The sequence below is a fragment of the Sorghum bicolor genome, chromosome 8 (assembly GCF_000003195.3).
Source record: "Sorghum bicolor cultivar BTx623 chromosome 8, Sorghum_bicolor_NCBIv3, whole genome shotgun sequence".
Classification (NCBI taxonomy): domain Eukaryota; kingdom Viridiplantae; phylum Streptophyta; class Magnoliopsida; order Poales; family Poaceae; genus Sorghum; species Sorghum bicolor.
In genome coordinates, this window is record NC_012877.2 from 4351175 (window position 1) to 4409691 (window position 58517).

Consider the following 58517-nt stretch of genomic DNA (forward strand, 5'->3'; position numbering starts at 1 on the left):
GCCGGCCAGCTGAGGTACTGCCCCCATCTTGTTGCGAAGACATTTGTACCCCATTTTTTTTTTCAGTGTATGCTGTTCCAAAACGATGTGACAGTAGACCCTGTGAAGCAAAATGCATGCAGGGCCTTGTTTACTTGCAAAAAATTAGTTTATATTTGACACTTTCATTTGTATTTGACAAATATTGTTCTATCATAGGCTAACTAGCCTCAAAAGATTCGTCCCTTAAATTACATGCAAACTGTGTAATTAGTTACCGTTTTTATCTATATTTAATGCTTCATACATGTGCCGTAAGATTCGATGTGACGGAAAATCTGAAACATTTTGCAAAATATTTGGGGAAGTAGCCTGTCGGGGATAAAAAATTTTGCACGAAAAAATTTATAGAAATCAATATGATTTCGAATAAAAACACTGGATTCAAGAAAAAATTATGCACTCCAAACATGGTTGAACTTTGTCGTTAGCTTCATCAATCAATTCTGTTCAGCTAACTTAAAAAAGGCTGCTAGTGCTGATTTTTTGTAAGAAAAAACACTGTCCCATAATTAAAAAGTAGGACTGATGACTTCAAATGAAAAGACTCGAGAGATTGAAGAAAGATCGTGCGTTTAGAGCCGAGTAGCTTTTATTTATAGTTTGTATTATGCCACTATTTAAAACGTTGTAGATAACGAAATCTCTGATATATCCTCCTCAGCCTGCACTCGCTTCCTCTCTCTCTCTCTCTCTCTCTCGTGTCGACAACACTGGGCAACTGCAGCTCAGGTCTCCCTGTCCCTTCGGCAGGTCTTTGTAGCCGCCAATGAATACCCACCAGGTATGCACCAGCTATTTGCCTAGGCCTTGTTTAGTTTATTCTAAAACCAAAAAGTTTTTAAAATTTCTCATCATATCGAATTCTGTGGCACATGCATAAAACATTAAATATAGATAAAAATAAAAATTGATTGCATAGTTTAGCTGTAAATCACGAGACGAATCTTTTAGTCCTAGTTAGTCTATGATTGGATAATATTTGCCACAAACAAACGAAAGTGCTACAGTAGCGAAATCCAAAAAGTTTTCGCATCTGAACAAGGCCCTATTTGTATTTGGATCTGATCTGATTTCAAGTGTATAATAAATGTATATTATTATGCTTGCTACTTTGTTTTTTGTTTTTGCAAAATTTATTCGTTGTACATGTGTACGGTGTACCCCCATGTTGTTTCGTGGGTTCGCCTATAACCCAACGCCTACTAGCTAGCGAGAGGTACATGGGGGCTGGCCTACTTAAATTCAAGGGTACCATTCTTATTTTTTAATTCTAAATACTACTTTAATTATAAGCACACACCCTCGCGCTATGAGGAGTGCTCACTCCTCCTCTCCCACTCTCTTTTCCCCGGCGACAACCTCCCCAAAGCCCGCACCCTCACCTCACCTTGCCCCACTGCTTCTCCCATGTGTCGGCCATGGCAATGCGGTGGTGGATCTGCTAGATCCGACGATGGCGGCGCTAGGTAGGCATTGTCCTCTCTTTCTCTCCTCTCTCCTTTAGGGTTTCGGTGAGCTCTCTCTTCTTCTCCCCCAACTTCGATGGGCTATAGAATGGCTGGTCGGGGGGAGGCAGGTAGGCTAGGCTGTGGGAAATGGTCGATGGGTGGCTTAGGGGAGCTGGCGACGACAGGGCGGTCGGGCCAGGTTTAGGCGGTCAAGCTCCGACCATGGTGGTGGTGGTGGCCATGGCAGCCAGGGGGAGGGGAAGGAGGTGGTGCCGTGAGCGAGCTAGGGTTTCACTGGAGCAAACCTAGCTCGCCGCAGCAGGACGATAGTGACAGCGGGGGTGAGGGCGAGGGCGAGGGTGCCGGAGTCAGGAAAGAGAGTTGTTGTGTTTTTTTGACCAAAGACTAGTGTTCAAGGAGGTATACGCGCGGAACCTCCAAATCCTGCGTATGCATGCTTTAGCAACACCTTTCTTTTATTTTTTTTGTCAACTTCTTCCTAATTGTCTCGATATTGGAGAGTTTCTTCTGTTTTGCTTTTTTTACTTATTAAACCATACTTATAATCTATACTCATACGAGTTAGCACAACCACGTATAGTGATAATGTATATAGAATCCAATTCAAATATATATTGGGTGGTTACGTCATCAGTATCTGTATGTGCTGAACTCATGACACGTGCACATATATAAACTAGATCAACTCACGTCTAGCGATTATATAGTGTCCAATTTCTTTGTATCTTGGGTTCCGTTGCAAGTCACTTTTGCTAATACTTATATTATCTTTTTTTTTTCTAAAACAGGGTACATAACTACGTACTTAATCTATTCTAAATTATAAAATATTTGACTTTTTCAACACTAAATTTGACTACTCGTCATATTAAAAAAATTTACAAAATAACACTTCTTTTATCGTGTCTTGGTTTATTAATAAAAGTTCTTCAGAAATGATTTGAATTTGACTATATTTGTATAAAATTTTTGAATAAGATGAGTCGTTAAACTTGAGGTTAAAAAAGTTAAACGTCTTATAATTGCGGATAGAGAGAGTACGTGTTATTTTAGGAGAACAAAAAACAAAAAACAAAAAAAGAAAAAACGTAACAGGTGTTCACAAATTGTCCCGGCGCTCTCCCTCCCTTAACCCGGCGACGGCCCATCTAGCTCCGTTTTCTCTCCCGTGGCCTCGCAGTCGCGAGAAACGCTAGCCGCTAGGTCCCCCACATCGCCGTTTCGTCTTTCGGCGTTTGGCGCAGTCGCGCGGAACAGCGCCTGCGGCTTCTCTGCTTCTCTTTCCCGTTCCATTCCAAACCCTAGGCCTAGGGCCGAATCTCCGGCTAGGTGGCAGCGGGCGCAGCCACGCTGTACTCACAGGGCTTGGGCGGAAGCAGGTGCGCTGCCTGGGGGCGCCGGGTGGCTGCGGAGGGCTGGGGCGGCCCGTGGCCAGGGGCCAGGGGCAAGTCGGCAGCGGCAAGCAACCGGGGTGCTGGGCGTGGGAGGCCTGCGGCAGCGGGCAGCGGCGCTAAAGTTCGAGCCTCGACCGTCCTGAGGCAGGAGGAGAGCAGCTTGTGCTGGTCTGGTACTCTGTTGATTCTCCATTGGAGCAGCCACCAGGTGTGAATCCGATTTGTAAGTTAATTTGGTGAATTGGCTTTCCGTTTCACTATATTAGATCAGCTCATTGCAATTTGGGAATGTTTGTGAAACTGATATTAACTCACTGATGATGTGTTACATATATTTCTTAAATATTTTGTTAAACTGGGACAGTTCTACATGTAAAACAATGTCTAGTTATATTCAATTCTATACGAATTTATTAAACCATGCTCAATTATGTATTATATCTCTATTATTACGTGGTATTATACATGACAAATATTAGGCTTTAGGTTGTTAAAAAAAATCTTTCGATAGCCCTTCACATTTTGGATGACAAACCTTAAAATTGTTGGCCCACCACTGTGTGTGGTTGTGGGGTTGAACCCAAAATATAAAAAGAAGCTTCTATGTCTTTGTTTCAATTGTTTCAGTAGTAGGTCTGTTCTCATACTTTCCTGGTATTTGTACCATACCAATACATTGCCTTTCGTGATGCAGTGATGGAAGGTACTACAATTGCTATTGAGATTGATGGGGAGGCCATCTGTCTTGGCAGTGTCGAAGATAATGAACAAGAAGCTGAGGAGAATGGAGAAATGCAGCAAATAATTTACAGTACTGAAAATGGGGAGCAAGTAGCCTTTGACAACCAAGAACAGAGGAGGGAGGAAGATCCTGCAGGAAATGAAGAAGAGGATAGGGAACATAGTTCTATAATCCCGAGCCGTGAGGAGTTGACTGAAGAATTACGAAATAAAGTCGCATATAGTGAGGAAGAAGCTTACAGGTTGTACTGTGACTATGGGCACCGTATGGGCTTTAGTGTTCGGAAGGGAAAGCAGTACTACTTTACTGGAACCAAAACCATCCGTACTAAAGATTATTACTGCTCAAAAGAAGGCTTGAAGGATGATGAGCAGCTTACTGAAGCGAACTTTAATAAGCCGGAGACCAGGACTAATTGCAAAGCGATGGTACGTTTTAGGGTTGATTCTGAAGGTCAATGGCGAGTTATTCAAATAGTTCCTGAGCACAATCATGAGCTAGTTCGACCGGAAGAGATACACTTACTGAGATCAGTGAGGACTCTTTCAGTTCCGAAATCTGGTGTGCTGAATGCAATGGTGAATGCTGAAATCCAAGCAATGCATGACAGTTTGCATATAAATGAAGATGGTACAGAATGCCACAGCCAGCTTAGCATCCGTAGTTACACTCTGCTTGAACCAGAGGAATGTGAGGCCCTTGTTGGATATTTCAAGCGCAGGTCAAATGAACAAGGTATGTTCTATTGGGATGTAGAAGTAGATCAAGAAGGACGAATGACTAATTTTTTCTGGAGGGATGGGAAAAGCCGGGTTGACTATGATAGTTTCGGAGATGTTGTGATATTTGACACATCATATCGCACCAACAAGTATAATATGATATGTGCCACATTTATTGGTGTGAATCACCACCGACAAAATGTCATGTTGGGCTGTGCATTTTTGTTAGACGAGTCCCTAACATCCTATGAATGGTTATTTAAGTCATTCTTGGAGTCAGTGGGTGGTCGTCCTCCTAAAACAATCTTTACTGATCAGAATGAATTTATCTCCAAGGCAACTGAAAATGTTCTTCCTGGGACACGTCATTGTCTTTGTCAACGGCTCATTGAAAAGAACATGCTGTCCCATTTAGGCACTATCAATGATTCTGGAACATGTCATAGCTTGCTGATAAAGTGCATGAGAGGATGTGAGTCAGAAGCAGAATTTGATGCAACATGGGCGATGATGCATCATGAGTATAATATGCAGGAACACACGTGGCTCACTGATCTGTATCAGCAAAGGCATAAATGGTGCACAGCTCTTCACAAGGATGCGTTTGATGGTGGGATCGAATCGATGGATAGGAATGAGGGTTTGAACAATGTTTTGGGCAACATTGATGATGAATCAACTTCACTTGCCTCTTTTGTTCTTGAGTTGGATAAAATTGCAGGTAGTTGGCGTAAAACTGAGTCTTTAGAGGACATTCAGTGCAACCAGGCTGCTCCGCAGTGTACAGTTAAGCATAACAGAATTTTGCAACATGCCGCTGAAGTTTACACACACAAGGTCTATAAGTATCTTGAAACAGATTTTCTAGATGGAACTGGTGCAACTTCATATCAGGAAGTTCAGTGTAATGAAACGTTGTATAAGTTCGAGTTTGTTCTGCAAAGTAGTCCAAATGTTTGGGTAGTTTTCCTTAACACATCTACCATGGAGTTGAGCTGTACTTGCAAAAAATTTGAGACCATGGGTGTACTTTGTCTACATGCTCTAAATGCACTTGGTCTCAAGAACGTCGATAGGATTCCTGAAAGGTATATTTTAAACCGTTGGACAAAATATGCCAGAAAAGGAACATATCCATTTCCAGTTGATGAATTTGCAGAACAAGATCGCACAGAAGCTGCATCTGTGTATCATAATAGGGCTATGTGGTTTGTTTATGATCTGCTGACAAAGAGCAAAAGTCATCATAATACAAGAAAACTAATTCTGGATGTACTTGAAAACGGAGAAAAATCACTGGAAAATATGTGTGACCTCAAAAGATTGCATATGAATCCGGTGGGAAAAGAGAAAGATGGAAGTAGGGTTGAAAAGAGAAAGAAAAAATCAACTAAGCAAGAGAAACAATCAAGTATCTCCTTTTTCACTTGCATTCATCTTGCTTCAGCAATGATTAAGTTCGATTGAATAAAAATAATTGTTTTTTAGGAAATGTGAAACAAGTGGTTTTGCCCCAGCCAGCTGACCCGGTTTTTGTCGACCCCCCAAATCAAGATCAATATTTTGCTGCAGAAGATATTGCATCAAACTCATCTGTTGGTAGACCTTACTTCTACCAGGTAGTGATACTACCTTGTTTCTTTAGGATTATTGTTTTATTAACTGCTTCCAAATTACTGAATCCACCTTTGCTTTTTAGGGATATCCTGCGACTGTTGTTTCAACAAGTCAGATTCAAGGGCATACAAATATGCATTCTGAGCCTCAGTGTGCATCTCAGGTGCATAAATGAGCTTTTTTATTCTATATCTTATCCATGTTGTTGGTGGCATGTATTAAGGATTAGATGCAATTGGCAACTGGAAAGCCTTCCTAGTAAAACTACAATTAATATGAGCATTCTTAACATTAAGCAAATGAATACATGTAATAAGCTAACATGTCATCTTTTCTTACTCTTTTCTTTTATTCTCAAACTTCCAAGACATACACAAAACTTGCTTTGAAGTTCTAACTATCTATCAAGACAAACTTTGCACCAAATGAACAAGGTTTTTGTACTAGCTTGGTTTAGTTTCTAGATACTACAAGCCTTTTTTTGTTCAGAGTGTGTATATCCTTGTCTCCTCACTTCTTCAGTTGGGGTATTGACCTTCGAACTTATGACCCTTCTATCACAGAGTCTAGTTTTCTACTCCTGTTCCAAATTATGAGACATTTTGGCTTTTCTAGGTACATTGCTTTTACTATGTATCTAGATATTGTGTATATCTAAATGCATAACAAGAGCTATGTATCTAGAAAAGCCAAAATTTGGAATGGAGGGAGTACATGCTAGTAAACATTTCCTGTTCCTTTTTGTACTGGTCTCACTTTAGTTGCTTTGATTCTTTCAGCTTTTACTAGTTTAGTGAGTTTACTGAACTTGTGAATTGTGACAGGAATATTCTGCTTATGGCGCAGTTCAGCCACCATCGCAATTTGGTGGTGGAAGCAATTTCTGAAAGGTGTAGTGTCATTGACGTGTGAATATCTGAAGCTCATGTCTCTTATACTGATTGTTGTATGTTAATGACTTGTTCATCTAGGCAGTAAACATAGACACCCAACCTAGCAACAGAAGAAATAGGTTGCTATCTTCCATTTTGTGAATGTACTAACTGTAAATCTGTTATTCACTTAGCTGTATGGAATATAGAAGCATCATGCTATAGGAAACTAGATGAAATTTGTTTTTGAAATGTATCATTTATGTCATTATGTGCTAGCTAAACAAATCAGTAAGCATTATAATAGACTTCTCCACCAGTTGATACTGATTGTCAATTTCAACTACCAAGTTCTTTACCTAAGAAGTGTATTCACTGAAGCACGGTCTTAATGACCTCAAAGCATTTTTTGGTACAGTCGGCTTCTGTTCAGTAAATTACGTAATTGTTTATGGATGGCATACGTATTTAAAAGTTTGAATTGAGAAACGAAGCTGAGCCATGAAAATATTCTGTGCATACTCTAGTTTTAGGAGCATATTAGCATATACATTCATTCGAGTAGCTGTTGATGCAATTGGCTAAGCTTTGATGTTTGACTCGCTTGATAGTTGTTGAAGGCTTGAGTTATATATATCCGGTGCATAAAGTTACCATCTTTCGATTGCAACGCACTCTATTTTCCATGTGCTGCATTTGGTTTTCAGTCTCTTTTTTTTTTATTTTGTTTCCTCATTTGCGCATTGCATTTGGTACTGAAAACAGTGCCACCATCCTGAAATGTTCTAACGTCAACCAATAGTTGGGTCGGATTTTTTTTCATCAAGGCCTTGTTTAGATGTGAAACTTTTTTGGATTTTGCTACTGTAGCACTTTCGTTTGTTTGTGGCAAATATTGTCTAATTGTAGATTAACTAGGATCAAAAGATTCGTTTTGCGATTTACAGATAAACTGTGTATCTATATTTATTGTTTTATGTATATGCCACATGATCTGATGTGATGAGGAATTTTTAAAACTTTTTGGTTTCGGAGTGAACTAAACAAGGCCCAAGACACTCTGCACATGGAACTGCAATGCAATGCGCCAAATGCTACTCAGGCTGGCCCGCTCAAAACCAGAGCGCAAACCACCGGTCTGGTGGGCTTTATTTGCATGCACGACGTGGAATAGAAGTGCGGCACGACCCGGTCATTCTCGTACACGGACATGGTGGACGGGAAAGCGCCCGCAAATTACCAAATGCTCAGGTCCATGGATAATAGTGTGACAAGATCTGCTTGTTACGACTCTACTCTGCACCAATTTTTACGCGTCAAGATCAATATGTGGGTCCTACACGGAAAGTGGGACCATGAAAATAAAAGTAAGCTTATGTTGACACTCTAATTTCTTTTTATCGAAATCGACTAAAATTCATAGATATGATTAGAAGTAATATGAAAACAAATATATAGAAAATGGTATCAATATTTATTTCTCCAAATAGGTTCACTATACTTAGAGTATCTACCGGAGTTTTCCTAAAGCCCACTCGCTCTATAAATCATCATTTCGAGTCATTTACATAAAAAATGGTTTTCTGTATTTTTTTTACTCTCCAACAACTTTTTTACATAGTATGTTCACTTTAGAGATCTATTCTCTTGTATCTTTGGCTAGCGAGGAATCTGGAATAGAAGATGTCTATATTTGAATACAACAAAATAAGTAAGATGTAAGAGATTATTTTTTTAATCAAAATCTCTATTCATAAGACCTATAGCAATTATGAATGATATAGAGTGTCTCTTGAAGTTGCTCTTATCGCTGTCATAGATCGATGTTGATATTTTTTTTCTACAAAACTGATCAAAACTAAAGGTGTTTGACTCAAAAAACAAGATTCTTTTTAGCACGGAGTTAGTATTAAGGAAGATATGAGAACATGAATGGCCATGTTAACAGACAAATTGGCCTAGTTTTTTATTTTCATTTTTTTTCGTTTGACCCTGCCTTCAAATTCTTTTCTGAAAAATATTGTAGCACCAGTTTAGGAGAGGAGGTGAGCGGGCAACAACACATGGTCGGCATGCACGAAGCCTCCATGTGGACAGTAGGCGCCGGCGGAGAGTACCGTGCTGCAACGACCGCCGCTAGGCCTGCTACGGCCTTGCGCCCAAGCGTACGCACGGCACCGGCAGAGCAAACAGAGCTGCGGTCAACCACTCCACCAAAGACGTCTGCTGGTCAAAGTATTGCGCCCCCAGGCCCAGCTGTGCCGGTGCCGGAACGCGCACACCATTCATTAGAGCAGTGGCAGCCAGTTCGCGTCGTCGTCGTCGTCGTCGTCTCCTCTTCAATGTGTTCACGTCACGATTTTGACAAGACGATTTCTGGAGAAACCATTATCCATTGCTTGCAGTTGCAGGCAGACATCAAGCCGGATATGTTGTTGCCAATATGAGGCCTTGTTTAGTTCCGAAAAGATTTCGGATTTCGGTACGCTTCTTCCTCATTTTTCTCTCTCAACTATGCATGAAGTAGTTGGTGAAGCTATTTTGCCAAACACTTTCTCCAAAACAGCCCAGCTTTATCTAGAAAGTCACTCATGAAGCTATTTTCTAAAAAAAACAGCTTTACTAGTGAAGTTGAGCTGTACCAAACAAGCCCGTAGTAGTACTAGTACTAGTAGTTTGTGACCCATCGGTTGGCTTTCATTTTAGGTTAATTAGAACGATATTGTTAATGAAATATTTTCTCTTCTTTCTAAAAGTAAATTTGATAGATATCAATATTCCTCGCCTAAGAGAGCTAGTACCATTATAATCCATTCAGAACCTAAAACATGCCATTCTTTACGTCGGCGGACGACGTTGGCTCGTGTGCCATGGACCAAAATGACTCTACTACTCTCCCTCGGTCCACTCATTAACACATAGGTCCCACTTATCATCTTTTCCCATTCTTCTTCTCCACGTGCTGCCAATTTCGCCACACTACCCCCTCTCGGCTCACCTTGCCTCGCGTCGTCTCCTCCACTACAACGGTGGCTGCGCCACTCACTAGAGAGGTGCCCTAGCCGTGCACCACTTGTCAGCCTTACACATATGCGGTTGTCAGTTCAGCCACTGCCATGTCTGCATGGTCGACGTGAGGGGCAACTTTGTATGTCTCAGACACCAAAGTTCGAGGCGGTGGCACTAGGCTTCGTGCCTAGCACCCTTCAGTGGAGGCGATACTAGCAAGGTGGGCGCGAGGACCCTCTCTCGTCGTCTGTGGTGCTATCCTGGCACATGAAGAGTTACGTCAGTGTAAAGTGTAGAGGCCATGACGACGATGGGAGGGGGAAGGGGCCACGGAGGCGGTGGAGGCTGGGATCAAGGTGAGGAGGTTTAGTCTGAGAGCTTGGGCATCACTGTGTCTTTCATGGAGTCACTCTAGCCATGGCCAATGTTGGTTGCACTACTTACTGCCTGCCAATCCACGACGACGCTGACCCACCCAAGTCGTTATAGATGATGATGAAAATGCCCGTGAGGGGAAAACAACATATTTTTCGCGACGGTAGAGAATATGATTCCAAGACTGTCTAGCGTTAGGATAGAAACTTGTTGTCCCTATGTGATAGGGACTCATGACCTATGCTCATACGAGTTAGAACAACGTGCGTTCAACGGCTGTATGAGTCCATTCCATGACGCATCTAGCGACCGAACGAAAACTCACTATATCCCGTATGTGTCCCGAACTCATGACTCAAACTTTATACAAGTTAGAAACACAATCAACAATGATACGAAGTTTGATTTCAAGAATATTAAAATAGATGACACGAACAAATCTCTACACCACAAATCTTCAAGGGCGCCACAAGCTGTATGTTGCGTTCCAACTCACGGGGACATTTGCTAGAACTAGAAGAGATTAGAAATAGCTGTAGATCTCGGTGGTTGGTCGTGTCAATAATCTCAAAAATAGTAGCACGGAGAGAGACCATCATGGGATTATAAGAATCTCGACGGTGAATTCTATAATCTTCATCAGAATCAGCCGTGTTTGGATTGGCCGATTTCTATAATCCTTCTGAATTCGAAAAATGCACTAGGATCTGGTGTGTGGCAGCCAAAGAAAGTCGAAGCATTTGTGAATTGAACAAAATCTCTTCAGAAAGGAATTTGAACAGATACTTTTTGTCCAGCCTGTTAAATTTGTTTCCGTTTTCCAATGTGAAGCCGATGGAAAATCGTTTTCACGAAACACACCTGACCACAACTATTTCGGCAGGCTATCCATATTATTTTCCCATGCACGTTCATTAATCCGAACTCGTTTGACTGAAAAAAAAATGTTGCGGCAGGTTAGCCTTGTTCTTGTTTCATAACGGTCAAAACCCAAAACCTGATATGCATCGCCATCAGTCCGTCGCTATATATAGAGAGACGTCCTGTATGCGTTTTAGTTATAGGTCACGTTCCCATTATATTCCCGGTGACAAACAATGGAGGACTTGAGCGGCATGCGTCAACACCTGATGTGCCCCATCTCGCTGCAGCCCATGCAGGACCCCGTCACGGCGCCCACCGGCATCACCTACGACCGCCGCGCCATCGAGCGCTGGCTCGCCGCCGGCCACGCCACCTGCCCGGTCACCGGCCAGCCACTCGCCCTCGCCGACCTCACCCCGAACCACACGCTCCGGAGGCTCATCCAGTCCTGGCGCCTGCCTTCCTCCACCTCCACGCCGCCGGCGCCGGACGCGGGTGAAGCCAAGCTGCTGGCAGACGACGTAGTAGAGCAGCAGCAACGGCCGCCGGAGGTCGCCGCCGCCGACGTCGTCGTGAAGAAGCTGCTGTGTACGGTTGCTTGCCCATCCGTTGACGTGCTCCGCGAGGCCGCGGAGGTTGCGTCCGAGAGCGACGTGGCGCGGCGGTACATGGTGGACGCCGGTGTCCTCCAGCGCGTGCTCCGCGTCATCGTGTCGAGCGCCAGCGAGGTCATCAAGAGCACCTATCCCGAACACCAGGTGAGGAGGAGCTTAGAGGCCACGCGCACCGTCGAGGCCGGACTTGATCTCGTCCGCGCTCTCGCCGTCTCCGGCGACGAGCTCCGGCCGCTGGTCGTCGCCGATACCCACGTGCACAACCTCCTCGACGCGGTAACGGACGTGTTGGTGGCCCTCGAGCCCGTCGGCACCTCCGGCGGAGACACGGACACGGCGAGGGAGAGCGTGGTCCGGCTGCTGGATTCCGTCACGGAGGCGGCCAGCTCGGCGGTGCTGGAGCGGCTGCGGCCGGAGCTCTTCCGCGCCGTCACGGCGGTGGTGCGCGACAGGGTGTCCCCCGGCGCGATGCGGTGCGCGCTGCGGGTGCTACTGCACGCGTGCCCGCTGGGCCGGAACCGCGCGCTGGTCGTGGACGCCGGCGCCGCGCACGAGGCCATCGAGCTGGAGCTCGACGCGCCGCCGCCGTCGTCCTCGCCCGCGAGCGCGGGCGGCGGGGGCAGGAGGGTGACGGAGCTGGCCATGGCGCTGCTGGCGGAGCTGTGCGCGTGCGCGGACGGGCGCGCGGCCGTGGCGGCGCACCCGGCGGGCGTCGCCGTGGTGGCGCGGCGGCTGCTGCGCGTGTCCGCGGCCGCCGACGCCTGCGCCGTGCGCGTGCTCGCGGCCGTCGGCGGCCGGGCGGCCTCCCCCGAGGTGCTGCGGGAGATGGCGCGCGTCGGCGCCGTCGGGAAGCTCTGCTGCGTGCTGCAGGCGGACTGCGACGCCGCCGTCAAGGAGGCGGCGCGCGCCGTGCTCAGGCTGCACTCCGGCGTCTGGAGCGGGTCGCCCTGCGTCAGCGCATACCTGCTCTCGAGGTACCTCTAGTCGTTGCCGCCAGTAATGGCATGCGATGCATGGAGCAAGACAGCGACTTTCTGTCGGCATTGTGATTCTTGCAGACCGACATGGTTAATTCATGTACTTACTAGCTCATTTAGTCTTGTTCATCAGTCAAGATTATGCTGCCTGCAAATAATGGTAGTCAATCGATCCATGACCAAGAAATGTTTGTACAAAAATTCGATGTTATTTTCTTTACAAGTATATCTTTATTAGAGGACATCTTTTCTTTTTTTCCTTTTTGGAACTTCGACTATCAATGACTTCTGAAGATATTAGTTTGAAGACACAAAGGCAACATGTATAGATTAGTTTAGAAATATTTTAGTAAAATTATATTGTTGATTGTATATATGATATATATAGTAGCAAAACATAGACAAAGCTATATTGTGATTGTGAAGCACGTACGTCAATTCTAAAATGACAGGAATTATGGAACCGGATGAAGTAAGTAAATATTGAGATAATGTATTAAATAACTTTTACAACATGCATGTCATCATCGTTTTAGTCGTCTCAGTGCAAGTAAACCGTGGCAATGACATATGCGGTGCAAGCACGAATCGTCTACTGATAACACTCTTATGTGTCAAATTTTAACTTGGTTTGTTTTTCAGTCAACACCGCCTTTGTCTCTCTTGCATCTATGAGGGACTCAAGGTTGACAAAGTTACCATAAATATCTCATTTTCAACATACGTGTCACCTACCTATAAAAAATAGTGTTACTATATCTTAAAATAAATTTAGGAAATGCGAACACACATGCCAACTCTTAGGGACATAGATCCTAGTACTACAAGAAACTTGACATAAACAACCGATCTACACTGAGAGGGTGTTTGGTTGGAGGTGTTAAACTTTAACATGTACTGTAGCTCTTTCGTTTTATTTGGCAATTAATGTCCAATTATTGACTATTTAGGCTCAAAAGTTTGGTCTCGCAAATTACTCTCTAGCTGTGATTTTAGTTTCGTAAATAGTCTATATTTAATACTCTATGCATGTGTCCAAACATTCGATATGACAGATCGACGAGAGTTAAAGTTTACCGATGCAAATCAAACAGGGCCTGAGTTTGCTTATGTCTTGTTCTTGCTCCTCCCTTGTAAAATTGCTCGTCGAGTTACATAGGCCTTGTTTAGTTCCTAAAAAATTTTACAAAATTTTTCAGATTTCCCGTCACATCAAATCTTGCGGCACATGGATGAAGCATTAAATATAGGTAAAAAAGATAACTAATTATACAGTTTGCATATAATTTGCGAGACGAATCTTTTGAGCCTACTTAGCTTATGATTAGACAATATTTGTCAAATACAAACGAAAGTGCTACTATTCACATTTTGCAAAAAAAAAAATTCAAGTAAACAAGGCCATATAATGCTTGTCGTTTGGACAAGGCCAATGTCTTAGAACTTGACTATCAATTATTCTTAAAGTATTTATTTAGACTAAAGACATGTGCAAATTAGTCTGAAAAGGTAGTTTAAAAAATTATGTGTTTATTGGTTTTTAGAAGCAATAATAATAAAACCATAGTTCAAACTATGTCTATTCACTTGAGCTTATCAACCATACTTTAGTCACGGAACAATGTTTTTTCTCTCAAAACAAATCACTCTAGAAACGATCAGCCAAATACGAAGTATTAGCACGAGCCAAACAAATATGTTTCATAAGAAAAGCACTTCAGTGGCCAAACACATGCTTCCTGTCCACTTTTTCCACGACTTCCTCAGAAATACATCGCGTCTTGTGAGATGATGGCGAGACCAAAACCTTTTCCTTTATAAAGAGTTAAAGACTAGGCAGAATACATATTTTAGTCCTTCAACTATTACACAAGGCTCGATTCCATCCCCAAACTTTCAAATGTGCATTTTAGTCCAAATATTTCTTTTGGGCTCAGTTTCATCCACGAACTAAGCGATTTAGTGCCTAAACTTTATATTCCAGAGACATTTTCATCCATAAATTATCAAAATACATTTTAGTCTTTAAACATTTCATGGCTCAGATTCGTCCTTGTTCTACATGGAACGCCGCATTGTCACATCTCGTCACCTCTAGCACTACTTGCGATTTGAGATGGACACGCACCGTTAAGTACCATTGTCCTTGGCATCGTCTATAGATATTGGATCAGATAGCGCACTTTTAATATTTATATCCATATTTTGAAATGAATATAAATTTATGTATGGATATTCTTGAATATGAATGATTTTTAGCATACGAAAAAAAATATTTTTATCTGCGATTGGTTATTAGTTGAGCCTAATGCTAGAAGTAGCTAAGGAAAAATGTAGATGTACTATTGTTTTAATTTATCCATGTGTTCCTGTACGATTCTAAATAGCGTTCGTAACAATTCTAATTGCTCCTGCAAATTAATGTAGTAGGATACATGTAAATGGTACCATTACAAGATAACATAAAAAATAACAAACTAGAATTATTACTGGTTATTAAAGAGTGTTTAGGCGAATATTATTTCTCTATCTTGAATCACTTGTGGTGCTAGAGCTGAGCAGGCATGACAGTGCAGTGTTCCCCTTGCACACACATAGATCGTCCAATATTTCACATTATACGAATTCAATTTAGCTTGAAGCCTTCATTCAAAAAAAAAAGAAGCTAGTAGGTTGCCAACTGACCTACGGAGTAGACCTAGACCATAGGCTTGAGCACTTGCGGTCATACTCCTACATGTCTTCAGACTTCAATTTTGGAGGACTTCCATGCATGCCTCGTCAATCCGGAGCAGGAGCCATGACGCTAGATCCGATGATACGGCACACGTCTTCACTCTTCTTCCTTCAATAATTTTATCCCCTTCTCCGGGAAGCCACCAATTAATTCAAAGCAAAGTTGGACAATAGTACTATAAATATAGTATTGCATACTCCGGACTATGTGTGTATTCTAGACTAGGCCTTGTTTAGTTCCTCACTAAAATCTTTTTTTTAAGATTTTCTGTCACATCGAATAGATGGACAGATGCATAGAGCATTAAATATAGATAAAAATAGAAACTCACAGTTTGTCTGTAATTTGCGAGACGAATCTTTTAAGTCTAGTTAGTCTATAATTGGACAATATTTATCACATACAAACGAAAGTGCTATAGTGCCATTTTTTCCAAATTTTTTTGCAACTAAACAAGTTTCAAATTCTTTTTGGTTTTGGTTACTATAGCATTTTTATTTTTATTTAGTAAATATTGTCCAATCACAGACTAACTAGACTCAAAAGATTTATCTCATGATTTACAGGCAAACTGTAAAATTAGTTTTTGTTTTCATTTATATTTAATGTTTTATACATATGTTGCAAAATTTGATGTGACAGAAAATCTAAAATTTTTTATAGAATATTTTGGGAAAGGCCTGGAGACTTGACTACACGGTCTCCGTAGAATATATGAATAGAACATATGCATGCATGCATGAGAATGCTGCTCCTGCTAATGGCGGCTGGAAAACATGCATGCGAGGCCACACGTGGTTGGTACGTAAACAGAACACACACGCGGATTTCGGTACACCCCAAAATAAAAAAAGTTTTTAAGATTCTTTGTCATATCGAATCTTGCGGCACATGCATGAAGCATTAAATATAGATGAAAACAAAAACTAATCACACAGTTTGACTGTAAATCACGAGATGAATCTTTTGAGCCTAGTTAGTCTATGATTAGATAATATTTATCAAATAAAAACAAAAATACTACAGTACCGAAATCTGAAATCTTTTCGGAACTAAACAAGGTATAAAATTTTATTAGAACAAGATTTTGTCTTCCATTAATACCTGTATCCACCTACTAGACCTAGGTCCAGGTTTTGCCAGAGGGTCCGAAACGCTTTCCAAAAGAGGGCTTTGCACTTGGCAAAGACTTTACCAACCGTTGCTTTCGGCAAAAGTGTCTCGGCAGTGCTCTAATCGGCAAATGCTTATTTGCCGAAAGCCGCATATTCGGCTATCGGCAAAACCTTCGCCGAGCATCAGCGGCCCTTAGAGATGACGGTAACATCAGTCTTTGTCGAGAGCCCAAGCTAGCTCTCAACAAAGAATTTTTGATTTTTTAAATCTTTGTCAAGAGCCTAACACCTTAGCTCTCATCAAAGAATTTTTTATTTTTTTTAAAAAAATCGTTGTTGAGAGCTATGACCATACCCTCGGCAAAGTCTCTCTCTTTACTGAGAGCTATGGTCATACTCTTGGTGAGAGCTATGGTCATACTCTCGACAAAGTTGGAAATCTGTGTATTCTAAAATTCTCAGCTTTGCCGAGGGCATAACCATAGCCCTCGACAAAGCCATAGGGATTTTTTTTGCATTTCCATTCACAAAATAAACACATATATCACAATGCATAACCTATACATCACATCCACATCACATTAAGAACATCCACATCGCATAAACCACATCGGCATCACATAGTTCACATCTACATCACAAAGAAGTGTATAGTCTCCAAGTTCAAACTCACAAACAAATCTCCAAGCATATTTACGGTGCCATAAGTGTAAAATACGACAAATTTTAATATGTACTTTAAGGTACAATGGTAAATCTAGAGAAAAATTTGGAAGAAAATAAACCAGTTTTTTTTTTGCCGAGGGTCTGGACTAGGCCCTTGGCAAAGATTCTCTTTGCTGAGCGCCGTATTGTGGGCTCTCAGCAAAGAAGACGGCAGGTGACGGCCGTTTGCGTGCCGTCCTAATTTGCAGACGGCAAACCCTTGCCGAGAGCATGGCCCACGGCAAAGAATAGGGTTTGTCGACGGCCCAGCCTTCAACAAAGAACATTTTGCCGATGGTAGGCGTTGCCGACGGTCGGCTCTCTGTAAAGAATACTTTGCCGAGAGCCTAATATTAGGCCCTCGGCAAAGTCATGTGCTCTCGGCAGCGAACCTATTTCCTGACAAGATTCTATCTCCAAGTGTCTAGCATGCCACTATACCCATCATTTGCTAAAATTCATTTGGGATCCTTGCATCAACATGAGGTATGTTTCTAGTACACTATAATTAGATGGGACATTTTTTCTGATATCTCTTCATGTAAAAAACTATTTCATTATTTTGGACCTGTTTGACATAGCTCATAATATCTTTATGAGTTATTATGAGATATTTTTTCCAAACACTCATTTCAAAACAGTTTCATGAATGAAACTAAAAAATAGCTTATCTTAACTCTCTCTCTCATATTTCTCTCTCCTATCTATGCACAAAGTTGAAGTTGCTCATAAAATTGTTTTGCAGAAAGAATAGTTTTACTAGTGAACCTGAGCTATGTCAAACAGGGCTTTAATACATTCTAGTAGGGGCTCCTTGGCCCTCCTATTCCTTCATAAAAAAAGCCGGGACCTTGATGATCCACCATTAGCCCCCAACAATAATCATTTAAAGCGTTCACATTATTATTTCATCCAACCACTATTGAGGAAACTATAATGTCTTTTATATAATAGTATAATATTTAAGCAGTCCCCCTTACAAGGTAAAATTTCCGTGAAATTCCTATAGTTCAGAAACAGGGTAACCAGCGCTAGCTGGAGAATATCTGGAGCTATTATGGATGATGCAAAAGTTTTCTAATAAAAAAAAAATGGACGCAAAATTGAACGGCGGACATGTTTGTCTGAACGAGAAGAGACCGGATAGGGTGATGAGCGTCGTTCAGAATGAGGCCTCGTTCAGTTTGTTAAAAATTTTGGATTTTAAGTATTGTAGTATTTTTATTTATATTTGATAATTATTATTTAATCATAGACTAACTAAGTTTATGTTCGAAAAAAAAACTAAGCTTAAAAAAATCGTCTCGTAAATTATGAGTAAATTGTATAATTAATTTATATTTATATTTATATTTAATAGACTATGTTATGCCGTAAAATTTGATGTGACAAAAAATCTTAAAATTTTTTAGAACTAAGGCCTTGTTTAGATCCAAAAACTTTTTGGATTTTGACACTGTAGCACTTTCGTTTTTATTTGACAAATATTATCCAATTTTAGAGCAACTAGACTTAAAAGATTCGTCTCGTGATTTATAGGTAAACTATGCAATTAATTATCTTTTTTATCTATGATGGGAAATTTTGTAAAGTTTTAGATTTTTGGGTGTATCTAAACCAGGCAAGATGGATGCGAAATTGACCAAGTGCCGACCATATTCACATTGTCACATCGCATCCATGAAGGGATCCATCGGGGTGATACGTGCTCCCCATGCAACACGTTTTCTTCCCTTCACAGCATTCAAATGGAATTCGCACGAGGACCAATGCAAGAGTAGTTAGGATATTCAAAGTCGTTACTAGTAGTTACCGTTGAGCAAACATGCATTTTTAATTTTGTGTCGATAATATAAGGTCCTGCCTCCTGTCATCGTACGTGTGTGCCCAATATGCAGAAAAAAATGCAGCAAATAAATGTGTACCCTCGCTAAGTCGCTAGATGTGAAAGCTCGTCTGCATCAAATGCTACTTGTCATGTCACGCACTCATGCTGAACGGGTCCATTTTAGTTTTAATTTTTTTAAAGATTTCTCGTCGTATTAAAACTTTAGACATATGTATATAGTATTAAATATAGATAAAAATTATAATTAATTACATAGTTTACTTGTAATTTGCGAGATTCACCAACTAAACAAAGCCTCATAGTGTCACAGCCCTATCGCCATGGCTAATTGCTAAAAGAAATACAAGATTTCCCAAACTTCTTTTTTTTGACAAGGTTTTTCCCAAACTTCGACCCATTGGAGATGCACCAAGCTAATCATTCAATCTCATCAGGATTTTTTCGTCAAAAACTTAGGAAAGCTACGCATCACGATATCAAGAAGTAACAATGAGAAAACTCGTATATAACACAACCCAGGCTAGCCAAAAGGCAAGCCCCAGGGACACAAAACACACACTCACGCCGAACTCCCCTAAACCCTCTGGTCCTTAGGATACAAGCGTGCCCGTGTCTGTTTCAAAGGACGACCAACACCAGTACTATGAACCTAACTTTTTAAATGGGGGGCAGTCAGAAGGAAAATTACTTGAGCCCTTGTCAAAAACCATAGTTTTCGCTCTTCTCCAGCAATGATCAGAGGTCTTGCAATATCAGGAATTACTCCATTGAAAACACACCTATTGCGATGAGTCCATATAGTCTATACCCCAAGAATTATGAGAGAATTGATTTCTTGTATTATTATGTCATCAGTCATCACTAGCAGCACTACTCACTCTATCCTACCAATGCCTTATTTAGTTCTCCGACGAAAAATTTTGGTCACGGTAGCACTTTCATTTGTATTTGACAATTATTGTTCAACCATGGACTAACTAGACTTAAAAGATTTATCTCACAAATTAAAAGCAAACTGTGCAATTAGTTATTTTTTTTATCTATATTTAATACTCCATGCATGATGGGGAATCTTGAAAAGTTTTTAGTTATTAGGTGGAACTAAGGCCTTGTTTAGTTCCCAAAGAATTTTGCAAAATTTTTAGATTCTCCGTTACATTAAATCTTACTACACATATATGGAACATTAAATATAGATTAAATAAATAACTAATTGCACAGTTTGTCTGTAATTTACGGGATAAATCTTTTGAGTCTAGTTAGACCATGATTGGATAATATTTGTCCAATACAAACGAAAATGATACAATGTTCATTTTATAAAATTTTTTACAACTAAATAAAGCCCAATAACAGAAAAAAAAAAGAGAGTTCAGTGGGCTGAGGCCTGAGGGGCGCACGAGCCGGGCGACCTGAGTCCCATCCGGCCGGGCATCGGTTGGAACTCGGAAGTCCCTTTTGCCGACGCCACCTGGCACCTGCACTCCGGTTTCAAGTCTCTTGCCCGAATCCATGGCACGGACTCGTGCCGAGACTACCGAGACGTGACCTGATAGCTGCCAAGCCGCCGCCGCCGATCTCCCTTTTACCCTGAAGTCGCAGGAAGGTGAGGAAAGCCTTGTTTTCTCTCTCGCTCCCTTGCGCACGGGCCACCTTGTTTTTTTTTTAAGTAAAACTGGAGATGGAGAGGTGCACACCCCTAAAATGTTTTATTAGACAAAGGCAAAAGTAAAGTTACAACACAAAAATTACAAGAAAAGAAAATAAAAAAGGAAAAGAAGTAGGCAGGCCGGTAAAAAACCAGCTCAGGACAAAAAAAAACTGAGAAATAAAATGGCCTTTAGGACCAAAGACCAACCACACTAAACAAGGTTTGCAATCCATTGGTTGAAGTCTGTCGGATTTCTTCTCTTCATCCTTCAAAAAAGCAGATGAAACTCATCTCTGAAACAGACGACCTTAGAGAGTTGCAGGTTAGGGGAACCTGCCTGAAGATCCAATAATTTCTTACCTTCAAGATGCACCAACACATGAGAATGATGATCTCTATAAAGAAGGGGACTTGGAGCTGGTCGTTGAAGTTTTGCAGATTCTGAAAGGAGAGCTGGTCCTTAATTATGTGTTTTTATCTTTATCACACTTTAACACATGCTTTGCATGCACTGCTATAAAACGGATTTGTAGTAACACCTCTTTATTTAGAGACAGCTCAATCTAAAAATACCCCTATAAATACTTCTCAAACGAGTCATCATATCCTTATAATTTGTAGGGACTGTTGGCATTATCAGCCATCCCTACAATCTTGCGCCTAGATATAATTTTCTAACCAAGCTAGCTATTTTCTTTGTTTATGCCCTAGTACGCCATTTATTTTCCCGCACTTGTTCAGTGCAATCTTGTCTACACTTCTTTTGTTATATTATTTGGCAAAATATTGAACGAGAGTACTTAGAGCACAAGATAATGCTGTAGAAGATTTTCCTAGCGACATTTTTAGAGTTATTATAGGCGTATGCATGTGTATTCCCGCCGTCGGTTATAGGTAGTGGGAGTTTTGCTAGTGTTATCTTGGCAGAAAAAAATAGCTAACATTTTTAGAAATGACAATATGATTGATACATATCTTATTTATGTTTAACCATATTAATGTGTAAAATTAAAATTTTGCGTTGTCAATAATGTGACAATTTACTATTTACCTATATCGAATTAAAGTACAAACTTGTTTCTTTCTTCTATCACAGCTATATTTTTTATTATCCATATGTTAGTATAATTAATATCGAGCTCTTTGAAGACCTATAAAAATATGTAATAAAATTTGATCAAAACTAACAAGAGTTAGCTCTCGTTAAGTATTATAGAGATATATTTATTTAGACCAGATTATTCAAGATTTCAACTCAGTTTTAGTTTTTTTTTTACTTTTAGTTAATTCAACTATCAACTCACGAATTGCTTAAGGCCCATCTGCCAAATAGAGGTTGTAAAGGCCCAGGTCATGTCATACATATATAAGTTAGGCCTTGTTTAGTTCCGAAAAGTAAAAAGTTTTCGGTACTGTAGCACTTTCGTTTGTTTGTGACAAATATTATCCAATCATGGACCAAATAGGATCAAAAGATTCGTTTCGTAATTTACAACTAAACTGTGTAATTAGTTTTTATTTTCGTTTATATTTAATGTTTCATGCATGTGCCACAAGATTCGATATAACGAGAAATCTTGAGAACTTTTTGGTTTTCGGGGTAAACTAAACAAGCCCCTTAGCTAACCCTATCCCGACCGTTTCATTCACTTGTCCGTACCACTCTCAAGGCCAGCCGCACCCGAGTCTCCCACCAGCAGCAGCAGCACGGTACTGCAGTAACCATGCGCCCATGCTCACTCACCGGAGATGGAAGAGAGGATATGGGGCTGGCTAGCTTCTTCGCGGCGCGCGCCCTTGATATTTGCGTGCTCCGGCAGGCGGCAGCTCCACCCCAGCACCCTCCTGCTCCGGCAGCTCCATGCCGCGATGCCCTGACGTCCCGACTTCCGCCCGCTTGCGTAGGCCTTGTTTAGTTCCGAAAAGTGAAAACTTTTCGGTACTGTAGCACTTTCGTTTGTTTGTGACAAATATTATCCAATCATGGACTAACTAGGATCAAAAGATTCGTCTCGTGATTTACAGCTAAACTGTGTAATTAGTTTTTGTTTTCGTCTATATTTAATGTTTCATGCATGTGCCACAAGATTCGATGTGACGGGGAATCTTGAAAACTTTTTGGTTTTCAGGGTGAACTAAACAAGGCCGTAGTTCCATGCCCCGGTCTCTGCGTCGTCACGCGGCTCATGGCCTGCCTCGATGTGGCTTGCCTCAACAATTCCTGTTGCTATGCCTTGCCCCTATATATGTCCGAGGAGGTTTCTGCGTTGGCCTGCAATTTAGTACATTGTACTCTTTTGATTTTATTCTCTCTATCGTAACGAATTGAACTCTGAAAAGGAGAAGTTTGTAATCTATAATTAAGCAGAAGTACGTATGTCATAAACCTTAATTAGTTCATGGTAAGCATATATCATTGGGAGTATTGTTGGCTTCTTAGAGCAACTTTAGTTAGCCTGCAAATAAACCAACGCCTCTACCTTTTTATTTGAGAGCACCTTGTTTTATAGCTAGGGTGCACACTCCATTATTGGTCCTTAAAATAGAGCCCGGCCCCCAATCAAATTCATTCCAATAGAAAATGACATCTAGGAAGACACATTTTTTAGGGGTGCATTCCATTATTGGTCTTTAATTAATTATATGGTTTTTTATATTCCAGCGTCATCTGTTATACCATTGACACGTTTGCATTCCCATTCCCCAACAGCACATAAGTTGTATTGAATACAAACTGATCTGGAATTTCAATCTGGAGTAGATCACACGCACATATGAATACAGTAATAATAGATAACAAAATGATAAAATAACTGCAGTACGACCAAGACCAACGACACCCACCAGATAATAAAAAAAGGTGGAAGAAAAACACACACTCGGACAGCAGGATTCGTCACTAAATACTACTAAACAATAATTTCATTTTCATTGGATGGGGACTTGCTGGTGGATATCCAGGATGTCCTCCAGGTCTAGGCCCTGCTCGCCGTGGACGGCGTTCCCACGATAGCCGGCGTGCGTAAGCAGCGCCCACAGGTGTGTGATGAGCTCAGTGTCGCCGGCGAGATGACGTCCGTGCGTGGCTGCTCCAGTGTTGGCCGCCAAGTGGAGGAGGAACCCTGTCCAGAAGTTGGCCAGGTCCTTCCAGAGGCCTGCTGGGTTGCCATGGTACACCTCCATCTCCGTCAGCTTCTTTCCAAGCACGGCACCCATCCTTGTTAAGGAAGACCCGATGTCGAGATCTTCGTCATCCTCCTCCTCGTCGTCATCATCATCTTCTTCTTTTTCTTCTTCTTCCACTTGATGATCTGGACCTGGTGGCGTTGCTGCAACTTCCACGTCAGCCGCAGGGCCCCTGCTCTGATGGTGCTCTGGGTTGTTCTTGCTGCAGGGCTTGTCGACTGTCTTCATAAGACTCTTGTACACATCTTCCAGTTTCATGGATCGAACAAGCTTTTGCCGTGTCTCTCGCCCAACAATCACGTAGTCGATTTCTCGGATTACCTCATCAAGAACCTTCCGGGCAACGAGGCGATTATCCGGCACCAACGCCTTGCTTAACAGATACACACAATAGTTGGATAAAGTGACTGCAGTTGCGTACTGCTCAGACCATTCATCAGATTCAGACTCATCGTCTTGTTCAGGTTCCTCCATGAACGGTCCCCGCTGCCGCCCCACAGCCGAGAGCTCCTTGACCTTGTCGAAGAAGTAGATCTCACAGAGGCAGGTTGCGATATGCCAAACCAGAATGATATGGGTGTCTACCTTGAGATCACAGCATGGCCACTCCTCCTTGATTGATCTGAAGGAGTTGGGGAAGTAGTTATCCAGCGCTAGGTCTTCTTCCCCGTTCTTGAGTGCAGCCAATATCGCATCCTTCATGTAATCCTTCAGGCCAGTTGTTCCATGGAATGCCCCTCGACGGCTCATCATTATAAGCAAAGGATTTGGCTGACCAGGCACTGCACTGAAACGGGCTTTAGGTGATAGCAGAAGGTTCTGCTGACGGACCGTCTGACTCCACTTGGCTTTGCTGCCGAACCAAAGCATGAACCTCATCACTCCCTCCACTACGGGACGCTGCAAGCACGGATGCTGGATGTACTTGCACAAGATGAGAACTTTTGCCCAGCGTGAACACAGATAGAGAATAATCTCCAGTACCTCCTTGAGGACGATGGTAGCGACCATGAGGCGGGTGATGAAGACGCCATGGGTGATTCTGTTCCGGTCTGCTGGATCCATCCTCTCGGGAATGTGCCGGCAAGTATAGGCGAGGTACCCCGTCGCAGTGGCCAGGCACAGAGACAGCAGGAGCCTCTGCAGCGGCACCAGGAGGCCACCAGCAAACACGGTGGCGTGCTTGCTGTACAACAGGTCTCGGATGAAGGACAGCTCCGTCCCCGTGATGCGGAAAGCCCTCTCGCGGTCCTCGAGGACGTAGTCGAAGACGAGCCTCCTCATCTTCTCCTTCCCACGCGGCCTGTACAGCTCATGCATCGGGAGATGGTAGAACCGACGGCGCAGCAGCTTGTACAGCGCGAACGACAGGCACAGGTCCTTGCGCTGGTTGCCAGGGTCTGCTCTTTCTCCCACTCCCAGCAACTCGCTCCCGCTGCTGTCGCTCCATATCGTCTCGATGGTGACGAGCTGCTCCTTGTGGACTCCATCCGGATACAATTGAACCTTGTAGCTGCTCCCAATTTGTACTTGATCTATCCTTTTCCTGAAACACGAAGATACTGTTCCTCTTCCCTCTGGCCGCCGTTTGCCCTCATGGAATTCCTTAAGCACGCGGTGCTCGCCGTACACCAGGTACTTGTACCCGCTCATGGCGGATTTCTTGTTGTGCTCCTGCTCCTGCTCCTCAAGGGTGGAGAGAGTGTCCTCGTAGCTCATATAGTCGCTCAACAGCCTCATGCTCTCTTGGTTATTTGTCTCCCCTTTAGTAGAGCTGACGAACACGACAACGATGCGAACTGCATTCAGGGACCAGATCGTCCAGAGGGGGATCCTGAGGAGGTAGAAGGTCTGCACCCGGAGGAGATTGGCTGACCACAAAGACGACATGAGGTCCAGCAATGGGATCTGTTTGGACCTGGTGTAGGGGCGCCCGATCTTGACGCTGTACTGCAGGGTGACCAGCAGCACCGCCCACACCTGGAAGTAGTCGTTCACCTTCGTGGTGCCCGATAGCTGCATCAGTCCCATGGTGTAGATCACCATGCTTTGATTCAGCATCTCTAGGGTGAGAACAGAAGTCATCCTGAAGCTCCCTGGCTGCGCGAACCATGGCCCCTTGAAGTCGATGACGAACCTCACCACCAGCAGCAGCGTTGTCAGCAGCACCAATAGCTCCACACTGAAAATACGAGTAGCATTGTCCAGCTGAAAGAGCCTGCGCAAGGTGAGCAGGATTGTGCGCAAGGAGAGCAGGATAGCTGCGACAACCTCATCGACTCTGTCCATCTCCTCTCTGCCTCTCAACCTTTTCCCCTCTCTATTATTCTGCCAAGATATGCCCTTAATGTGAGGAATGAAATTCTTCTGATACTTTCTAGCTTGGACAACTTTGATCCGGTATATATGTAGATGAAGACCAAATAAATTATTCAAACTTTATGAATCGAGGCCCACCACTCTCTGAGGAGAGAGAATGATATATATGCAAAACCCCACTTCCCCATCTTGTTATTTACCCCAACTCCCACCATTGTTCATTATTGTTGGAGCCATTTTTCACCATTTTATTTAATCATATATGGAGGCTTTCAATTTGCCATTTTCACCCAATTGATCATCGAGACTCCCGTGTTTTGAAGGTTGCATATCAGCAACTTACTCTAACGTTAGTATCTAACCACTCTTTCAATTTAGCTTGTTTGCTTGGTAGATTGGTTTCAATATTGAGATGAATATGTCGGAGAACCTCCTTATTTTCTTGTTTTTAGAGGTCATTTTTTACCAAAGTGTTAAGTAAGGCTTCCAAATCGCGAAGGTTGCATATATATATCACCAACATAACTCTACCATTAGTATCTAGCTACCCATTTAATTGTCCTATTTTCTTGGTTAGATTTTTACTGATATCGAAATAAATGTGGTCGAGAGCCTGTTAAATTTCTTTGTTTAGGAGGAGAGTTTTTTTTACCAAATTGTTCACGGAGGCTCTCAAATCGGAAAGTTTGCACAACACCAACATACTCATTTAACTGCTAGCATACACTACTACAAAAAATTAACCATAACCTTTTGAAAATCTCCTCCGAGGCGGACAGAAATTTTAACTGCCTCGATTAATGCAAGGCATTAACCGAGGCGGTCACTTTTTATTAACCAAGGTGGCTACAAGCAACCGCCTTGCAAAATTGATTTATCGAGGCCTCAAATCTATTAACCGAGACATGCCTTATAAGCGGCCCGTCTCTAAAAATACCCTCATTTTCAGAGGTGGGCCACTTATAAGGCCCGCCTTTCTTAATGTGGTCGAGGTCCAGCCAAAGCCCATAACCGCTCCTCCTCATGGGCTCATATAAATACCAGTGTAGGGTTTCCAACTCCTTATCCACTCTCTCTCTTAGCCGCACAAGGGGCCGACGCCGCACACTCCCCCTCTCTTCGTCCCAATCCCGCTCCCCCAACCTCACTTCCTCTTCTCCGACCTCCCTCCTCCTCCATGGTGACCCATCCTCCCTCCTCTCCACAACCAGTGTGGCTGCTCCTTTGTCTCCCTCCATGGCACGAGGTCGAGTGGCATGAGGCTCCTTCCCACTGGATCCTCCGTGGCGAGTAGCAAGGCAGCAGCGCAGGGGCAGGCGACAGGAGGCTCCCTCCACAACGGTATGAGATCCACCATAGGAAGGGGTCGGGCGGTGTAGGGCTGAGCAGCGCAAGGCTCCTCCACGATGATCAGCAAGGCAGCGGCGTGGGGCCAGGCACCCTCCTCCCCCCTCCCTCTCCCTCTTCTCCCACAGGCGTCCTCCTCACTTCGGATCCGGTGGGGAGGCATCCTTTGGCACGGATCTAGCGCAGAAGAGCCCACCGGTGGCTGATTCGGCGGGGAGGAGCCTACCGATGGTGGATCTAGGGGCATGCCGTTGGCGGGCAGGCCTTTTCGACGTCTAGAGCAGTGGCAGCGCGAGGACTAGATCCAGGCCTGGTTAGGGCGGGTATGGGCTTTTTTTTGTTTTTTTATTTTTTAAATTTTATTAACCAAGGCGGGCATCAAACCACCTCGAAAAAGATCACATTAACCATGACCTTTCATCCGAGGCGGTTGGCCAAACCGCCTCGGTAAAGCCATTTTGCCCACCTCGGTTAAAAATAATGTAGTAGTGAACCATATGAATGCTGGACATTTTTCATTAAATTGGAATGGAGGATTTTTAGTGGACATTTTTCATTAAATGGAGTGACATATATTAGCACGAGTCATATCCATTTTGTTATTCATAGATGGATTGCGAATGGATATACTATTCATTGAAATATGTACCAAGTTTATGGAAGGTACTGACTTTTGTGAAGGCTGCCAATTATATTGCCCATGTATTTATTGTAGAAATTAGGAGTTTCAAAACTTCAAGCAAATTCATTTGTCATCTGTTGTTACAGTATCATGGACAACTATAAGGTTGACTCTGGACTAAGCATAGGAAACATTATAAGAACTTACCTAAATACGCCTCTGTAAGGACCGATTGATGGCTAGAGGGGGAAGGAGGGGTTGGATAGCATATAAAGTTTTTCTTTGAAAGGTACAATGCTAGAAAAATTAGTTAGACAACAAAATGGCCCTAACTAGCAAGCAAGCCAAATCAAGATCGTCCCCACACAATTCTAGTGAACAATGGGAATGCAACTAGGCTACACACTAGAACTAACAAGCTACAATAACTATTCAGCTACACTAGAAAGAACAACTACCGAGGTAAACAAGCTAGAGAGCTAAACTACTATACAAGAATATGGACAACAATAATATATAGCAACTTTAGTGGTGCAAACTGCAAGTGGAGCCACAAGATTATCCCTGAGGTTTGATAGCTTGCCAGCTATCTATGTCCCCCTTGAGGCATGTCCAAGTATCACTGCTGCTCCACGACCACAAGCTCAATGATCCCCCAAGATTAACTCTAATGTGAGCGCTTAATGTAAGACAATGATCCCCCAAGATTAACTCTAATGTGAGCGCTTAATGTAAGACAACTCGATCATGAGGTACACCACAAGGCTCCAATTCATTATGGTCGCTCTTCGCCAGAATGAATGAGCACAAGAGCCCCTTACAAATCATTCTCTAGAGCTCTCGCATAATCTCCATGCGGTGCTCGATAGAGTCCACAACATCCAAACCACCTAGGTAGTAGTAACTACCAAGAGTAACAAGAATGTCATAGCTTCAAGGATCAACTAGTGCACTAGCTATGCTAATTGGTGAGGACATGATACCTACATATATGACTGTTAGGTGAGTCTGTTCCTATATTTGCATAATAATAAAACTAAGAATTAGTTGCTACCTACTAACAGTATTTTAGATGTGTCTAGGAACAATGGTGATGACGATAGAACATGGATATACCATGAAAAAGACCGATCTCAAAGAGGAAGTCCATCAAAGTTCAATATTCAGTTTGTCGTAGCCCGACACTAAACTACATGACAAGTTGCCGCTATTTTTTGAAAGTTGTGTCATTGTCATGCGCCTAATATTCTCCCTTGACCGTACCCAACTAGGGGCACACTCCATGGAGATGGAGAACACATGAAGGACGCCCTTGGATGTCCTCCCCCTTGGCCACCTCCTTACTAGGCCAGCAAAGGTGTCCAAGATACGTTGGAGGCCTAATCCATATTAAGTTCGAGTCTATCTCAGACTCTAGTACTAGGCTACACTAAAATGGATGCCTAGGTCACATATAGACTTTGTTTTTGACAATCCACCTAGGGATGGAAAGATAATTTAATAAGCTAATCAATAGAACGATCCCATATTAAAACTCGTACAAAATCAATGGGAGTCATCGAAACAAGTGTGCGTTCAAAATCTATCAAGGTGTTGTATCACCATCTTTTGAGTCGTTTGGGCCTTGTAACATGTTGGAACTCCTTAGAGACATGATTTTGGGTCCTTGCAAACCTCTTAGACTATATATTCAATAGTTGTTGACACTTGTTATCTTATAAAGTTTATTAGCATTTATTCCTCCACTAGAAATGAATATGTACTAGAATAGGGTTATCACTGACAATTTCCACGAGTTGTGTATATTTTGTGTTTTCTAGGGATTATTTCAGAAAGTGCTGAAAAAAGGGATTTAAGTGCCAATTAACCATGAAACTTATCCGCAACGGAAGGAGGACACCAGAGGGACCAAGAAGACTCCAAAAGACTCTCGGAGCAAGGGGACCGACAGACACCACCAGGTGGGGCCGCCCGGCCTCACCCTGGCGCCGCCCGGCCCTCTATGGCTAGGGTTTGGCCTCCCCTTCTGGAAGCTTCCTCCACCGCCTCTGAGGAGCCATCTCGACCACTTGTTAAGTTGGTTTGATCCAACGATGCACGTTCACCCCACCAGGCTATAAATAGAAGGCAAGACCCCCTTAGAGGAGGCCAGATCAAGAGATGAAGAGCTAGAGCATTAGATAGAGATCCACTAGATCTAGGCTAGCAATCAAGATAGAGAATAGAGAGAGATAGAGTAGAGGAGTAGAGATTCAGAGGAGTTCCAGCCCTGTCGGAGCTTCCTCAGGAGCTGTATTCTTCGGGATTCGGCTCCCTCGCCTAGAACCGCGTTCTAAGGTACTTTTGTATTTACCCTTCTGATTCAAGTAAGCAAGTTGTTTGTATTCGTTTTTTGGTTTGCAACTCATATTATATTGAGTACTACGATTTGGGTAGCTCCTAGGTCGGAGTAGTGATTCGTAGTGTAGACATGGTGTCTGCGTTATGGTTGCTTGTGAATGTCCCCTGATCAACCGGACAATGGTAGTTCGCGTAGGTGACTTTATAGCTGCGTTGATTCCTCTGTAGTCCACTTCCCGTTGATAGGTTTGATAGGCTTATAGGTGCCTGATATTCGGGTTACTTGCCTGATAAGACGATACTATACAAAGTTTACCGGTTATTGGAACCAAAGTACATTAGTATTTCCTCATCATCAATAATTTCTAGATTGTTTGTGCCCCCTTAGATTAAGAAATTATAGGCTAAGTCATAAATCACCCACTGTTCTTTTAGGTTCGATATTAAAACTGGGTTAATCTTGGTGAAGTGCTAATCAGTATATATCTTTGCGCTTGCGGATAATCTGATTATAATCATTATTAGGGTGCAGTTAATTTATACCAATAATAGCCGTCACCCATTCTAGGTTTTAGGTTTTGCTTTACATCAAGTTGTCATTGAACAATTCTCATTCATCGGTTTGTGAAAACCCAAGTTATGAGTTTCATCTATATCTACAATTGTCACATAATTTGAGTTACATTTTATCTTGTTTTTTCTTGTGTGTTCTTTGATTTGCAGCAGGGATTAGCCTTCTCGATGAGGTCAATGTTGATGGTTGTTAATATCAATCAATATCAATCATATACCATCTATATACCCTACATATATGATTAAAATGAATCACCAACATATGTATAGTGTTTTAAACTAATAAGTTCCACAAGTTTTTGGTAATTTTATGACTGCATGAGGATTTAATAAAAAAACAGACCATGTGGACCATATTGTCAGAGAAAATCATGATCATTCATGATGAATCCAACTTAAAGGACCTCTAATCCACCATCTAAGACAAACCTCCACAAATCAACCTGATAGACAGTGGGTGGGGCTGGCTGGCCTCTTAGGCCTACTTGCACGGTCTGCGCTTCAAATGATGGTTCTTCTATGCCTTTGAGATCCCATCTTCACTATGTATCAAGGTTGATTCAAATCAAAGGTCGAGATGATGAGTTGCCATGGATTCATGGACCCACATACTGCCAAGTGACCCCTATAAAAGGACCTCTATAACTCCTCCAAAAAGGAACAACAATTAAGAGAAGAATAGTTTTCCACATTAGGTGCTATCCTTTATAAATAGAAAGTAGTGAGATAGAGAGTGAGGTAAGAGTTTGGAGGAAGTGCCGGCATATGGTGCTCTCTCTACAGCTATAACTTAGTGGATCCAAATTCTACTTGAGCTTGCTTCTAAGACATCTCTGGTAATTGAATTCTGATTCAAGTATCATGTTTATATTGTTCATTAGGATCGTGACTCTTTTGAGTACTTTAATCTATAGAAGCTCTAGATTAAAGTAGTAATCATTAGTATAAGCATGGTGCTTAGACTTTTGGAAGCTCATGGATGCACTCTACATTTTGGATAGGTGGTAGATCACGAGGTTGACAACCTTGTTGAGTCCTTTGTAGTCCACCTCTCAACTGTAGGCCAAGTAGGACCTGGTTGCAGCATACTCTATTTGTGCTTTTCCTTAGTAATGTCCCTAGGTGAACACTAGAGAACATATAGCTTACCCAAGTTAGAAATAGAGAACCTTAGTAGTCCTCTCTACGCTCCTATTTATCCTTAGCCTTGTTTCTACCCCTAGTTAAGTTAGGCTTAAACTCACACATGTTTCCTTGAGGTCAATATCCTAGAATACTTCCGATGAAAGGCTACAACTGATATTCATGCACTTTCGGATGTTTTCTACGTGCCCCCACTGTTGTCAACAGTCAACAGTCAATTTGATTATGAAAGGCTACAACTGATATTCATGCACTTTTGGTGCAGTACGTGGACTAAGGTTTGCAAGGTTTGGGTCTTTTGAAGCTAAATCAGTGTGTCGTGCTCCACCCAAATAATAGTTATCTCCACCTAACGGTAGATCGGAAACCCCGTCCCCATCACTAACTCTCAAAGCAAATGTATTAGTAGATCCTCTTCGATCTTGCCAAAATGTGATTTCGCCTAAGAAATGTGAGTGGAGTATTCTATTGAGCTAATAGGTGTGTATATTAGATGGGATTACTAGGAGAGCCAAATAGCTTATCCATGCCTTCTATTTATAAGCCCACAAGAGAAAATAGTTGTTACCTTTAACAACTCATTGTGTATCCCCCAGAATTCTATGGTGCCATCACTGAAGCTTTGCACCAGAACGAGAATGATTATTTCAAACTAGTCGTTGCATAGACCTTTCTCTAGTGGGACTTCTCTACTAGAATGAGATTTTCTAATGAGCTCTCTCACCAATGTTGCGCTAAAAATGCCATCTCTAGAACTATTCTTTGGTGACTCCACTAGACTTATACAGTGCAATATATGGAGGCTCTAGAAAGTTTTTTGAGGCACATCCTTAGGTGGTCGTACTAGAGTTTCCGATTACCTCTCCTTTGAAAACTCACGCACACTTCTTCAATGCACAGATCACCACCACATGTTAGCTCTCTGAAAACTAAGCTACTATACCAGACACCCAAATCTACTGAGGTCATCGCACGGAGTTGTCGCTTAGGGTCTATAGAAAAAGGCCACCGCCGCCCTTGCTCCTAGGGCCTCACCATCTCCACACCTCCATCTAGGGTGACTCTCCTTCCTCTCCAGTGTGTCTGCCGAAGGTAAGAAGGATAGGGTACCCATCTCTCTTTTTCATAGTTTTTTAGTTCTAGTTTGTCTAGGGGTTTAGTCCTAATAAACCTTCTGGCGAAATCAGATGATTTTCAGTCATGATCGTGTTTCCTGCGATGACTTCGATGATTACCATGACAAGATTATCGTTGCAGACGTTGATTTCATCAGCAAGCAACCAATTTGTGGTCTTTATCTACAAGGGGAGGGGTGCTTCTGGGAGCCTCCTATGAGGACAACGACTTCAGGTCATTGATCTCATCGTCGATGGTAGCAGTGAGAATTTACAGCCAATGTCATACCCGACAATGCAACTGCCAATAACTTTTAGCGATTCAGATGTGTTTAGGACTGGTTCTGAAATGTTAGATCTTGCGGCATGTCCAATATTTTAGGGTTAGTCATTAAATTTGGCATAAGGATTACACTTTGGCGCCATCGTCCGAGGGATGCCATTGGGAAGAAGAAGATGGGAGAATCTCTATAGAATATTATTATGTGTTTTTTATTTTAGATTTTTTTCATGTGTCATTTGGAGATATACTAGTGCCTAGATTCAATATAAATTTCCCTTTTATTTAGAAAAAAAAAGAAAACTGAGCTACAGAATGGACCTGTCTTCCATTGCAGTGGCGTCCATTCAAGCTGAATATAAACAACATAAGATCACTCTATATACAAAGCGCACTTCATTCACACTCAATCAAATAACACGGGGCGACGCATATGCTTTAGATCAGTCCCAAGGCAATATGAATAGCTTTTTGCTAAAGGTTTCTTTCTTATATACATATTCCAACTTTCCACACGTATGGCCGTCTCCTTTTCACCTTTTTATCTAAGGAATATCAATAAATATCCCGTACCATCGTAGCACTAAGGCCTCGCTTAAGTGTTTAGATTTCGACATTATAGCACTTTCGTTTGTATTTAACAAATATTGTGCAATCATGGACTAAGACTTAAAAGATTCGTCTCGCGATTTACAGGTAAGTTGTGCAATTAGTTCTTTTTATCTATATTTAATGCTCCATGTATGTGCCACAAGATTTGATATGATGAAGAATCTTGTAAATTTTTAAGTTTTTGAGTGTATCTAAGGCCTTGTTTAGATTAAAAAAATTTGGATTTTGATATTATAGCACTTTTGTTTTTATTTGATAAACATTGTCCAATCACAGAGTAACTAGGCTTCAAAGATTTGTCTCGCAATTTACAAACAAACTGTGCAGTTAGTTTTTATTTATATTTATATTTAATGCTCTATGCATATGTCGAAAGATTCGATGTGACAAAAAATCTTAAAATGTTTTTGGTTTTTGGGTGAACTAAATAAGGCCTAAAGAGACCTAAGCATAGGGAATATCCCCATGTACCAGTGTAGCACTATAAGCACAAATGGACACCACGGGCTAACCAATGCATTATACTGTACTCTGTTCGTCCATAAAAGAATCAATTCATAGAATTCATACTAGTCAAATCTTTTTAACTTTAACTAACTTTATAAAAAAGTGTAACAACATCTATAAAACAAAATGTACATCTTATCAAAATATATTCTATGATAAATCTAATAATACTAATTTGATACCATAAATTTTAGTATTTTTTCTAGAAATTTGATCAAAGTTTAAAAATTCTGACTTAGGACAAGTCTAGAAATTGATTCTTTCGTTACATAGAGGTGACACAAATACCTAGGAGCTTATAACTAGTATAAAAACCAAAAGTAGGAGTCATCAATGGATCAACCTAATAAAGGAACAGGACCGAGGATGGGTATATTATACTGTACTACTATTATTTTGCACATAGGACTTGTAGACAAAGAATCTGGTCAGGTTGTGTTGGGTTGGCACCTGCTTTCCTCCATTGCCCTTGTCTTCATGGATCCTGGTGTGTCCTAGCACGATATCACAACAAAGCAGATTCGACCATCATGGATCCTGGTGGCCATAGACAGTGAGGGTGTGATATCGTGCTAGACCCAGGCCTAGTGCCATCGCCATCGCCCCCATGCCCACCCATCCAATGCCATGCCATCATTGCTCGCGGCCCCAGCATTTGTTTGTCGGTGTCGCATGCCTGCATCCTAGGAGAAAAAAGGATTGTTTTGCAAAAGAATCCTTGGACCCATAAAAATAGAATGTGTGCTTGTCCAAAACTCTCGAGCAAGCATAGCTGAAAACGAAAACAGAAGATTTTGCCAAAAATGCGGTAAAGAATTTGTTGATTCTTAAATATAAAGATATCAAATGGGATACAACAAACTTGTGGTATCGAGACAGAGGTGGGAAATAGACTATGAAGAGAGAAGGTGGCGATTGTGAGAGGGTTTTTATGCGGTGACCCTCAAAGGACCTAGGATTTCCTTAATGGCTTAGTGGGTCAATATGGGCCTCTACCTTATTTTCTAAGACGTGCCTAGAGGTTCATCTTTAATAATGAGCTTATTTTAGAGGCAGGCCTCCTTGTTGGCTTGCTTGTGAAAATCTATTTTGAAAGGTGGACGTATTTTATGAGCTTCTTACTCTTTTAGGTAATGGAAAATTCTAGCTTCAGTTCTCTTCAAAAAGAGACATCGGTCCAAAGATAAACAAACACACCCCACTTTAAAACTCTTACAACAGTTCTACCCTCTCCATCCCTAAATAAATCAATTTCTAGAACCCATGCAAGTGAAATTATCTTTAGTTTGACTAACTTTATAGAAGAGAGTAACAACACCTATGATATAAAATAAATATATAATGAAATATATTCTATATTATATCTACTAATATTAATTTGATGTCATAAATACTAGTTGTTTTTTCTAGAAATTTGATCAAAATTTTAAAATTTTAACTTAAGACAACTCTTGTAATTAGGGATAGAGGGATCCATTATTGTTTTAAATAGAAAATAAATGGTCATCCATTGGATGCAAAGAACTATGTAGCAGGATCCTAATCTAAGATTCAATACGCTTCAGTTATCCGATGTTTGCGATCATCCATGAGCTATAAGGCCAGTCTCAATGCATAGTTTCATGGCACAGTTATCAAGATTATAAACTAGGTAACCGGGCCACAAGAGTTTTATGGTGATGAAACTCCTCTCTCATCTGATGAAACTCCTTCATTTAATGACACTGCCAAGTCAGCAATTTTGCTTATGTGGCACCCTATTTAATGTGCATGACACTCCCATGAAACATGCATTGAGACTGGCCTAAAAACTCCCAGAACGAAGCCAGTGTCCCTGCATGAACTTTTTTGTTGGATGACTATATATTATATATTTCTTGTTAGTACTAGCCAATTGCACATCGAAGTCCTGCAGCCGCCGTAGTCACTCTGTGCATCTTATAAAATCCTTTGTGTCGTAACCATTTACAAAGACGGTTTGATAAAGGTGTCCGATCAGAAATGAAAAGCCCTTGCCACTTAAAATTGTTTTTATAATAGTGTCAGTTCGATTATTTATGATGGACTTTTTATTTCTTTTTACCACTGCTGCCTCTCTATCTATTGATTAAGTAACGATAGAATAACACTGACCTGAGTGCTTCTATATAAACAATAAAGACCCAAGAAGACGACCTCGTCAAGGATTATTTAGAGTCATCATGGGCCCCAATGAGCATAGATATGACCTTCCGGCATCGTCCTCTCCATTACAAGGAGGTTGATTTGGATCTGGCAATATAGCAATCACAAATCGTCTTGAAACAGGTACCCGGTTCCTGACATCGCCTGCCGTCATCAGCTACTGCGCCCAAGTAAGTACACACTTAAGATGTTGAGAATTACCTTTCCATTGTATAATTTGCAAACGTAACTTCATTTCCTCAAGAAAAAGAGAGAATCTTGGACTTCCAACAAGCGTGAAATGGTGTTTATGGTTCTCATATAGTACAGGAACCAGAAATAAGCTTAACTGAAATGTGAAATAATGCATATATGACTTTGAGTCTTTCTCATAACTAAGCTAGAACTAGCATGACACTGGTTTCTGTTTATTTTCAAATAGCACACTAATCATATTGAAGTCCCACATATGCTCAGTCAGTATTGCTTTCCTCCAATTTTGTTTCTTGGTTCAGTGCTTATACAAAGTTCAGGTGGAGGCTTAAGCGCCCCGTTAATCTGTTCGAGTTTGTTCGAACTGTGGTTCTCATCAGTTCATTCAGTTGTGATTGTTTTGTTCAGAAAAAGAAAAGGTCTTGCTTTTAATTTAGTTTGCAAAATGGCACTGGCCATGCAGGAGGCTCGCGCGGGAGGATGGTGAGCCTCGATGATATCCGCGACCATGTGGCATCCCTGTTCATCATGCTGAACAAGCATACAGTTATCTTGTTTCGCATCGAGTTCCTGGTGGTCCTGGTCACACTATTCTTCTTCGCCATGTTCGTGATGGACTTCTATCGCCGCATCATCCACAACTCGTTCATGAGGGCCATCTTCAGCGTCTTCGACGCCGTCTCCGACTCCATCGTCGTCTACCTCCTGGGGGCGATGCAATCGGCGCCTTTCAACAATCAGCTGTTCCCAGTCTGGGCTCTTGTGCTCGTCAATCTCCGTCACAGTGCAGACTACATCTCCGGCTATGGTGTCCCTGACCGCCGTGGGCGCAGGTTCACTGAAGTGAGGAACGTGGTCAAGCTCCTGGGATCCGCATTCTTGAATTGGACGCGTGGATCCAGTTTCGTGGGTACACTGTGGGTGCTCTGGATTCTGCAGATTTTGAGGTGCGAATACAGATTTCTTTCGCATATTCTGGCGTCCAGGGCCCTCTGGCATGGTCGGAGTTCGGAGCTTGTTGCAGAGCACATGCGTGGCATGCATGAGGATGATGACCAAATAATGAGCAGCATCAGAGAAGAATGCGACCCAGTGACGATGAAAGGCTATAGGTACTTGGTCTATGGAGAAACAAAGCAGCAGAAAGGAGTTCTCAAGCTAGGAGTAGGAGGCTTCAAACTAAAGAAGCCTCAGTACGCACTGTGTCTGTGTACCGACCAGGATCAGCAGCAGGATGCTAGCAAGAACACTAGTAGTACTAGAAACAGCAGGCCCAGAAAGACAAGGGAAGCTACTAACAATAACAAATGGTGGTGCTATAACAGTGCCAGGCCCCAAGAGAAGAAGAGGACGAAGAAGAAGAAGCCTCCGCCTCCACTGATCACGCTGGACAAGGTCTGGGACTGCACCTGCACCCCCATTCATCAGCAGGGTAAGTTTCTGAAGGATCTCCCGCTGGCCTTCGCCTTGTCCAGGCTGCTGCGGTGCAGGTTGGAGGATGTGGCGCTGCAGCGATGTATATTTGACACAAACCGAGATCTCGTCAAGAGCATTGTTGGTGAGAAGGTGGGTGCCAGTGATGCCCTCAGGATCATGGAGCTGCAGCTTGCCTTCGTCCATGACTATTTCAACACCCGCTACCCCATGGTGTTCTGGTGTGGGCTCCCATCCCTCTTGCTGAGCCTGCTTCTGTCCGTGCTAACCATGGGTGCTGTCGTCTGGCTTGGCGTGGACATCCGTAAGGCCTATAAACCTGCCAGCGGCGAGCTCGCCAACCTGGTGAAAGGTCGTAATGTCGATATGATCATCACATGGGTATTCCTTGGCTTGATGATTGTCAAGGAGATGTGGGAGATACTCACCTACTTACGTTCAGACTGGACAAGCTTAATCAAGGCATGCGAGTATGTGCAGCGCAGGTGCGATAGGAGCAAAGAATCCAAAGATACATGGATGTACTGCGTTCTGCAATACATTTCCAGATCTAAGATTACTGGCAGGAGGTGGCATGGATTCATCGACCAGTATGTCTTCGTGGAGTCGTACGATGACAGACCAAGGTTTTGGAATCTCATTCACAACCTGACCACAGGAATAGTTGCAAAGAAGGATGATGGCGCAAAGCTCAGCACCCCCGTCGAAGTTACGGACTATGTCAGGCAGGCAGTCTTGGAGAAGCTCAGAAAACTATTAGTTGACGATGGTTATGGACCACAAGCCGGTTGTAGACTGCCCGAGTTCATCAAGACATTGTCCAACAGCAACCTTAGCGAGGAGTTGCAGAGCTACCAGGCTTACACTACACAACCCAGCAGCAGCAGCACTCCGAGTACGAGTACAAGCACTGGAATCGTTCTACCCACAAGCTCTCACGTCATTCTCGTGTGGCACATTGCGACCAGCCTCTGTGAGATGGAGCTGGCAACAGAACACGGTGTCGACTTGGGCAACCCTGGGTTTCCATGCTCCCTCTTGTCTTGGTTCTCTTCTTTCTGCTCATCCAAGCCGTATCTTATGGACGTGGATGATAAGAAAGGTTGCAGCAGCAGCAGCAGCAGCAGCAGGAGGAGCTTGTCATGGTTTGCAAATTATTGTTGCTCATCCAAATCAAACGACAACACGGAAGAGAGCAAGAAGGTGCCTAAGAATCTGCGGGAAACATACATGATTGCAAATAGCTTGTCGCGGTACTGCGCATACCTGCTGGTTTCAAAGCCTGATCTGATCCCTGATAGCTTCCTTGTTCCCAAGATAGTCTTCAAGAAAACCGTGGCCAGTGCTCGTTGTGGCATTTTGAAAGGCTGTGCTTCACTAGAGGAAAGGTACAGAGCTCTCAAGGACGAAGCAAAGAAACCTATCAAAGACAGTGAACGAGAGGATGTATTGAAACAAGGTGTCGCGCTGGGCAAGGAGCTGCTGAAGCACCAAGGCCGCTGGGAGATCCTCGCAGGCGTTTGGACAGAGTTGCTGATACACACCGCGCCTACGTGGAATGCACAGGCACACAGGAAGTGCCTATCTTCAGGGGAGTTCATAACCCACATCTGGTCGTTGCTTTGGCACTATGGCATCCAGAAGAGCAGCTTGTGGCCAGAGGATATTGGGCCTGGAAACAGTGGTCCACAGCCACAGAGTGATGGGACTGCTGGGGTCGATAGAAGGCAAACGGGAGGAGATATGAGGGAGATAGACATAGAACACATTGGAATTAACATTGATCAAACAAATGACGACAAGGGAACCAAAGAGCTTGAGGCAGCAGCAGGCGACTCGAGTACAGGTGTTGGACAACTGAGAATGGAGGGAACTGGGAGTTTGGAAATTGTTGAAGAGATCTCAGAGGATGAGATAGTGCACATCACAAATGTCATGTCATCCCCAGAGAGTCATGCATCATGGCTGGGCAAGTCCGAAACGAGCGGCAGTGAATTGAACAAGGTGGAAGAATTTGTTCCAGATATAAGCACCGCAAAGTGACCGCAAGGGCATTGCATGTAGGCGGCCATAAGTTCCGCAGCACAATTTCGTGCGTGTGCTCAGGATTTGTTGATCTTCATTTTGTGGGGACGGACTTGAGATTGGTTATTTGGACGTTTTTTTCCCGAAAGGCGGCAAAGAAGTTTGCCGGATTTTTATTAGACGGACAAAAAGAAATGTGTGCCTTTAATTAAGTTTTTCCTTTCATTATTACGGGTTTGTACTCCCATCTCATTTGGGATGGTGGGAGAGTAGACTCTTCTGCAATTTATTTTTACCTTATTATTATTGTTCTGTACTTGTACTGTACTGTACAGTAAATGAGGTTGTATCAATTTTGTGCTCACTTTATAATTGGTACCTTGATTCCTTCGTTGCAAATAAAGGTTTGAATTTGTAACCTAATTGAGGTAGAGGTTTCATAAATAATTGAGAACTTTTTTTTGAAACCTCTACGTCAGTCCTATGAGATGTGTTATAAAAATAAATAAATCCTAGACACTACAAAAAAAATATCAATATTGGGCCATCAATTTGGAAAACTCTTACTATTATTAAAAAAGCCACGATACCAAGAAAATAATCCCAAATAACTGGCTATGTGACCTTTATTGAAAAGGGAAACAACAACTACATCACCAATAATTCCCAATAATCTATATCTAATATCTAATATAAAAGAATATCAATTCCTTCTTCCATCTTTTTTCTACTTCCCAAAGTGCCCCTACACCCTTCTAAGTCCCATTTGTGATCTAGAGTTCTAGACTCACAATCTAGAGTCATACTCTAAGATATTTTGGGTCTTGTTTCAACGCAAGGATACATTTTAAGCATTCTCAGTACACCAGCACCTGAAGAAGGAGATATTATACCACATCCGACACTAGAGGAAGCAAAGGGGGGCGCGATGTGCCATGGCATTTGACACACACTTGGCACCCCAGTACTCCCTCCGTAGAGGATTTAGATGTCGTTTTGGATAAGGTTTGGGTCAAATATTAGAAATATAAATCATTAAAACTTTTAAATTATTGAGTTTACAAATGTAAAAATTATATGAATAGATTTGCTTTGAAACAATAGTTTCATAAAAGTATACATATATTTTTTTCCTAAATATTTTTATAAAAATAAGATATCAAAGTTGTGTATTGTAGACCGTGTCACTGTCTTAAACGACATCTAAATTCTATATAAAGGGAGTAGCATATATGGGCCCGAAGTGGCATGAGCGTTAGCACTAGGTGCCTACTACGTATGTGATGGGTTGTAATACTAAGAGGGAGGAGAGATGGAGTGGAACTCGAAAAAGAATAATTAAAACTAAATAGACAGTTATTTTTTTTAGAAATTTTAGATACACGTATGTGTACACGTTCAGTGGGTATTGCACGCACATGTACGCCTGTGATGTGAGTTTGAATTATTTAAGGGCTCGTTCGTTTATGGCCATTCCTGGTCATGAATAGTTTTTGGTGAAGATTGACTATACAAATTACACTAGCATTCTTGGTAGGAATGATTCCCTGCCAAACGAACGCAGCCTAATTCAGTAACATCTTTGGTACATAGTTTATGTATGCGAGCACAACATGCAGATGCAGTGAAGTTTCATTCCAAATTGTTCACGATTTATCTGAAATCCTCATTAAGGTATACTGCTTGCCTGCCAATAATAATTTTTCGTATTTTCTGCATTTCACATAAAAATAATGTGAGACATCCTTGCCTGAGTGATTCATTTTTTATGTGGAATCTTGTGATGGAACCAGGATTAATAAAGTACATAAGTGAGGACAACAAATATGATCTCTACTGGATCCGTATCTGAGTATTGTTAGATCAAAGTTTACAAAGTTGAATCTATTTTTAGCTAGCTGTCTGATCTTTGATTGAAGTCGAAGCATGACACCCTTGGTTTTTTGGGCACACTTCAGTCAAGGTCTTTGTTATGTTCTATGCAAATACTAAATGGTACTAATCAGAGTTCAGAGATGCCTTAGTGCTGCTCACCTGCCGCCATGTTTGGCCTTGAAGAACAGCAGGACGGAGGGAAGCCGGAAGCCCTGAACACTTGGGGCCTGGATCCGCGCTCACGGACGCCCGGTGCACGCCTGCCGCACGCCGGATCCACGCCCGCTGCGGATGTGGAGCTTGCTGGGAGCAGGAGCGTCACGCCGCTGGTAGCTCGCCGACTCGCTGCGGACGCTCATCATCCCGTGGCTTGCCGCGGCCGCCCTCTGCTCGCTGCGGTTGCATATTGGTAGAAGGATCTGGCGCTGTCGTTGACCAGGCTGTCAAGCTCCAGGACATTGCATCTCAGATCCGAATAGAAATAGACAAACTCAAGTTAGGAATTGAGTATTTTCACACAGCATGGAGGGAGGAGATAATTGCTATTATAGCACTCCAAACATATGGTTTCGTTATTATAGAATTCCTAACATCAGCTTTGCTAAAATAAGACTCCAAATATAAACACTTTGTTATATATGACATTATGTACTTTTAAAAGAATTTCTTATCTTAAATACACGTATTTAGCCATGACTTGATATTTTTGCCCTCGGCTCTTCAAAACACAAAGCCCAAGGGTAATTAATTAGAAGCGCACAGCACAAAACGCACAGGACGCATTGCATCCATCCAAGACAGACCTCACGTGGGAGGCCCCGAAACGCGACGCCGCTGCCGGCCGGCGACAAGCGGAGAGTCGATTCCATGGCGAGCCAGCCACTGCTGCTGCCTGCTGCCTGCTGCCGTGCCATGTCAATATGTCATGTATCGGACGGAGTCAAAGAGAGCAGGCCTCGCCGCTGCCAGCTTTCCAGAGGAATGCGTCCATGGCGCGGCGCCACGGCCTCCTCAGCACGCAGGTCCCAGAGGCAGTTTAGGACGACGAACGCAAAGAGATAGAAATTGCAGACGGCTTTTGAAGAGCTGAGGATAAAAATGTCAAGTCATGGCTAAATATATGTATTTGAGATAAGAAATTCTTTTAAAAGTGCATAATGTCATGTATAATAAAGTGTTTATGTTTGGAGTCCTATTTAAACAAAGCTGATGTTAGGGATCCTATAATAGTAGTGAAGCCATATGTTTGGAGTCCTATAATAGCAATTATCTCGGAAGGGAGTGATGAACCTCTGATGATGCTCGGCGTCCTGCTCAGTAGGAAAAGGAGGGGCGGCGCTGGCCAGGGCGCGACCATGGCGTGCACAAGCCCCCATGCTTGGCCCTAATCGTCCTGACGTGGCTAGTGGCAGCAGCATGGGTCGGGGCGGCGCGGTGCTTGGGGTCGGCGGCGTACACTGGCGGTTGAGGCACGAACGGCGCGGCTGAAGGGAGCGACGCCGGTAGCGGCCCAGTCGCAGGAGAGAGCAGAGAGAGGTGGGCGGCAGGAGAGAAGGGACCGGGAGAGAGAGAGCCGAGGGGGAGAGAGGCTTTGTGAGGAAGACATGGGATGGGGAAAACGTGTACATCCTGTCCTTTTTTTTGGCCCGGCCTGATTGGTATTTAGGGTTAGGCCCTTTGCCGAGGGCTCAGATGCAAGGCCTTCGGCAAAGGTTTTTTTTACCTTTTTCTAAAAAAATTCTTTGTCGAGGGCTCCAGATCTAGCCCTCGGCAAAGACCTCCTTTGCCGAGGGTCTAGCCTAGCCCTTGGTAAAGAATTTTTTTATTTTTTTTGTTTTTTGAGCCTAGTTTTTCTATGGTGCTACAATACATTGTTTTGAACCTAAATTTAAAATTTGGTCTAGTTTTCACTTTTATTTATATATTTCCTTAATTTATTTCGATTCGTTGATTTTTTTTCTGAATATTTCAAATTTGAACTACAGGTGCATGGAATAATGCAATGTGGTGTTTCAAAAAATAGTATTCATGGTGTTTGGTGTATGTTGAGTCCCTATTCACGAACTCGCATTAAATTTCGCACATCTTATTCGCGTCATATGACGAGCGACTGGCCGGAAAAGTGTTTTTAAATTATATAAAATTCATACAAAGTCTGAAAATCAGGAAACTTGTCGAGATATCATGTTATCCTATATTTAGGTTGTGGTAAAAAATTAAGAAGGTTTTGAGTGAGTTGTAATGTCGGATGTCTAAAACCCAGACATCTCCGCATGTGATTGGCACGGGCCCTCAGCAAAGATTTTAAAAAATATCTTTGCCGAGGGCCTAACGGCTGGCTCTCGGCAAAATTTGCCGAGGGCATCTTTGTCGAGGGCCGAGCCCTTGGCAAAGAGGGCCTAACGGCTGGCTCTCAGCAAAGCCTGACGGCGCTCGGCCGCTGTGACCCAACGGGCTAAATTTGCCGAGGGCATCTTTGCCGAGGGCCGAGCCCTCGGCAAAGCCCGTGATTTGGCCCTCGACAAAGCCTCAGGCCCTCAGCAAAGCACGCGTTTCCAGTAGTGTAATGAGCTTCGAGTTTTTCGTCCAGCCTTATTTGGCCTTGTTCTTCCATGTGTACAAAGAATACATCTCTATTTAATAGTGGTTTACGTTGCTTTATTAGCCACCTCATAAACATGGAACTCAATTATTAGCGTTCATCTATACTATTAGGGAATACAATAAGGCCAGAAGAATATACTATATATATAAATATAAATATAAGATTAAAGAGGCGAGAAGATATAAACTGGTGAATGGGCATGCACACACACAACTGATGTCTTGATCGAAACGACTAAACCTACAGTAAGATGCATTACTACAAATAGGGAATCAATCTGAACCAACAGCAACTTTCCTTGAAGATACATATGCAAATCGTGCAAAAGCTAATGTAATCCAATTTCCTGCTCAACCTCCATGCAGCTGACCCACCAGTGAGTAGCCCAAATCTGGTACGATCATACCAGGGCATGCTTGGAAGCTTTATGTTGATGCTGACAAGGAGCGTTCGCTACATGTTTCTAGAGAGCGCCTCCTCATGCCTTGCCTCTACTTTTGCGTGGCAGTAGCCTTGCTACCTGCCCAAGGTCCAGCACCAACCATCTCCCCTTGCATAGCAAATACCAAAGCACCTTCCTATTCTATCTCTTGGATAATTCGATCAAGTTTTGGAGTTTTCCGGACAACAAAACCCGTCAGCTTGCTTGGGGTATGTCCCATACTAGGGTTCTTAACCTGTCCATGGTTTGTTAGAAATGCAATGACATTAGTAGTAATAGGAGAAGCTTGTGCGTGCCCCCCTTCTTCACCAGGAGCTTTAAGATCAAAGCCCTTGTTGGTAGGCCCTTTGAGACGCCTAGCTTCAACTTCTTGAGTACTTCTCTTAGGAGGCAACATATGTCTTTCCAAAGGTATAACAACGCTCGCCATTCGAATCAATTCTTGATTTGGATCTTCATCTGGTAGCATATGATTAGGCTGGTCTAAGACAATATTTTGTTGCTTTTCCATCTCATAACGCCCCACAACACTTGGTGGTTCAACCACAACACATTTGTCTTCCCTACGCTTGAATACTCCCCATAGGTAGTATTTTCCCTGAAATGCTGGAAAATAAGAGAAACTGGTGTGTCAATGGACCAAAGAATGAAACAAGGTATCATGCATAACCACTAAATGGGCTTGCCCATAGTCACATCACATAAAATAGGGTCAAAGGCAACGACCCTCTACCTAGGAACATCATCCTTGACATGAGTATGAGGGGTCATTTTGGACTATGCCTTGTAAAAAAACCCTCTCAAGCAAGCATATCATGTTCCTCAACCCTATCAACTCGGGATTTTTGTAACTATGATCTAAAGTTTGATTGGCCATAAAAGCAATCAGTAAGAGAAGAGAACATTCAAAAAGAAAACACGTACTCTGGTGATGATTGGGCAATAGAACAGATGGGAGTATCAACATCTCGGCTTCACCAACAACAGCGCGCAAAGCTAAATCATTTTGCATGACTTCTCTAACTAGTTGGTCCAAGACTTCGTCTTGCCTAGGGACAAAAAAGAGAGAATTAGGAATTTTAATTCTCATGGATGATAGTGGTGAAAAGTTACGAAGAGGTTAAGAAACACACCTCATTTCATGAGGAAAGAAATAGATGCCAATGTCATCAGCAGTCGGTTTTGATAGCTCCCATGCCTTAGGCTGCACCTCCAATCTTGAAAGCCTTTTCACTTCAACCACTTTAAGCAATTGTTTGGATAAACTCCATGCTTTCTCACATGATTTGGTCGACAAATGTCCATCCAATGATACATATTCCTTATTGTCCGTCTTGAAGATGCCACTATTGACATAAATAAATAATGAAGATATTAGAACACAAAGCATAATACAGTAATACTTTAAAGATTTCAAAATACAACATATGTTATACCTCCAAGTAGGTTTCTCAATGGGCTTCGAACAACTATAGCAATGTTGTTCAACACCTGATGACATTAAGACTTTAGCGTGACCATTCATTAAAATACTAGTGGTGTCATCCTCGACACCCACATGATTAAGATCACCACTGCCATCTTCTGCTTCATCTTTCCAACTTACTATGGATTGTTTGAATTTCTTCATTTGCTTACAACTCATATTATCCACTTGTACTCCAACATTACTACCATCATAGAGTGCCTTAGGATTTTCTGCAGACAATGGTTCCTTTCTCTTCTTGGACATAGAATTACAATTGTTTCCATTGCAATTAGCAAATTGACCCATGTTTCTTTCTATGAGCCCACTTTTCTCAACATTTTCAGAAGTCAAGTTCATAGAATGGTTGTCCTTCTGAAATTCAGGAAGGTCTGTACCAAATGGATATGAAGAGATGCTTCTTAAATTGCAATGGATGTTTGACAATGTAGAATCTAGAGTCATTGTTGCCTTCGTAGTGTCTCCCTCCTTATGATATTCACCAAATTTCACATTCTCGTTGTCATTATCAATGACAATTTCATCATGTTTGTTGTTACCTTCAGTCATGTAGCTGTCCTTAGACATCATTGGTAACTCCAATTTTGTAGTGATATATTTTGCACTACTAATATCTTTATTAGGACATGCAAACAAGTCATTATTGTAACCCAATCTATTGGTTGTCTTCAGAACCAACCCTGGCATAGCCTTCAATTGAGTTGGATGTGGAGCATCATCTGCCTCTTGTTTACTATTTAAGGCATGTGTTTCCATCAATTTGGCTTTTCCATCGATTGTTGACCTCGAGAGAGCCATCTGCTTCTCTACCAATATTGAATGTTTTTCAAAACATGAGGCATTAGATGTAGAAACATGATTTGACTTGCTAGCGCCCTTTGCCATTGATGAATTCACTATTTTTGCACTTGGCTGACCAATGTTGATATTCTTCGAATGAATTTGTTTGTCCTGATGTGAACCAACATTAACTTTATAATTTGCAACAGGACGCATATGTGCTCGACTTTCATGATACTGCTTCAAAGCCTTCTCCCAAATTTTATTCTTATTCCTTCCAGTTGTCGCCTGTCTATTTGGGCCGACAGATTTTGTTCCGCTTGGCATCCCTGTTACCAACATAGAAAACAAGCTAAGACTATACTGCTATTTGTTTATACAACAAAATTGCTAAGCTAACCAATTTAACTTATATTTTTTGACTTGTGAGCTGATGACAAAAACCAATGGTCAGTTTTTTTGTTGATTTCATCTAGTAAACTAGTAAGAAGAGTAACTCTAAATCATTATTACATTGACATATATTCTTCTCTGCGTTCGTGTTTGGATGAGTCTCAAAAAATTAGCAATGTTTTTTCCGGCATGTGTCTCACGAAATTAAGTAAGCTAATACTGTGTAAAAACAATCTATTGTATAGATAGATCTACTGCCAACCTAAATATGGATTGAAACATGAATCCTTTTAAATACCGAAGTACACAACCAATCATTCATATAAAAATGAAAAAAAATAGAATAACCAACGAACTGAAATTAACAGCATACCTGAAGCCCTGCGTTGGTTTCTCTTCCCGTAGATAGAATAGAATAGGAAGCGATCGAGGCAACGACGACCCCCGAGAACGAAAACCCCCGGCTGCCAACGTAGCTACTGCGGCGGCGAAATTTCCAATTCCAAGTCGTCGAGATGGAGAGCGAAATTTCCAATTCCAAGTCGTCGAGATGGAGAGCGAAATTTCCAAGTCGTCGAGATGGAGAGCAGGGAGAGAGGAGGAGAGCACAAGAAAAGCGCAGGCGTCCGGCCGTGCCCTGGTCTTCGTTTTATAGTAGGCGCTTGGAGGCGGTTTGGGTACGTACGTGGAACCGCCGATCGATTCGTGCGGCGTACGGAGAGTCGAGGCGGTATTGTGTTGGAATTTGGAAACGGAGCGCGGATATCACGGAAACCGACCTACAGTCGAGGAATTTTTTTTTTCATTAAAAAAACACAATCGAGGATATTTTTGCCGTCTGGATTCTGAGCAGATTCGGTTCGGATTGCATCCGCCGACGTGGTTGTATATTCTTTTTCTATCCTTTTCTCTTTTTTTCATTTGATGAGAAGCACCAATTTCCTTTTTTTTTTGAAACGTGACGCGCACGGGCTGATTGCCATGCTGGGAGAGTCATGATCAGCACCGCCGGCCTGGTAAACAGATGCAGACATAGGCGTTGTTTAGTTTCAAAAAATTTTGGAAAATTGACACTGTAGCATTTTTGTTTTTATTTGACAAATAATTGTCCGATCATGGACTAAATAGGCTCAAAAGATTCGTCTCGTCAATTCCGACCAAACTGTGTAATTAGTTTTTATTTTCGTTTATATTTAATACTTCATGTATGCGTCTAAAAATTCGATGTGACAGAGAATCTAAAAAAAACAAGGCCTTGGACTAAAGCTAAGCAATTAGATATAAAAACTATGGGAACCCTTCTATGGTGATCTTGTAGGTTTTACGGGGTGGAAACAATGGGTTGCTCCATGGATTTTCCTTCTTGCCTCGACAGACGCATCAGAGAAGGAGAGAGGCCCTAAATGTGGCTGCAGCGGCAATAGCGAGGAGAGAGAGTTGGGGCAGGCGTCTCCCTCTGTCTCGGTGGCGGCGGCGGTGCATTTGCTAGTCTAGTTTAAACCATATAAACAAAATGAATCGAATGAATGCTTCCCCAAATATTTTGTAAAATATTTCAGATTTCCCATCACATCGAATCTTGCGGCTCATGCATGAAGCATTAAATATATGTAAAAAAGATAACTAATTACACAGTTTGTATGGAATTTGTGAGACGATTCTTTTGAGCCTAGTTAGCTTATAATTAGACAATATTTGTCAAATACAAACAAAACAGTTACTGTTCATATTTTGCAAAAAAATTTGCAAGTAAACAACGCCTAGCTTTAGCTTCAAATCTAGAATTTTCTGGAGCTACAAATAGGTAGATCTAAAGTTTATGGGTTTTTTTTTGCAGCTAGCTCTACCAAACGGCCCGTATGAGATGTGTTTCCATATACAATCTGATTGGATTTTTTTGAGAATCTTGCTCATTATTCTTCCTGTTTAAATCGCTTAATGATTTTTATTAGTTTCTCAAAATACATAACCTTTGAATAGATGATGCATCGCATGCAAAATTGTCGAAATCACCCCCATACATCATACTGTCAAGGTGCGTATAATTTGCATGAACGTGTAGTGCAACATATAACTGACGAGGAAATAATCAGACAAGTTCAGGCACAACTGCAAAGCGAGGAATGGAACAACAAGCATTGATCAGAACGCATACGTCATACTAAATACAATATAATTATTTGAAGGATGAAACATCCATTAAATTTGGGTAGAGAATATCTACAGGACGAAACAAACATTAAACTAGGCTTAACAGGGATACAGAAACCCTAAACCCTACAAACAGGCGTCCCTTGAGCATCCTCAGGAGCATACAAAGGCTCATAAAGGTCAGGCCCATAGATATGCTGATAAAGCGCTAACTGCTAAGTACACTAAATTTCCCTAACTCCACAGCAAAAGTCAGCAAATTTGCTACTGCTTCACCGGAAACCAGCTTGAACCAGGCATCACCTTGTCATCAGAAACCAGGCAGCCCTCTGCTCAGGCTGACATGAAACCTTTTGACTGGATCAGCTGTTTTCAGGCGAGCAGCTCATGCCCTGCTTATATTAGTGGGGGCGATGTTGCCCGGCCATAAACCACCTCCAATCGGCTCCCCTCGGATAGCAAGTACCAACGAACCTTCACGCTGCATCTCTTGAATGAGCTGCTCGAGTTTTGGAGTCTGTTCTGCAACGAAACAGAAAAACCTGCCAGGGGGAACCCTGACAATTGAGTCACTCCGCCCATGATTTTTGGGTATGGTAGCAGCATTGGTATCTTTTTCAGTAGCTTCAGCAGGTCCGGTGGCAGCATTGGTAGCAACTGCAGCAGCTTCAGTTGTTACTGCAGCAGAATTGGTTGCAACAGCAGTAGGTTCAGCACTGTGCAGAGTGTGACGCAATGCATCTCCCAGTTGTCTTTCTTCAGGAGCTTCAGGTTGAAAGTCCGCGCTGGGGGACCATGGAACACCTCCAGTTGCAGCAGCTTGCTGCATGCTCTTAGCAGGCGACTTCCAATGGACTTCTTGCACCTCATCTTGCTGGTTTGAGGCATGCTGTTCTTCCTTATCTTTCTCCTGTGCGCAACACACTGTATCATGTACTGGCTCCGCAACTGTAGCACATTGAACTTGTCTTGGCCTGAATACACCCCACAGGTAGTGTTTCCTTTGAAAAGCTGCAAAATTTAACATGATGAGTAACCAAACCAAACAGTAGAGATGCAAGGAAAAGCAAAGTCTAATGAATACTTGTTGGGGCTACTCTCAAACTTCATATTTGGAACAGCAAATCAGGCGCAGAATCATATTTTGTCCATTAAAAGAGATCCTATTTGAAGAAAAAAAAAAGAACTACACATACTCTTATATCTTTCAGGCAGTAGAGTAGAAGGAAATATCAGCATCTCAGCTTCACCAATAACAGTCTGCAAGACCAGATCACCCTCTATTACTTCCTTCACTAGTTTATCCAGGTCTTCAGCATGCCTATTGACACACACAAAAAAAAACAATACTAAGAAATTTCATGTAAAAACGATAGCACAAGTATTGCAACGCAATGCAGAGATAAAGCAAGATACCTCATCTTATTAGGGAAGAAATACAAGCCAATGTTGTCACAGGAGGGTTTTGATGTCTCCCATATTTTCAACTTTGAACTGGAAAGCTTGGTCACTTCAACAACCGGCACCAATGATCTTGAAAGCTCCCACACTTTGTCACATGATTTGGTTGACAAATGTCCAGCCAACGATATGTATTCCTCTCTGTCTGTCTTAAAGAGTCCACTGTAGAAATAATCGACAAAAATGTTAGCATAGTAAGAGGAATTGAATGCTACTATAAAATCAACTACATATCTTCTAAAAATACCTCCAAATAGGTTCATCAATAGGCTTTGAGCAATAGTTGCATAGCTGCTTGACATGTTCCAAAACAAATGGTGCAGGCACTTCGGCAAGACAATGTATCGAAATAGGAGCTTGTGATGTCAATCTCGAACTGTCGCCATCAGCATCCAAAGGACTATGATCACCACCATCAACATGTAATTCTTCATCATCATTTCTCATGATGCCTTGTCTCCATTTCTTTGACTTTCTATAAGTTAGTTTCTCCACTTCTATAGCTTCATTGCTACAATCAAGTGGCACATGATCTTTTGGCAATGATTCTAAATTTTTCTTAGCAAAGCTATCCTCGGCATCACCATCACCAACTTCATTTGATTCTATACCTCTTTTCTTCTTATTCTTCGGTGTACGATCACAAGTCTCCAATTGTGTACCACCATCTTCAACCTCCATGAGTTTCATATCACCTTTATCAATGGTTTCATCTTGATTTGTTTTCGTGTTACCTCTTTGTCTCTTCATTGAATCATAAGATAGATTACCTTTGACCCCAATAGGATAAGCATCTCCATTGATTTCAACCATAGGACTTCTACCACTAGTATCATCTCTTTTTTCTTCTGTGTTTCTTTGTTTCTTCATCCGCTTAGGAGATGCTTCCTTTGTTGCTTTAATCATCAATTTCCTATCACTATGCTTACCGACAATAAAACGTCCTCCACTATCAAGGCTCACTTGCCTCTTTAATCTCGAAGGTAAGGCCTCATTGTATCGATCCAATCCATCAAAATTCTTTGCTTTGTGAACTAGTCCTTCCATTGCCTTAAATGGAGGTGACTGAGAATTATTTATATGCTCTGATCTATTCATTATTGCCTTCGCTTTCAAGGGGTCATGGTCCTCGCTTCTCAATACTAAAATGGAACTGTCTCTTCTAGTAACATTTCTATTTGGCATGATAGCTTCTACTCGCTTGATGTTAGTGTTCTTTCTAGGGGACTCTTGCTTGATTGGTCGTGAGGCGTGATTGACTTGTCGATTTGCTTCAACTGGAATGCTCCTTTTGTTGTCAGTCCTTGACAATGTTGCCAAACTAGTATGCATCGCAAAGGTGTTATTGTCCTTGATGTTCTTATCCTTCAAAGGATTTTGCCTATCTTGTTGTGAAGCAAGGTATGGAACACCATCATCTCTTCTATTGTTTTTGCAAGGATTCCTTAGCAAAGGATCCAAACTTACATTCATGGTAGAAGACTTCAAATGTCTAGTGTTACTATCCTTTATGGGGGTTTGTCCAACTGACAATGAGGCAACATTATCTCGACGATTAGCATCATTTGCAACATCATCTTTGTTGTTAGTTTTACTAGAAGAGTTCAAGTGTCCAGTGTTACTATCCTTTATAGGGGTTTGTCCACCTGACAATGAGGCAACATTATCTCGACCATTAGCATCATTTGCAACATCAGCTCTTTTGTTAGTTTTACTTGTATTCGTTCCCGACGAAGCGACATTCGACAAAAAGTTGCTCATGTGCCTGATGTTGTTATCCATGATGGGCTTACCACGACGATTAGCTCCACTTGCAACACCATGCTCTCTTCTGTTGTTCACATTTTTTGGAAGAAACCTTGCTTCCTTTCTAACTTGCTTTTCAATTTTTTTCCCGACCACTGATCCAAACCTACTTTTGGGTGTCCTTGACATGATTGCAATCCTACAAGAATTGTTGGTATGGAATTGTTAATTTGGGGAATGGATCCATTACACCCAATAGTAAACATTCAATTCACAATTCCCAACCCTACTCCCAACCACACAAAGTGTACTGTTGGTATGGAATTGTTAATATGGTCGTCTTTTCAATAGACATCATTAAATGGAACTTGATTAATATAGTAGGTTAGCATGTCACTTTAATGTCCTTCAACTTCACCTCACCTTCCTCTGTCCACACCAAGGGATGGCAAAGGGGACCTAACCCCTGTTAGGGATTTCATCCATTAAGGAACGGGGATGGTATGTTTTTTACTCCCATGGGGATACTAACAGCCAAATTTCATCTCCATCAGGGGAAGTGGGGGAGTAACGAAGCCTGTCCCCAAACTCGATCCCGTCAAGGTCCCTGTCATGGTTATTATCAAAGCAGTAAGGCCGGACGTGGCAACTGACTACTGCATTACCCTTAAGCGACTAAGGCGTGAGGCAAGGCGATGCCTTAACAGCTTAAGGAAAACATAAAAAAGTAGCTTAGAGAGAGTGAAGAAAAACAAAAAGGAAAAAGAAAAAAGAAAGAAGGAACAAGCAGTAGTTTGGCCTAGCCCACCAGGCAACCCATATGCCCCTTGCCTTCCTGCTTCATCTCTCGAACTCCTAATCCTCTCTCCAACACCGCCGCACCTCTCGTTCTCCACTACCACTCTGCCTCCGCCCTTCTCTGTCTACTGCTTCCCTCCTCCAGATGTGCTCCTTTGCTTGCTTGATAGACGGGGAACCCATGCCGATTGGGGGAAGATGGCCATGGCCCACACAGGCGGTTGAACATCTTGACAACAGGTAGGCAAGAAGTTATCCATTGGCACTAGTGCTCATGAGACATGCAATATGGGTATGACTTCCTTATGACACATGCACACAAATGACTAATACGAGAAAAAAGAAGAGTTGGCCAACAAAGGCCCACCTCTTCTTTTTGGGTTAATTTGAACCACGTCATTACAAATACCGCGGTTGGGAAAAACCCATTACTATTCATTCATCTGCTTGTAAATTTGTCGCATTCATATGATCATTGAATCATGCCATTTTCTACATCCTGAACGTCTTTGGACTCTACATATGATCGTATTTCGGATTATCTGAAGTGCCCCTTTCTTCTTCCTCTGCCTGGGTTGACTGCGGGCTCCTCATGGTGCCCACCAGTCTTCTCGCCATTGGCCAACACACGGTTGACCCCTCCCCTCAATGCTAAAAGAGCAAGTGGCGCCCCAGGCCGAAGTCCGCAAGGTGAGACAATAGCAACGGTGTGACTGGGTCTCTTGGTGTGGAGAGCATCAACGCGAGTTGGAGTGGCAGCGCAAATCCTCATCGTCTCCACTTCCTATTTGCTCGAGGCATCAACTAGTAGCACCATGGTTCACCGTGAGCAAATCAAGCAGCAAATAGCCAAGAGATTGAGGGACCGATGGGCAGCGTAGCATCTATTGCTGTTCACCAGAGGAGCACCAGACCACGGAGTGGCCCTTCGTCGGTTGTCTGCATCACGAGTTCCACCAGCCACGTTGGCTTGTGGCTCGTCCGCACGCTGTTGCGTCGATCATTGAGGCTACCACGTCCATGCCACCACCGGGGACACAGGTACGAAGACACACGTATGGTTGGGTCTGTCCATTGCTATCTATCTAGCTATCTTATGCTAGCTAGTGTGGTGTTGAGCTAGGTGCTGACCACAGCCGAGGTGCTAGTGTTGCCGATGGTGTTGGTGGCAAGCAAGGCCTAGTAGGTGCTCACCGCGGTTGAAGAAAGCAACCAGCTCATGGTGTTCCGAGTACTAAGGGTATTTTTGCCCATACTGAAATATAGTTGTCTTCAAGTGGTGGCTTAGTTCACCGACCTTATGAATTGTAATAGCAAATTTACAAATAGATTACTAATGGTGTTTTTCTAAACCATGGTATTTGTAATGGCATGGTTCAAATTTAAATGGCTGTGCAAAATTCCAATTCCAAACTATCAAACTATTGTTGCAAACTATTGAAACACTATGTCAAATAAACCATAAAATAATTTATATGTTGCTGATACTTGGTTAAGCAAATCCTTCCATTTGAGATAATAAATTGAAGATTAAAATAAAATAACTAAGATTTGGCCAATTCGACTTCACAAGATCTAGCTAAATTCCTCCAATCCAATGAAAACTACATATATGTTCGATAGTACAGGTCAAATATTAAAGAGCATTTGAACATATGGCAATAACTTTAAGTCTCCTTGGGGAGTTCTTTAAATAAAATATCATTTTCCCTAAGTTCTTCCATGATAAGAAAGTTAAAAAGCAAAGAAGAAACATTTTAGGTGTCAAGTCCTAATAAATAAGTCAAATCTTAGAGAAGAAAAAAAAAACTTTGGGAGCATGGGAAAAATGTTCCATCCTCATTGTTAACAGAACGGTTTATATTAAACCATGTCACTTCAACCCTTCAGTGCCAATCTCATGCCTCGTAGAGTATCATTCGCAATATGCTTATAAAATCCACTCTCCTAGAGGAAAAAGACTTACTTTTTCTAGTATACTAAATTTCCCTAACTCTCCTAGAGGCTGAGTTTCATGCAAATTAAGTATACAAACAAACAATCACATTTGTTGGGCCTAAAAAACTTCATATACAATTTAATAATTGTTGTTTCACAGATTTGACAAATCAAATGAGAAGTACCATATTCACAAGTTACAAGATATGACCTCTTTATTTGACTAACAAAATATTCTTTTCGCATGCAAATAATTTAACTACATGATGGCACAAATAATTTGGCCACATCTGCATTTTAGGAATATACAGAGGTAGGATAACATCAACCAATATGTTCCACCAAAATGAGCGAAAGTTTTATAACAAAGAGTATTTGCTTTGTTTGGTAGAGCACTAAAAGGTGCTTCTTTGAGAAAATGAGAAGTACAAATGAAGCAAAAACACAGTCAAAATAAGTTGTTTTGATCTAGTTTGAAGCTATGGCCAGTAAAAGCTATAGAGAAAATGTGTCCACATATTTTGGCCATAATCAGTTATACCAAACAGGCCTATTGTACCTTCCTCTGTTCCTCATGAAAGGAAATGCATCCAGACCAAACATGCACACGATGATACGAACTCAGACACCAAAAATGGACCATGCCGTGGATCAAGCAAGAGACACACCTTATACATTATTGCACGCTGAGTCTAGTACGCCTTCATGGCCCGTCGATATGAGCAGCAGGGTACATGTCCAGTCAAGCACAGGCAGCAGTAAAACTCGTGCAGGAATGAAAGTTCAACTACAAGTGTGTCACCTGGGCTGGCAGGACCAAAATAAATCTACTCGCTAATTGTTTTTAGATCAAAGGCATCCAACCGGCTTCATCATTATAAAGCCTAACGGAAGCTAAAGATCCTCTGCTGGAGAGACCAGCTAACAAAATTCTGGCGCAATATGAGAACCTAGCAAAGTCTGGGGCATCTACTCGTCCCTCAGCCACCCAGCTAACAAAAGGAACAGAGTTTGGCAAGGCCACTTCACCCAAATCACTGACATAAGCATCTATGGAGCTTATTGGTTGCTACTCCTACTCCTTCGCATCCAATCTGCGGTGAAACTGCTGATGCAGGAAGAACTAGATCGACCATCACCAAGAAATCAACAGGCCTGCGACTGCGATCCAGCATTCCAGTCCCCAACCAATCGACTGCTAAATCGATCTTTTGTTCTTACGAAGGATCGACTACTAAAATCCTTAAACAAGGATCCCCTGAGCGCAGAGCGCATGACAGGACACAAAGCACGCAGGAGCAGGGCAATCATTCCATAGAAAAAAAAAAGAGCAGCGCACGCCTAGAACAATGGTTCGCCCTAGCAAGATTCACAAGGGGAAAAAAAGAATCGACGGGAGAGGCCGTTCGTACCTTAGGCTTGTTGTTCCTTTCCAAGAGCAAAGACGAAGCGGCGGCTAGCAGTAGCAGGCCAAAGAAATGAACCAATAACCGGTAGAGAGCTCCATCCCGATGGCCTTCGCCCTCGAACCCGGAGCCGGCGGCCACCGGCGGCGAGGATCGAAAGGGAAGGCAGAGTAGGGGGAACTGGGAAGCCAAAACCGCAGTTGGAAACTGGCAAGTGATGTTCTGGTGGAGTGGAGTGGTGTGGGTGGAGACGCCACGCCGCGAGGGAGGCGAAATGGAACGACGGCAAAGCAGCAGAAGCGACGCGTCCTGCGAGGATTGCGCGCACGATTGTTGCCTTGCTCCGGATGCGGAACGGGCGTCGGTTTCTGCTCCAAGTCCAGAGCACAGTTTTTCATGGAGACGGAGGGCAGCGGGACTGTGCAGCCACGTGCGCCACCGCGGTGCAGGGTGGTGTTGCGTGCGTTTATTGAGACGAGACGAGACGACAGTCGGCGTCCTTTGACGTGAAGGACGATGGCCCAGGTTTTGTCAGCTGTCACCTACTCCCTGTCTAAAAATAACTTTCAAAAGATTAAATATATATTAAAAAATATTAATATTTATCGTACATAATTAATATTATAAGTTTAAATAAATTTATTTAGAGATACAATTATTAAATATGTTTTCTATAAATATAATTAAACTTGTGACACGGAAATCTAAAACGAGAGTTACCCGGATCGGTCGCCATGGTAGGTTGTCGAAAAAGAAGACCCTCGAAAAGAATAATAAGTTTAACGGAGTTTTGGGATGGAAGG

General features: G+C 42.3%; 5 protein-coding genes and 1 long non-coding RNA gene across 8 annotated transcripts; 3 read left to right on the forward strand and 3 right to left on the reverse strand.

Annotated features, from left to right (window-relative positions):
* Positions 2679-7204, forward strand: LOC8079847 (protein FAR1-RELATED SEQUENCE 12). 2 transcript variants are annotated; one of them, XM_021445861.1, is made up of 5 exons: positions 2679-3128; positions 3600-5780; positions 5858-5988; positions 6069-6149; positions 6811-7204. In XM_021445861.1, exons 2-5 carry the CDS (start codon positions 3602-3604, stop codon positions 6871-6873), a joined length of 2454 nt encoding a protein of 817 aa, XP_021301536.1. In that variant the 5' UTR covers positions 2679-3128; positions 3600-3601; the 3' UTR covers positions 6874-7204. The 2 variants fall into 2 exon arrangements, with proteins under 2 accessions (XP_021301536.1, XP_002441864.1); XM_002441819.2 differs by having other exon boundaries at positions 2679-3113.
* On the forward strand, positions 11263-12959 carry LOC8079848 (E3 ubiquitin-protein ligase PUB23). The gene has a single exon (XM_002441820.2). The coding sequence runs from the start codon at positions 11340-11342 to the stop codon at positions 12702-12704; it is 1365 nt and encodes a 454-aa protein (XP_002441865.2). The 5' UTR covers positions 11263-11339; the 3' UTR covers positions 12705-12959.
* Positions 23683-26229, reverse strand: LOC8079849. Its single transcript, XM_021446227.1, has 2 exons — positions 24058-26229; positions 23683-23949 (listed from the first exon to the last, which is right to left on the reverse strand). Exons 1-2 carry the CDS (start codon positions 26227-26229, stop codon positions 23683-23685), a joined length of 2439 nt encoding a protein of 812 aa, XP_021301902.1.
* Positions 34985-40099, reverse strand: LOC110429611. The gene is made up of 3 exons (XR_002446707.1): positions 39875-40099; positions 36932-37142; positions 34985-35481 (listed from the first exon to the last, which is right to left on the reverse strand). It is a non-coding gene; the product is annotated as an uncharacterized LOC110429611 (long non-coding RNA).
* On the forward strand, positions 37019-40983 carry LOC8073469. The gene is made up of 2 exons (XM_002441821.2): positions 37019-37152; positions 37638-40983. The coding sequence occupies exon 2, from the start codon at positions 37655-37657 to the stop codon at positions 40649-40651; it is 2997 nt and encodes a 998-aa protein (XP_002441866.1). The 5' UTR covers positions 37019-37152; positions 37638-37654; the 3' UTR covers positions 40652-40983.
* Positions 50341-58133, reverse strand: LOC8073470. Of its 2 annotated transcripts, XM_021446036.1 has the most exons (5): positions 57721-58133; positions 52074-53771; positions 51782-51988; positions 51562-51686; positions 50341-51376 (listed from the first exon to the last, which is right to left on the reverse strand). In XM_021446036.1, the coding sequence occupies exons 2-5, from the start codon at positions 53759-53761 to the stop codon at positions 50751-50753; spliced, it is 2646 nt and encodes an 881-aa protein (XP_021301711.1). In that variant the 5' UTR covers positions 53762-53771; positions 57721-58133; the 3' UTR covers positions 50341-50750. The 2 variants fall into 2 exon arrangements, with proteins under 2 accessions (XP_021301711.1, XP_021301710.1); XM_021446035.1 differs by having other exon boundaries at positions 52074-58133.

What these genes read in the sequence shown, in the direction of transcription:
- LOC8079847 (XM_021445861.1), top strand. Translation starts at nt 3,602, where the DNA reads ATGGAAGGTACTACAATTGCTATTGAGATTGATGGGGAGGCCATCTGT. An exon ending in TAAGCAAGAGAAACAATCAA is followed by an intron (nt 5,781 to 5,857) that starts GTATCTCCTTTT and finishes ATTGTTTTTTAG; the next exon opens with GAAATGTGAAACAAGTGGTT. An exon ending in AGCCTCAGTGTGCATCTCAG is followed by an intron (nt 6,150 to 6,810) that starts GTGCATAAATGA and finishes GAATTGTGACAG; the next exon opens with GAATATTCTGCTTATGGCGC.
- LOC8079848 (XM_002441820.2), top strand. Translation starts at nt 11,340, where the DNA reads ATGGAGGACTTGAGCGGCATGCGTCAACACCTGATGTGCCCCATCTCG.
- LOC8079849 (XM_021446227.1), bottom strand. Translation starts at nt 26,229, where the DNA reads ATGGACAGAGTCGATGAGGTTGTCGCAGCTATCCTGCTCTCCTTGCGC. An exon ending in CACCAGGTCCAGATCATCAA is followed by an intron (nt 23,950 to 24,057) that starts GTGGAAGAAGAA and finishes GTGCTTGGAAAG; the next exon opens with AAGCTGACGGAGATGGAGGT.
- LOC8073469 (XM_002441821.2), top strand. Translation starts at nt 37,655, where the DNA reads ATGGTGAGCCTCGATGATATCCGCGACCATGTGGCATCCCTGTTCATC.
- LOC8073470 (XM_021446036.1), bottom strand. Translation starts at nt 53,761, where the DNA reads ATGTCAAGGACACCCAAAAGTAGGTTTGGATCAGTGGTCGGGAAAAAA. An exon ending in TTCTTCCCTAATAAGATGAG is followed by an intron (nt 51,687 to 51,781) that starts GTATCTTGCTTT and finishes GTGTGTCAATAG; the next exon opens with GCATGCTGAAGACCTGGATA. An exon ending in ACTGCCTGAAAGATATAAGA is followed by an intron (nt 51,377 to 51,561) that starts GTATGTGTAGTT and finishes TAAATTTTGCAG; the next exon opens with CTTTTCAAAGGAAACACTAC.